A 60,948-nucleotide genomic window follows, 5' to 3' on the forward strand; every position below is an offset into this window, starting at 1 on the left:
TTTTTGGGTGCTATATAGAACCATTTTCAAATAGGTTCTATATAGAACCATCTACAGCACATTCTGTATCAGTCTGATGGACCCTTTCATGATGCACCGAACCCTTTAGTCATGCAAAGGGTTCTTTGAGTGTTCATGGTTCTATATAGAACCATTTTCCTTACTAAAGAACCATTGAAGAACCATCTTTTTAAAGATTGTACAGAGACGTCCATTTTTTCAGTGAAGAATTTTGCAACCTTATTAAATTTCATCAGCGAACACAGAACTGTGCCTTTCAAATCTCACTATAAAACACGATTAAAAGACTAAATCCTTCATTAAACTTTCTTTCCTTACCTTACAGTGGCAGGCAGGTTCTGCTCTGTAGGTGACCACACAGATGTCCAGCGTTTGGTGGACGTTGTAGACGTTCGGCCTTTTAGGTTGTGTTCATCAGCCGGTGGTTCTGCCGGTGCTTATTTCCCTTCCTATCACAGAGTTGTTCTCTCTCTCTCTCTCTCTCTCTCTCTCTCTCTCTCTCTCCCCCCCCCCCCCTCTCTCTCTCTCAATCTCTCTCTCTCTCTCTCTCTCTCTCACTCTCTCTCTCTCTCAATCTCTCTCTCTCTCAATCTCTCTCTCTCTCTCTTTCTCTGTCTCTCTCTCTCGCTCTCTCTCTCTCAATCTCTCTCCCTCTCTCTCTCTCTCTCAATCTCTCCCTCTCTCTCTCTCTCTTCTCTCTCTCTCTCTCTCTCTCTCTCTCTCCCTCTCTCTCTCTCTCTCTCTCTCTCTCTCTCTCAATCTCTCTCCTTCTCTCCCTCTCTCTCTCTCAATCTCTCTCTCTCAATCTCTCTCTCTCTCTCTCTCTCTCTCTTTCTCTCTCTTTCTCTAATCCTGCAGTGCATTAGTTATGCTATAATCCTTTAATGGTTTTCCACCTCATCTCCTCTGCCTGACCCCTTCACCCCTTCTAAAATGATGAGGACACATACAGACCACAAGGGGGCGCCATTTCACAGATAATTTGTCTTATGTAATGCGCAGGCAGACTTCACATGCTACTGAGTCACAACCACATCCAGCTCTTTTACTGTCCTGTTGTGGCTCCACGGCTGAATTAGATCAGTAGGTAATAATAAAATAATCCCCCCTTACAGTAATAAAGCTCTGCTGATCCTTCAACACAGTTTAACAGTAAATGGTCTTAAACTCTGGAGTTAATGTAGAACTGTTGATTCACTCTTAAACCCTGAAGATCAGCGCAGACTGCTGGTCACCATAGCAACACAGATAACCTTGCCCAGCTAGTAGCTAATGAAACAGCGAAGAGAGAGATTTAAGACATCAATAAACATCAATAATTTGGAGACAAATGGACTTATTTGTGTTTATAGTCACTCCAGCTGGTTTCCTGACATGTTCAATATGCAACGAGAAACTGACAAACTGTAAAAAGTCGCAAAGCTGAAGTCGGTTCTCATTCGCTTCTTGTTTGAATTTTCCGGTTCCACCTTAAATAGTGCATCAGTTACATTCTGGCTTCTCAGTCACCATTTAAGATTGACGATTTCTGTGCATTATTTTTAAGTACTCTTAAAACGGTGGGTCTTCATAGGCTCTTTAGTAAAGGAAATGGTTTTATTTCAAACCATGAGCTCTATATAGAACCATTTGCATGCTTAAATGGTTCTTTGTGTGGTTGAAATGATTCTTCAGATTGATGGAGAACATGTTACGGCTCTATATACAGCACAATCTTCCTGAAAATGGTTCTATAAAGCACCAGAAGGGTTCTGCTATTATCAGGATTTCAAGCTTGTAAAAGTCGAAGAGTCTTTGTGGTGCTAAATAGAACCATATAACACACTCTCCATCGATCACCATGCAAAGAACCATTTAAGCATGTAAATGGTTCTAAATATAACCATTCCCTTTACTAAAGAACCACTAAAGAATTTTTTTAAGATTGTATGTTATACATGTATGTTTTGCTGTACATAGTGTTTGTACTGTGTTGCTGGACCTGGTGAGATTAGGGAGCTGCCTTGCTGGACAGTTGTGTTCAGTAGTCAGGTCAGTACTGAACGTACCTTTGCTCAGTCCAGTTCCTGCTGTTTCATTCTGATGGGAGGACTAGATTATGGAGACAGAACCACATCCTTCCATACGCTGTCAGAATTAGCTCAGTGGTGGTGGTGGTGGTCTGGTGTGGGATGTGTTTTTCATGGCCTGCATCCACGGCCCCTCGATTAAAGAGGAACACCGTGAACATCAGTAGCAGTCAGTTGTATAGCACCGCTGTCGGAACGAAACCTTGTAGATCAGAAATGGTGTTTTTTAAGGAGAAGAGAAACATTCTAACATTTTTAGTGCAAATGAATGGAAGAAGACTTTATCCTAAGCACTATAAATACAAAAAATAATTTTATCATTAAAATGTAGGTCATTTTGAGAAGTTCCGGTCCATCTGAGCCTTGAAACAGTGCAGAATGTTGAATGTTGTCATTTTTCTTTGTATTATTTCAAAATTCTAAAACTTTCTGTTGTTTATTTCCAGGTATAAATGACAACCTTTGAGCACCCATTTACATTTTTATATATACACACCAATCAGGCGTAACATCATGACCACCTCCTTGTTTCTACACTCACTGTCCATTTTATCAGCTCCACTTACTGTATAGCTGCACTTTGTAGTTCTACAGTTACAGACTGTAGTCCATCTGTTTCTCTGATACTTTGTTACCCTGCAGTAATGCTGACGTGGTGGTGGTTTGTTAGTGTGTGTTGTGCTGGTCTGAGTGGATCAGACACAGCAGTGCTGCTGGAGTTTTTAAACACCTCAGTGTCGTTGCTGGACTGAGAATAGTCCACCAACCAAAAACATCCAGCCAGCAGCGTCCTGTGACCACTGATGAAGGACTAGAGGATGACCAACACAAACAAGACATCTACAACATCTACAAGGTGGACCGACAAGGTAGGAGTGTCTAATAGAGTGGACAGTGAGTGGACACAGTGTTTAAAAACTCTGGCAGCACTGCTGTGTCTGATCCACTCGTACCAGCACAACACACACTAACACACCACCACCACTTCAGTATTACTGCAGTGCTGAGAATGATCCAGCACCCAAATAGTACCTGCTCTGTGAGGGTCCATGGGGTTCCTGACCACTGAAGAACAGGGTAACAAAGTATCAGAGAAACAGATGGACTACAGTCTGTAACTGTAGAACTATAGAGTGAAACTCTACGGTCAGTGGAGCTGAAAATGACAGTGAGTGTAGTTGGTTTTAATGAAGCGGCTGGTTGGTGTAAATGTTTTTTTCTGTTTTATTGTCTTAGATTTGAGATTGTGTGAGTGACTGTCTGTGTCTGTGTGTCTGCCCTGCGATGGACTGGCGACCTGTCCAGGGTGTATCCTGCCTTCCGCCCGAAGACTGCTGGGATAGGCTCCAGCTCCCCCCCGCGACCCTGACGGAGAAGCGGCTTAGAAAATGGATGGATGGATGAATGGATTTGAGATTTCGTGCGGCAAAAAACAACTGAACTGAAAACTGTGTGAGATCCAGGTTACTGTTAGTTTAGATAAGCTAAAGAGAAATAAAGGAAGTGTGTGTGTGTGTGAGTGTGTTAAGGTGTGTGTGTGTGTCTGTGTGGATGTGTTAATGTGTGTGTGTGTGTTTGTTTGTGTGTGTTGTTGCGTGTGTGTGTTTATGTGCGTGTGTGTGTTGTTGCATGTGTGTGTGTGTGTGTGTGTGTTAATGTGTGTGTGTTTATGTGCGTGTGTGTTGTTGTGTGTGTGTTGCATGAGACTGTAGCAGTAGCAGTGAGGGGAGTCTGAGTGTGTGTTAATATGTGTATGTGTGTGTTTGTGTGTCTGTGTTAATGTGTGTGTGTGTGTGTGTGTTTATGTGCGTGTGTGTGTTGTTGCATGTGTGTGTGTGTGTGTGTGTGATAATGTGTGTGTGTGTTTATGTGCGTGTGTGTTGTTGTGTGTGTGTCGTTGCATGAGACTGTAGCAGTAGCAGTGAGGGGAGTCTGAGTGTGTGTTAATATGTGTGTGTGTTTGTGTGTGTGTGTGTTGTGTGTGACTAGCAGTAGCAGTGAGGGGAGTCTGAGTGTGTGTTAATATGTGTGTGTGTTTGTGTGTGTGTGTTGTGTGTGACTGTAGCAGTAGCAGTGAGGGGAGTCTGAGTGTGTGTTAATACGTGTGTGTGTGTGTTGTTTTTGTGTGTGAATGTAGCAGTAGCAGTGAGGGGAGACTGAGTGTGTGTTAATATGTGTGTGTGTTTGTGTGTGTGTGTGTTGTGTGTGACTAGCAGTAGCAGTGAGGGGAGTCTGAGTGTGTGTTAATATGTGTGTGTGTTTGTGTGTGTGTGTTGTGTGTGACTGTAGCAGTAGCAGTGAGGGGAGTCTGAGTGTGTGTTAATATGTGTGTGTGTTTGTGTGTGTGTGTGTTGTGTGTGACTAGCAGTAGCAGTGAGGGGAGTCTGAGTGTGTGTTAATATGTGTGTGTGTTTGTGTGTGTGTGTTGTGTGTGACTGTAGCAGTAGCAGTGAGGGGAGTCTGAGTGTGTGTTAATACGTGTGTGTGTGTGTTGTTTTTGTGTGTGACTGTAGCAGTGGCAGTGAGGGGAGACTGACTGCGTGTTAATACGTGTGTGTGTGTTTGTGTGTGTGTGTGTGTGTGTGTTGTTGTGTGTGTTTGTGTGTGAGTGTAGCAGTAGCAGTGAGGGGAGTCTGACTGTGTGAATGTGTGTGTGTGTGTGTGTGTGTGTGTGTGTGTGTGTGTTTGAGTGTAGCAGTAGCAGTGAGGGGAGTCTGACTGTGTGTTAATGTGTGTGTGTGTGTGTGTGTGTGTGTGTGTGTGTTGTTGTGTGTGACTGTAGCAGTAGCAGTGAGGGGAGTCTGACTGTGTGTTAATATGTGTGTGTGTGTGTTGTTGTTGTGTGTGACTGTAGCAGTAGCAGTGAGGGGAGTCTGACTGTGTGTTAATGTGTGTGTGTGTGTGTGTGTGTGTGTGTGTGTGTGTATTTGTGTGTGAGTGTGTCACACACCGTCACACAGCTGAGCCAGTTTGTTTCCTGACAGGATATATAACCGTACCCACTGGGCAAAACAAAAACACCCACATTCACACACTCGCAGGCCCGCTGGCACTGACTCGCCTTCCACAACAGGATGTGTGTGATAAAGATAGGGAAATTTTGAGGCGGCATTCATTGCACCACACGCGACAGCCGAGCCCCTCCAGCCCCGCTCACCCCTCACACACAGATGCACTCTCACACATAAATTACAGTGCATAAACAACAACACCTCTTTTAGAACAGCGCTACACCTGAGAGGTCATATAAACAAACAAGCGCGGCTCTCCTGCACAGCTGCATCACCGCATCCTGTTGACCAGTTTATCATTTCTATGAAATGTTTGCGCCTCAGACCACCTGTCATTCAAACAAGGGTACAGTAGAGTGACCTGGACATCCCTTTGAAGCCATTTGATTATTAATACCTCCATTAAGGACGGGAAGTAATTGGAATACAAGTATTGGGAATACATCTTTGGGAATCTCAGTGTTACTGAGCTCTGCTAAAGCCTGAGTAGACTGATAAATCAATGTGCTCAGTTATTAAATCAATGTGGATCAGACACAACAGTGCTGGTGAGAACCAAAAAACATCCAGCCAACAACGTCCTGTGTGCAGCATCCTGTGACCACTGATGAAGGACTAGAGGATGACCAATACAAAGTGTGCTGCAACAGATGAGCTATCATCTCTGACTTTACATCCACAAGGTGGACCGACAAGGTAGGAGTGTCTAATAGAGTGGACAGTGAGTGGACATAATGTTTAAAGACTCCAGTAACACTGCTGTGTCTGATGCACTCGCACCAGCACAGCACACTCTAACACACCTCCACCACGTCAGGGTTACTGCAGTGCTGAGAATGACCCACCACCCAAATAGTACCTGCTCTGTGAGGGTCCATGGGGGTCCTGAACACTGAAGAACAGGGTCAATAAAGTATCAGAGAAACAGATGGACTACAGTCTGTAACTATAGAACTACAAAGTGCTCCTATGTGGTCAGTGGAGCTGATAAGATGGACAATGAGTGTAGAAACATTAGGTTTCAAACTCTGTAACTTGTTTGTACTTTACAATATACTTTAGACACAGTATCGTTATTTTATATATATTTTGTAGAAGTTTGTTAGGAGCCCAGAACAGTTGGAAAACATTCCTATAGAATTGAATTGAGATGCGCAGCATGTTTTATGTTTATGTTTGTTTTCTAATTTTATGTCTTTTTAAAAATGTGTCTCAGCCACTAAGATATTAGGACCAGCTCTATATACTTTAAAGTTCCCATAATGACTGCATCCCTTCATTTAATCATATTTTATGCCTGTGATGTGATAGAGCGCGCATGTTTATGTAGTATTTAGTAATAAAAATATGATGATGGTTACAGTGGAATGTTGCATAGTGCGTGAGGCAAAAATCTGTTTGCAGTTTAGGAAACCACTTGCATGTTTGGGGCGAGGCATTCTGTGACTAACAGCAATCCGCAGCAAACAGAATCAACTGAGATGTCAATTTATCCAACATGGTTTAGAAACACTGAAAACATAGCCACAAATAATGACATCTTTCTGTGTGCAGTTAAGCAGATTTACTGATCAGGTCTACAACCCCAATTCCAATGAAGTTGGGACGTTGTGTAAAACATGAATAAAAACTGAATACGATGATTTGCAAATCCATTTCAACCTATATTCAATTGAATACACTACAAAGACAAGATATGTAATGTTCAAACAGATAAACTTTATTGTTTTTTGCAAATATTCACTCATTTTGAATTTGATGCCTGCAACACGAAGTTGGGACAGGGGCATGTTTACCACTGTGTTACATCACCTTTCCTTTTAACAACAATCAATAAGCGTTTGGGAACTGAGGACACTAATTGTTGAAGCTTTGTAGATGGAATTCTTTCCCATTCTTGCTTGATGTACAATTTCAGTTACTCAACAGTCCGGGGTCTCCGTTGTCATATTTTGTGCTTCATAATGTGCCACACATTTTCAATGGGAGACAGGTCTGGACTGCAGGCAGGCCAGTTTAGTACCTGCACTCTTTTACTGAAGCCATGCTGTTGTAACATGGGCAGAATGTGGCTTGTATTGTCTTGCTGAAATAAGCGGGACGACCCTGAAAAAGACGTTGATTGGATGGCAGCATATGTTGCTCCAAAACCTGTATGTACCTTTCAGCATTAATGGTGCCTTCACAGATGTGCAATTTACGCATTCCATGGGCACTAACACACCCCCTTACCATCAGAGATGCTGGCTTTTGAACTTTGAGCTGAAAACAATCCGCACAGTCCTTTTCCTCTTTGGCCCGGAGGACACGACGTCCATGATTTCCAAAAACAATTTGAAATGTGGACGCGTCAGACCACAGGACACTTTTCCAATTTGCGTCAGTCCATCTCAGATGAGCTCGGGCCCAGAGAAGCCGGCGGCGTTTCTGGGTGTTGTTGATATATGGCTTTCACTTTGCATGGCAGAGTTTTAACTTGCACTTGTAGATGGAGCGACGAACTGTGTTCACTGACAGTGGTTCTCTGAAGTGTTCCTGAGCCCATGTGGTAATATCAGTTACAGAATGATGTCAGTTCAGACCTGTCTCCCATTGAAAATGTGTGGCACATTATGAAGCGTAAAATACGACAACGGAGACTGTTGACCAACTGAAGTTGTGCATCAAGCAAGAATGGGACAGAATTCTACCTACAAAGCTTCAACAATTAGTGTCCTCAGTTCCCAAACGCTTATTGAGTGTTAAAAGGCAAGGTCATGTAATACAGTGGTAAACATGCTCCTGTTCCAACTTCTTTGGAACGTGTTGCAATCATCAAATTCAAAATGAGTGAATATTTGCAAAAAACAAAGTTTATCCATTTGAACATTAAATATCTTGTCTTTGTAGTGTATTCAATTGAAAATACACTGTGTGCACAATTATTAGGCAAGTCTTATTTTTGAGGATTATTTTTATTAATGACCAACTACAGCGCTCTCAGTTAATCCAAAATGTTAATAAACCTCAAACATGAATGTTCAAGACAGTAAAAGTGAGGTTTTGGCTTTCTAAGGAGAACATCTATATGTGCACATTTACTGGGCAACTATAATGGTGCAGAATTATTACGCAGCTAAATGAAAAACATTTTCCCATCTCACTTTTTTATTTTCATCTGGTCAAGTGAGAATTATAAACAAACTCAAAGCTTTCCAATAAACATTTCTGAGAAATAAAAAAAAAAATTAGTGACTAATACAGCCACCCTCCTTTTCAATAACAGTGACAAGCCTTCCGTTCATGGAGTCTGTCAGTTTCTTGATCTGTTGACGATCAACTTTTTGTGCAGCAGCAACCACAGCCTCCCAGACTCTGTTCAGAGAGGTGTCCTGTTTTCCTTCACTGTGAATCTCCCATTTAAGAATTGCCCACAAGTTCTCAGTTGGGTTCAGGTCAGATGAGGAAGGGGGGCCACGTCATATGTTTTTCATCTTTAAAGCCTTTACTGGCGAGCCATGCAGAGGAGTACTTGGATGCATGTGATGGAGCATTGTCCTGCATAAAAATCATTGTCTTTTTGAAAGATGCAGGTTCTTCCTGTACCACTGCTTAAAGAAAGTGTCTTCTAAAAACTGGCAGTAGGCTTGGGAGTTGATTTTGAGCCCATCTTCAACCCGAAAAGGTCCAACCAGCTCATCTTTAGTAATACCAGGCCATACCAGTACCCCACCTCCACCTTGCTGGCGTCTGACTCGAAGTGGAGCTCTGTCCCGTTACTGATCCAGCCACGGGCCCATCCATCTGGTCCATCAAGAGTGACTCTCATTTAAGTCCATAAAACCTTTGAAAAATCTGTCTTCAGATTCTTCTTGGACCAGTCTAGACACTTCAGCTTATGTGTCTTGTTCAGTGGTGGTTGGGTTTCAGCCTTCCTTACCTTGGCCATGTCTCTGAGCACTGAACATCTTGTACTTCTTGGTACTCCAGCTAGGTTGCAGTTCTGGAATATGACAGGACTGGAAGATAATGGGTTCCTGGTAGCTTCACGCTTGATTCTTCTCAAATCCATGGCAGTTATTTTGCGTCTTTTTTTCTCAACACGTTTCTTGCAACCCTTTAAGCCATTTTGCCTAAAGAAATAAGCTGCCTAATAATTATGTACACCTTGATATAGGGTGTTGACCTCCTTAGGCCACACCCTCCCTCATTACACAGATACACATCACCTGCTATGCTTAAATCCATAAAGCAATCAAGTTTATCCAGCTTGGAGTTAGAAAATATGCCTAAAAATGATAATATGGTCAAAATACTCACTTGCGTAATAATTGTGCACACCGTGTAGGTTGAAGAGGATTTATACAAATCATTGTATTCTGTTTTTATTTATGTTTTACACAACATCCCAATTTCATTGGAATTGGGGTTGTATGTGCTGTGTGTGTATATGTATATATGTATATATATATATATATATATATATATATATATATATGTATATGACACACACACTGCTCAAAAAAAATAAAGGGAACACTCAAATAACACATCCTAGATCTGAATGAATGAAATATTCTCATTGAATACTTTGTTCTGTACAAAGTTGAATGTGCTGACAACAAAATCACACAAAAATCAATGGAAATCAAATGTATTAACCAATGGAGGCCTGGATTTGTGGTCACACACAGAATTAAAGTGGAAAAACACACTACAGGCTGATCCAACTTTGATGTAATGTCCTTAAAACAAGTCAAAATGAGGCTCAGTATTGTGTGTGGCCTCCACGTGCATGTATGACCTCCCTACAATGCCTGGGCATGCTCCGGATGAGGTGGCGGATGGTCTCCTGAGGGATCTCCTCCCAGACCTGGACTAAAGCATCCGCCATCTCCTGGACAGTCTGTGGTGCAACGTGGCGTTGATGGATGGAGTGAGACATGATGTCCCAGATGTGCTCAATCAGATTCAGGTCTGGGGAACGGGCGGGCCAGTCCATAGCTTCAATGCATTCATCTTGCAGGAACTGCTGACACACTCCAGCCACATGACGTCTAGCACTGTCCTGCATTAGGAGGAACCCAGGGCCAACCGCACCAGCATATGGTCTCACAAGGGGTCTGAGGATCTCATCTCAGTACCTAATGGCAGTCAGGCTACCTCTGGCGAGCACATGGAGGGCTGTGCGGCCCTCCAAAGAAATGCCACCCCACATCATTACTGACCCACTGTCAAACCGGTCATGCTAAAGGATGTTGCAGGCAGCAGATCGCTCTCCACAGCATCTCCAGACTCTGTCACGTCTGTCACATGTGCTCAGTGTGAACCTGCTTTCATCTGTGAAGAGCACAGGGCGCCAGTGGCGAATTTGCCAATCCTGTTGTTCTCTGGCAAATGCCAAGCGTCCTGCATGGTGTTGGGCTATGAGGACAACCCCCATCTGTGGACGTCGGGCCCTCATACCATCCTCATGGAGTTGGTTTCTAACCGTTTGTGCAGACAAATGCACATTTGTGGCCTGCTGGAGGTCATTTTGCAGGGCTCTGGCAGTGCTCCTCCTGTTCCTCCTTGCACAAAGGCAGAGGTAGCGGTCCTGCTGCTGGGTTGTTGCCCTCCTACGGCCTCCTCCACGTCTCCTGGTGTACTGGCCTGTCTACTGGTAGCGCCTCCAGCCTCTGGACACTATGCTGACAGACACAGCAAACCTTCTTGCCACAGCTCTCATTGATGTCCCATCCTGGATGAGCTGCACTACCTGAGCCACTTGTGTGGGTTGTAGAGTCCGTCTCATGCTACCACGAGTGTGAAAGCACCACCAACATTCAAAAGTGACCAAAACATCAGCCAGAAAGCAGAAAGGTACTGAGAAGTGGTCTGTGGTCCCCACCTGCAGAACCACTCCTTTATTGAGTGTGTCTTGCTAATTGCCAATAATTTCCACCTGTTGTCTGTTCCATTTGCACAACAGCTTGGAAATTGATTGTCAGTGTTGCTTCCTAAGTGGACAGTTTGATTGTGTTGTTTAAGTGTTCCCTTTATTTTTTTGAGCAGTGTATATGAGAGTATGTATGTTCAACCCTGCCTCCAAAAAAGACACCAAGGCACCCAAAGCAGCATAGTAAATGTTGAAACTGAGCAATTTTATTGTTTATGAATAATATAAGCCCATTTTTAATTTGATGCCAGCAGCACATTTCAAAAACTTTGGGACAGGAGCAACAAAAGACTGGTAAACTTGTGCAATGCTATCAGGTATGATTAAATATAAAAAAGAGCATCCCAGAAAGGTGGAGTCTTTCAGAAGTAAAGATGGGGTGGGATTCACCACTCTGTGAAACAATGGGTGGGCAAATAGTGCAACAATTCAAGAATAAAGTTTTTCAACCTAAAATAGCAAAGAACTTTTGCTTTTCATCGTCTATGGTGCATCACATCATTAAAAGATTCAGAGAATCTGGAGAAATCTTTGTATTTAAGGGACAAGGCCGAAAATCAACAATGACTGGTCGTGATCTTTGGGGCCTCAGATGGTACTGCATTTAAAACAGACATGATTTTGTAGAGGAAATCACTGCATGGGCTTAGAAACTCTTCCAAAAACGACTGTCTGTGAACAGTTCACCACTGCATCCACATATGCAAGTTAAAACTCTACAGTGCAAAGAAGAAGCCATATAGAGACAGGATTCAGAAACACTCCCACCTTCTCTGGGCCTGAGCTCATTTAAGATGGACTGAGGCGAAGTGGAAAAGTGTCCAGTTGTGACGTGGAGCGAGGAGGTGGACGGATATGTGGAGATAAGCGACTTTTATTCAGGGCAAATCCAAAGTCGTGGTCATAACAGTCCAGGGTCAAAGAGCCAATACGGATAGATCGGGGGGGGGGACATGGAAGACCAAAACAAAAAAGCACATGGAGTAGGAGGAGCCAATCGTGACACCTGTGATCTGACACATCAAAAGCTAAAATTCTTTTTGGAAATCATGGATGCTGTGTCCTCCAGGCTAAAGTGGAGAGGGAGCATCTGGCTTGTTATCAGTGCACAGGTCAAAAGCCAGCATTCGTGATGGTATGGGGATGCATTCGTGCATTTAGTGAAGGCACTTTCTGTGAAGGCACCATTAATGGTGAATGACATTTACGGGTTTTGGAGCAACATATGTTGCCGTCCAGACTACGACTTTTTCAGGGAAGGCCTTATGTCAGCAAGACAATTTCAAAGCACATTCTGCACATATTATACCAGCACTGTTACTACCATAACAATCATAACACTATCGACCTCACCAAAAGTTTTAGTAGTGACAGTTTTAGTTAGCATAGCAAGCAGAACTCAAACATGCAGCCAGTACACAACTAGCAAACATGGCTCTGAACGGCTGTGCATAAAATCTATTTTTTCATTAAAACAAAGAAAATGACTTAATTGCAAAAAATTGTGACAATTCTTAAAGACTTTGGGACACATTTACTTCAAAACAATGGGACTAACTAACTGCTCACCATGGGGACATGAGGGACTGGGATGCAGTCTCACTTCCTCCTCTGAAATGCAGGGGTGTGGCAAAATTAAGGCTCTTACATACATTATATATAATTTTATATACATATAAAAATTCTGTTTTGATAGTGACATAAAAAAGTTTTTTTTTTATTGAATATTAAACAAACAATTTAAAAATTATAATTTTACTTTAAAAGAAAAAAAGATCTTTAAAAAATTGGAAAGAAATACAAAAAAATGTAAAAAATGTAAAAATGTAGAGAGTACAGTACTGATGATTGTGTATATTTAGCTTAATGCCTTGGGTTTAAATAGATCATAACGTAATCCTCATAAACATCAAAGGTCTGAATATGTTTTTTATTTTTAATTGTTTTTTACTGTGGAACCGCAGTTCGAACCAATTTGGTAGAATGGTCCATATATGTTTCAGAAACTAGTTTGGGTCTGTGTTGTTAAAAACATTGACACCAAACTTTTGAACGAGGTTTGGATCAGCATCAAGCCGACCAGTGAAAGTATGTGAAATACACTTCACCTCAAATATTTCTGTAACTGAGTCTCGTGAATGATAACACAGCTAACCCCTAATCCACTGCCTTGCGATGCGAAAACTGGCAGATGCTCGTGTTTTTCCAGCCGTCCGCGATCAGAGGTGTTGTGTTCGGCCTACTACAAGTTTGTGAGGGTCAGTTTATGTAAACTCTGCGTGTGCATGTCTGTAGTTATGACATGATATGTTATTTTGAACAGGAAAACAATTCCAGATGTCCCAAGCAGGAAAAGTGCACAATGGAACAAGGGAGGGAAACGAGTGAGTGAGCGAGCAATGAAGGGAAAGAGGGAGTAGAAGCGAAAGATGAGAATAGAGAACTGGAAGGGGTTGAAGTGGCACTCGTCCAGGTCTCTGAATCATCCCTAACGTGGCCGATGTCAGATGACAGACCAGCGTCTATCAAAATTCCTGGAAATCTGACCCCGGGGCCAGCGCCGACACATTACATCAGCAGAAAAATGGTCATTCGTAATGCTTACTGCTATTGAAAAAGGAGCCACAACACATCAGTCAACCTCACGGAGGGGCTGCTGGGAATGCATGAAACATGAAGAACAGATAAGCCACGATTGGGAGTGACTCAGGGGAAAAAGAGCAGGAACAAATGGGCCTATGGAGGAAAGCTGGTCTGAGGAGAGGGTTTATTTTAAGGAGGCTGCTTTCCGGCAGGTGAGGGAAGCAAACCGGTCTCACAGAAACAATCCCCTCTGCGTAAAAGCATACAGTGGTGGAGGAGGGAGGGGTTACACTACAGGCCAAAAGTTTAAAAAGCATACTTAAGAATATTAAAGGGGAAAAGCATTTTTTTAACATTTTAACCTAATTAAAATGTTAGGTTTTTACCTAAAGTCATTCAAAGTAGTTTGATGTGAAATTCTCCATTCTAGAGAAAATACAAAGTCCTTATAGGAAAGTCTGATGAGATTAAACGTATCAGGAAACCAGCTGGAGTGACTATAAACTCTAATAAGTCCATTTGTCTCTAAATTATTGACATTCATCTTAAATCTCTCTCTACTGTTTCGTGAGCTACTAGCAGACTGTTGTCTGTGTTGCTATAGTGACCAGCAGTCTGCACTGATCTTCAGGGTTAAAGGGTGAATCAGCAGTTCTACATTAACTCCAGTGTTTAAGAACATTTACTGTTAAACTGTGTTGAACGATCCATATTAGACTCAGAAGAAGCTGCAGGTTCACTGGTGGTTCTGGATCGTAAATAAAATGGCTATATTTGCACTATGGCAGCACAGTGAGAAGGACCTGGGTTCGATTCCCCAGCCGGGGAACCGGAGTCCTTTCTGAGTGCATGTTCTCCATGTGTCTGCGTGGATTTCCTCCCACAATCCCAAGACATGCAGTCGGGTGAATTGGAGATGCTAAATTAGCCCTACCCTGTCCAGGGGGTACCTGTCTTCTGCCCAGTTACCGCTGGAATAGGCTCAGGAGGTTAAGCAGCTTACAGAGTGTGTGAGTGTGTTTGTGTGTGTGTGTATTTGGTCTATAGACATCGTGACCCCTGGTTCCATTCACCGCCACTGTATTGAAAGCTCTGTCAGTAAATGAACCACTTCATACCAAACCATCCTTGTTTAGATTCACATTTAATCAATAAATAAGTTATGAAGACATTTTCTCTTTTTCAATGTAGAAACAAGTGTAAAATTCTAACACAACACCAGCTTCACGTTATAATAATCAGCTTATGGAATGTTAGATGGATTGTAAACAGAACTGCAGATGATTCTAAAAACCATCTAAAAAAATGGAATGTGAAGAATAAAGTTTAAAAAAATGTATTTCATAAGTGATGATGACATTTTGATAATTTGGCAGATCACTTGGCAATTATACAGTATTATTGCAATTACAGTATTATTGCAATTACAGATCTAAATACAGAAAAAAAACACATTTTACTCTACAATATTACATAGCACAACAAATTATTCATATGGGGAGTGAATCCAAACCTTTGTCTGTTGGTTTAAGCCTCATGATACTGAATTGCATGACTTAAGTTAAAGAGGGCGAAAGGTCAGAGGAGTGCACTGAGGGCGTTCCCCAAATCCTCATCCCTCCCCTCACCATTAGGGTATAAATACAGACTGAGATGGGGAGCTGTTAGATCTTTATCCCAACAGAGCTCAGGATCTACAGCAAAGCTGACTGATGGTTTCCTCTCAGAGCTCTAGCAGGAGTTCTCCTTCCTCCCCTGCTAACTTAGGCAGCAGAAGACGAGGTGAGCAGAGCGAGATCTTAGCTGTACTGCGTACTGATAAAGTACTGATATGCCAGTGCTTCTCTGCAGGACCTGATGGGCTCCATCTGGTTACGGTGATTGTGTAATATATTGTATTTTATAACTCTCTGCCCTCCAGGTCACTGCATGATGACAGTGGCCGTGCTGCTGTTCCTGTACATGCCTGTGACCACAGCCGTGGCGGTCAGACACTCTCTCAGGTGAGGACATACGTCAGGGATGGACAATGTTGATAATATGTTACTGTTATTGTGATAAAGTTTTAGAAAAATGTACAACATTTTGATATTCGATACGCATCTGTTGAAGTATCATGCTTTTTTTCAGTATTGCCCACCCTTACTGAATGTTTTCGTTCTCCACAGGCCACAGACAGACCCCCTCTCCCTAATAAACAGCTTACAGACGGCAGAAGAGTTTGTTACATCAGTGGACAGACACAAGGGGACGCCATCCACAGCCACAAACTCAAGAACCACAGAAGTTCCTACGCCGCTGAGAAACATCCTTATCAAATCCATTCGGTAAGTGAACGATTTGGGCTGATCACACAGAACAGCGCGTGCTTTAAAGAGCCCATATCAGGGAAAAATTCTTTTTCTTTGCCTTCTTACATACAACACTTTGATGTATTATGTGAGCCCTATCAAAGTCTTACTCCTCAGTCCTTACAGTCCTTACAGCTCATATATGGAAATTCAGCTACAAGAAACAGCTCCTTTAAAATTGCTCATGGTTGTGATGTCATAGCCATACACATATTTACACACGGCCAGCTCCTGCAGACATTCTGTAGCAGAATGTGTGGAGGGAAATGATTAAATGTTGTGCTAGTTATGGCTGTCAGGCAACGAATAGATCATTACAGCTTTGAAAGGATTCACAAGGTTCTATGGGTTTCAGTCTGTACATAACAGCTTGTTCCATTTGCTTCCTGACAGCCATGAACAGCACAACATTTAATCATTTTCCACCAGATATAGACTGTCTTGAATGGGCAGCTAAACTGCTGCTCATTGGGCAGGGCTCAATATATTTTATATCTTATATATTTTAACAAAAACTGTGATATATAATGTAGAAAGGGAGGTTCAAAAATGGTCATGCTTAAATGAATTTGGTACAAAAAACAACACACCTATATGTGAATTTCAAGTTAAAATAATAATAATAATAATAATAATACATGAAGACAAAACTCTTAACGTGACTCACTTTGTCCCCAGTGCGAGGAGCAGGCGGGCGGTGCAGAGGGGCTGCCAGTTCGGGACATGTCAGGTGCACAACCTGGCCAACACGCTGTACATGATGGGACAGAAAACTGGGAAAGAGCAGTCCAAAAAGGCCACAGACCCGAACGGATATGGCCGCTAGAGCGGTCACCACTCATCTGCTGCCATCCACCTGCAGTGCGCAGTTTCGTATCTTACTCACAAGCTAGATCAGTCCTAGATCAGTCAGGTGTTTTGTAACGTGGAACCACAGTGCAGATGGACCACAGGCCTCAGTGTTGTTGTCCCACACTGGACTGAATGACTTTGGTACTTTTCCTCAGGCTGCTTTAAAAAGGCCTGTTCTAAAGAAATGGGTTACAGTTATGACGACATGATTGTTCACTGAGCTGTTCTGCTCAGTACGCTTGCGTGAATTTGGCTGCTGTAATCGTACATAATTGTCCATAGATGTTTAATATAAATGTTGTTATAACAAATTACGCTATAGTATATTAATAAAATGATAAATTAAGAATATTTTTCCATTCACTATACAACAGCTTGTCTAGTTCCATTTACTCACTATGTAATGTCTATTTTTTTAGCACAGTGCTACTCCAACATGTTAAATTTGGCAAATAAACAGTACTTGTGTACTAAATTGTGTAGACATGTGTCTCTGTAGAGGATGTGTTCATTTATTTGCACTTAGAAAATCAATACATTAATAATTATTTAATAATAACTCAGTTTAAGCACAGGTGTTTGCGAATGACTGCGCATCACACGCCAAATTCGAAATTCTTTGATATTTGAAGTGAAACAAAGTTGAAACACCTGCATTAAACTACTAAAAATATTTACATTTACATTACAAAAATATTACATTTTCTATGAATGTCACATTTGTAAGCACCTATAAACCCATTCATGTTATAATGCATTCATATGGCATCATAAATATGGCTATAAACATTTATAAAAATGCATTACATGTTATAGCCATGCTTTTTGTGTTTTATAAGTTGTTAACATAATGCATTATAAGTACTGTTCATAACAAATTATAAGAGCTCATAAGCTGTATTTGTCCACTCTTAGTAAAGTGAAGCGTACTGTACTAAAGCCTCCTTCAGTCTTAAGAGTGAGGCTTCAAGTTGAAGTATTTACTGAAGAATTTACTGAAACACTAAAACATGAACAATAAAGCTCATTACAGGCTTCAAATGTCAGAGTTTAAACTAGTGCTGCCCTTTTTACCCAATGTTGGAAAGTCAATGTACACCACTGTTAATGTGCACCACCGTTAGCCTGGCACTGATTTAACACTGCATATCCAATAGAATTAGCATTACTGTACTGTAGTGTAGTGATGTTACAGAGTAAAGGGCATAAAACTATTTTGCATGTGTCTTTACTTTTTGGTAAAGCACTGGCACTGACAGTATAACATGTTATTAACACTACATATAATCCACTATAGAACCAGTTAGGAGCATGAAAGTGTCCAAAATCTCTTGGTGCTGAAGCATTAAGAGTTCCTTTCACTGGAACTAAGGGGCCCAGCCCAATTCATGAAAAAACCCCACACCATAATCCCCCCTCCACCAAACTTTACGCTTGGCACAATGCAATCAGACAAGTATTGTTTTATACACCTGTGGCCATGGAAGTGATTGGAACACCTGAATACTTTTTCCTAAGCCTATTATGCTTTTCCGTTTTTCCCTTTCTTCTTGCTGCAGTTATCTGATTATTAAATTAATGTAAACCTGTTTTGAGAAGAATATCTGGACACCCTACCCCTGAATGCACAAAACAGAGGGGTAAGTGCTCAGTGGTAGGGGTGAGGGGTGAAATGAGATTGAGCCTTTTGTATCTCAGAATAATGAGTGTCTCATAATAACAGCATGGAGAAACAGGCCAGCATGACTGGTCACCTGTAACACCAACGCATGTTGTGTTTTGGATGCTGACATGCTGGTCAACCAGCATAGACCTGTTTAGACCCTTATAAAACTCATGCTGGTCAGTGCTGTTGTTTATTTTCAGCAGGGAATACACTATGAAAAAATAATAATTAGGTGCTGGATTTTTTATTTTAAGTGTAAAGGGCTCTAACCTTTTAAACTCCTCAAGACCACCGGTGGTTCCAAAACACACTTGGTCATGTTCTTCATAACGTTGATATTTCATAAGCTCCATTCAGAAGCTGGGCGTCGTATGAGGCTGTAACTCTTCTCTCCAGTCTATGGTGTCATTTTAAACCCTTATAATAAAAGAAGCTGAACTCTGTTTGTTTTTCTGCTGAAAATCTGGGCTATAAACTATAAACAGACGGCGTCTCTTCAGTGACCTGCTCTGTAAACATTACTTTTATAAAAATAAGAAAGAGCATCTTAGATTTTTTGGCTTTCAGCAGTAAATTGTAAGCATATAGTGACATGTGTAGATCATAAAACACATGTTCTGTTCATTTGAGGGGCTTTTCCAAAATAAATAAATTAATAAATAAGATAAAAAATGTACATTTATTTCATGCAGTTACTGAATAATTTGCCTTATGACTGGGTCATGTACATTCAGATGGACAAACCAAAATATACGCACGAGCATAACAGGCTAATGGTGTAACAGGTGACCAATGACTGATTCTAGTAATTTCCTAATGAGATGTAAAGGCCTTTCAATGTAAAGGAATCTAGTGGCCTCATTTGGGAGCCATCAAGCCAATAGTCACTACAAAGGATTCCTAATTGTTTTGAAAGGTCCTTTTTCAGCAGGAATGGTCTGACAGCTGCTTTCAGTGTTACGTATTTACATTCCCAGGTCACTTTAATAAAAAGGGAGTTTCTCCCGCGCTGCTCGCCATTGTTAAGAGCCACGTACCGACACGGACAAGCCTGTGAGGCAGAAGCTGTTCTGGTATCTCCTCTTTGTTTCTCGGCTCGTTTGCCTGCGCTGACCACACCCAGCCGAGTGGCTCGACCTGCCGAGCTGCAGGTAAAGCAAGCAGGAATGAAGGCAACTTCCTAGTTCGGGATAAAGTGGGTCTTTGGCTCGTCTGGACTCTCGAGCCAAACACTTCAGACATGAGCGAGAAGGAGGTGGACGGAGGAGGAGGAGGAGGAAGGGGAGGATTAATAAGAACAGACCTGGTGGGTTTGTAGAGCTACTGAGGAGGTGGTCGGGAGCAGAAAGTCGCTAGAGATTCGCCTTTTAGTAACGCCTTTGTTTTGTTTTTGCTGAGGAAGGAAACCCGTGAGGAGTCACTGAGGCTCTGTGAGGAGTTTACTGAGGCTCTGTGAGGAGTTTACTGGCCTCAAGGGGTTACATACCACCACAGAGTGGCTGGCTGAGCTTTATTTTCGCTTTAATACGGTAGAACCAGGTTACAGTGTGAACATAAAGCTCTGTTCTCATTACATTCACAAGTGCCTCCAGCTGCTTTAACCTGGCTGGGACTGAGACACTCCACGAGCAGTGGCTGTGTAGCATATGCTAGTCATTAAAGGGGAATTCCACCACATTTCCAAATTGTCAGTATACGTCAGTCGTTGGGTGGTAAACATTACATTTACATTTACGGCATTTGGCTGACGCTCTTATCCAGAGCGACTTACAATTTGATAATTTTACACAGGTAGGCGAAGGTGGTGTTGGGAGTCTTGCCCAAGGACTCTTATTGGTGTAGTGTAGGGGGCTTAAACAGAGTGTGTTTGCATACAGATTGTTCAAATGGTCGTGTAAACAGGACACTCCCATTCTTCAGAATCAGAGAAAGGTCTAGAAATCCGATAAAGAGGCTGGATTTTAGCTCAGTAATCAGATTTCTCAGTGCTGTGAACTCTTACTCTGATTTCTTTCCGATTTCTCAGTCTGCGCATGCGCAAAAACAGACGCGGCACTGGAAATAAGCGAGCAGCGTCGCAGCAAAACACTTCTGGAGTGACGCTGAAACCAAATACATGCTTAACGAAATGAAAGATTGTAATATTCTTTATCTTCTAGGTGATGCGTGTTCATATTTTCAGGTGAAGTGGCGCGGTGCTTTAAAAAAAGCAGCATGAAGCTTGAGTTTCACATGTTAACATCATGTCTTACGCTGTGAGTTTATTGGCTGAGCAGAAATCTGATTACTGTCTGACTCATGTAACTGTTTCCCCGTAATCTAATTACTCATGTTAAGGTGTTGATCGGTTTACTGACCAAATCTGATTTTCTGCAGTTATCGGCTTATTAAGTGCATGTAAATGCATTCAGTGTTGTTCAGAGCGGTTTGGTGTGAAATGTTTTAGATGTCTTTACAGTGATATTTTTTTACGAATGAAATTAAGAAAAAAAGGCACATTTAAAGAGATTTTCTTTCTTAGGACACCTTCTTGAATCCGGCACCCAATTAGTCAACAAGACGTAGATGCTGTCATGTCCAGTCTTCAGTGTTCAGTCTGCTGCTGGAGTCCTCCAGCTTGGCACATTTAATGGTTGCTTAGCTCCCCAAACAGCTTTGCTGTTCTGTAGAGAAACTTACAGGCTCAGATGTCTTTACAGTGGTGGTGATGGGAACCAGGGGTCGCCATGACTGCAACACAGATATACACATTTTATTTACCATCTAGAACCACCAGAGAACCTACACGAGTGTTCTGGGTTTGTATGTAACATTGATGGTGGTGAAATAGTGGAAAATCTTTAGGGACCATTTTTATCTCCACCTACCACTGACTCTCTGGTGGACGTCTGGTTCCTATCACCACCACTGTGAACAATTCTGACTCAGTAAGTTGTGTGTTTTCATTGGTAGATGCTGATGTGGTCCTTTAAGTGATACAGTCCCTCTATTTGATGTCAACGTTTGATTTCAGAGCTGGATTCCAAGTGTCATCAAGAAAAGAGTGTGCACGACGTTTGTGGAGGATTCGTTCAGGTGAGCCAAACCTGTTTATTTTGCACTTCCCTTGAATGCCAGATCTGCTAATGTTTGGTTTGCACCATCATGTCCTGATGTTTCTTGCAAACACCCTATTTGCACATGTTTCATGGTGCAGCATAGTAACATAATATGCATAAGTCAATTACAAAAATCACAGTGTGAGGGAATATCATCATTCCTGCCTGGTCTTGTCTGCTGGAAACAAACTTATTCTTGCCTGTTTCTGCAGAACTCTGATCCTGTAGTGTCCTGACCTGCTAGATATACATTCTTTTTCATCTAGATAGTAAATCTCGCACATATTAGCCTGGTGAAATGAAACAAGGAGGATAAAATAAGCCACTAAACTGTACAAAGAAACCCCATATATATGTGTGTGTGTGTGTATATATATATATATATATATATATATATATATATATATTACACAGTTATTGGTTAGAGGTTACCAAATTTGCATCTAGGTGGTAGACTTTTCCAGGTTTTTTAATTAGTCCAACTCTGAGTAGTGGAGCCCCCGCGACCCTGATGGAGAAGCGGCTTAGAAAATGGATGGATGGATGGAAGAATAGTGGAGCAGGGAATTTCCTTTTGCTGTGTACAGGACCAGGTTTAATCTGTACATGGAAATAAAAAAATAAAATAAATACATAAAACTGGTTGAGAAAACTGGTGGTGATGGCGTGTTGACAGTGTGTGATGGGGCTATAGGTAGAAGATGGCAGTTGAAAGTAGATGGATGATGAAAGTAATGGTGAGCGTCTGTCCTCCTGCAGCAATGGTCACCTGTGTCAGTGTGGTGGAGTGAGGGAGAGCCATGCCTCCGTCACGCTGAACGACTACTTCAGCAGCGCTATCGTCAGCCACTGGGAAAGCGCCAAGCACTCCACTGAGGCTCCTACTGATGCGTTCGGAGAGGTGGAGTTCGCCGGAGTCAGCAAAAGGCACAGCTACGTGAGTCCCTCTGTTCCATAGGACTTTGGAATTGCATTATTTTGGCATTCAGAATAGAAATGCAATTTCCATCTGCTTTAGTCTCTCAGTTGAATATATTTGAGGGAAATGTATGTGAAACAACTTTGCATTTATGTGTTTATTTATGTTTTGTTATGATTAAATACAATTTGTTTACTGTGTCAGTTCTACTGAACTGTTTGATACAAAGAAAGCTCCACTTGTGTGTTTTCTCGGGATAGCCATCTTTGTGTAGAGTTGTGAATTGTTTTTCACAGCAGGGGGTTCTCACCACTCCCCTTTCTCCCCTTATTGCTCGCTAGCAGCTCAACAACATTTCACACACATAGAGACAACTGATAACAGATTTACAAGAGACGTTTTTTATTTGTTTTCAGTAATATATCAGTATTAAAATTCCAAAGCCTTGTAAAAAGGGGCTGCTACTGGGTTACACAGCCATGATGTAGCTAAATTAGATGGGATAATTTTTTTGCGGTGGTGAATGTAATCCCTAAACTGGCAATGAAACCCCCGAAAAATTCTAAAAATACACTCTGCACAGGACCAAATTGCTTTTTAATCCCACTCCTGCCCGCTCCCATAAAATTTCACTCCGCTCCCTCAGAAAATCTGCACCATTTGTCCCTCACCCACCTGCAACCTAATTGTTTTGTCCCGCTCCCACCCACAGTCCTGTATAACTGTTTAGACTGCAGACTTAGCTTTCGCTGGTATCATGAGCTCTTTCTATAGCTGTGTCTCACTGTCTGAAGGCAGTTTGCATGTTGTACACGTGACTGGTTGCTTCTATTTGGAACTAGTTTAGAACTTCTATTTACACTGACTTTATTACTTTTTGTTATTTTGCTGCTGGATATTATTTACGTATGCCAATTATTACGTGATGGTAATATTTTAATTTGTGTACACATATGTGTTGTCCTGCTCCCACCCACCCTGGGCTGGTTAACCGCCTTTTCCCATGCGTGACACTAAAAGTTAGCGCCGCAAAATATTGTGGTGGAACATGGGGGGGAATGCCTGCCTCTAGGTGGGCATGAAGTTAGAGTTGTTTATGTAGTTCAGGCTGATAATAATACAAACAAATTAACCTTTTAGTGCCAAAGTCATACATCTATTGTGCAACCCTAGTACTTAGTAGGGCTGAAAGATTTGGGGAAAATAGCCAATTGAAATTTTTGTGCAATGAGTGTGATTCAGATTTGTGAATTTTATGTAAATTGAGTCCAATCTATAAATATGTTATCCACCAAAAGACATACTGTATACATATTGAGAAATGTATTGTGTCAGACTGCGTTATAAGGTTTAATGGTTACATTTTCCCACTTAAGACAGTGTTAAATAATTCTAACTACATAATACAATTAAAATTGCATTGAAATTGAATTTTTGATCTGTCTGCTCCAGTTCCTGCGTCTCTCCTGGGACACCACCCCTGCTACTGCCTACACCATAATGACCACCCAATGGGGCATGCCCAAGCCGAACCTGGTGCTGTCGGTTGCAGGTGGTGTCGGTAGGTCAAAGGTCAAAACCTGGGTGCGAGAGGTTCTGAGGCAGGGATTGGTCAGAGCCGCCCAGAGCACAGGTACACACTTTCTCCTTCTTAACCTGGACCTAATAACTTTCACAATGCCTTACTCTCTTTATCTGAACGTTAAAGAAGTGTTATTGTTTGTGCAAGTTACCACATGTTCTGCTCTGCAGATAACACAGTCTGTAATATCTGACTCAGCACTTATGCAAGAACAACACGTGCAGAGATACTTTGGCTGACTTTGTGGTGGTGCTTAGTGTTACAGTTGATCTGTGTAAGTGTTTTAAGTCAAATCTGGGCACTAATCATTTTAAGCCTTCACTGACGCAGCTGCTTTCCATCGGCTGGTTGATGTTCAGATAGTAAAACAGTTTTAGTAAAAGACGGGCCTGGGTTAGGTTAATTTGACTGGACTGCTCTACACATCTGGTTTCTCTTCTTTCTGGTTTCGCTTTTTTATTTAGATGGATGTTTTCTTGAAGGGCTTCACATACATCCTCGACTGTACTGATGTGTTTTCATCACTCAGAACCCTGTAAACACACGCTTGTGAGAAAATGCCTGCATGAGTGGGTCTTTAATTGTGATCTGATTTTTTTTTGGTTTATAGGACTAAAAAAAAGCAAAAAAGAAACACAGCCAGAACAAATAGCTTAAACCTTCAGGATCATTGATGGAAAAAGACGTGAACTTTGTGGAAGGAGGATGAATTATTAATATTTGGATGGTAATTTAGTAGCCGTTCTTGCAGAAATCTAGATAAGTCCTAAGTGTTTGAATTTTTTATTCTGTACCTTTTTTTTTTTAACCTGATTTTCTCCTCAATTCAGTCGTGTTCAATTCCACCCGCTACTTAGGACTCCCCCAGTCACATGATACTACCAATGCTAGGAGGGTGAAGGCACTGCTTCTTTTCGAACTGCCACTCACGCAACATCATGGGACAGCCGAACGCGCTGGAAAGCACCAACCGCCAGATCTGTAATGCCAGCTAACAGACGCGTGCGCTGACTAGTGTCGCATTGAGTGATGGGTGGGAGAAGTGGGTCCATCCTACCCACCCATAGAGAGCGTTGCCTGTTGTGCTCTCTTGGACTCCCGGCTACTGGCGGCTGTAGCATCACCAGGGATCGAACTTGCGATCTCCTGATGACACGGCCAACGCTTAGACGGTTGTGCCACTCGGGAGTCCCTATTCTGTACCTTGAGTCATATCAGTTGGTGAGAGCAGTAGATAAATACATTGAACATTTAAATACATACATTTAAATACACTTAACCTTTTACCTTTACTTTCAGCCTTCCTCATTAGTTGATATTATTTTTAACAATGGTGAACCATGACTATTAGAGCTAGCCCTTCAGTTTGGACCATAAATATCAAGAAAAACAGCTATTTTCCGCTAGCACGCCTAAGGAATGTCTAGTAGTATGTTAGCACTAAGCTAACACTACTGCATGTGAACATATTTTGGCCTTTCTAGATTAAACTGTAACATTTGAAGCATTCGATATGTTTTATATGAACCTTACATTAACACATAATTGATTTTGTATCAGTTTTACAGTAAATATCCCTGACCCGGAGCTGCCCCTGCTGTTTTCCATTCTTGAGAAACTATTTACAGTCAGTGATGTATCTAGAATGTCTAAATAGGACTAGTGTCCTATTTTTTTTTTGCACAGAATTGGTCCCTTGTTTTAAATCAAAACATGAGTGGTTGATTCCTCTGTCACTAATTATGTTGGTAGTTAATCTAATGTCTAAGGCCTTCAGTTCAGCTCCTGAAGTCCTAGCCAATGGGAAAGCAGCTTGGCTGTATCTGCCTATGTACCACAGAGAAAACAATCCTGATTGGATAGTTTTCCATTGGGCGTTTCAAGATTGTAATGCTTTTGTTATTAATGAAAACAGTGAAATAAGAGTAGTATTTTTTTAAATAGTGGGATTCTTTTAAATAAAAATGAACTAAAAATAACAGACATAATTTTTTATTTCTGGGATTGTTCCTGGATTTATTTTATCTTAAATTCTTTGCATGCATTGACTTCACTTGCTTTGTAAGGGACTGTCAAGGTGTAAGATTTCAAGCACAGTCAGATGCTCGCAGATGAAGGTTACCGAAAGGGCTTTACTGAGTTCCAAGTCATAGTCAGAAGCCAGGCAGAGTTCAATTCCAGAAAGCACACATATAAATAGATTAGAAAAAGTATGAAACCAAAAAGGAATAAGCAATATCATGGTCGAAGAGACAGGCCGAAGGTCAGAATCCAAAATCAGAGAAATAGCAAACAAATCCAACGGGCAGGGCAAAAGGAGCATAAACCGGAAAATGAGCAGCAAGAGGTCTTACATGAAATACACCACGATATAAAAAACGCTTAGTAGATCAACAAAGTGTCAAATCAGTACCTCGCAATATTTCTAAGCTATAGCCTGGGCTATATACTATTTTAGGTACATCACATGACACATAACATAGGTGACCTTGATCAAAATTCCGGAGACCTGGAGCACTGATAGGAGCGCGGAGTCACATGAGATCACATGAGTGATCTAGAGGATTCTGGGAGATTGAGTCCATATCCAGAAGGGGTTCAGGAGGCTGACACAAGGCAGTTAAATAGCAAAGTGCTAGTGTGGGGCTTTTTACTGCCTGACCTACGATAGCACGCTTAACTGAGATTGGCTGGACAGTGAAAACGGTCTATTGAGTTTGACTTGCTGTAACATACAGTGGCCTTTTTGCAACTTTTATGAGCTCACGTTTAAATTTAGCTTGCTCCTCGCAGTGGGGCCTTAATGGATGATCATGGTTCAGAGGTTAAAGATAAGCAGCTGTTTGGCGCCGAGAGTCATATGCGACTTATCAGAGATGACTTTTGTGTAGCTTTATCAGTAATATGGCTGTAAATTGTTCTGGTTTTATTGTATATTTGTGACACCGGAGACAGACATGACCCGTGTCCATTGAGTTTTGGGACTCTTTTCTGCAACTTTGGTGTAGTTCAATGGATTCTGCCGCTCAGTGGGTGACCTCATGTCCTTTCTGTGTGTGTCCCAGTAGAATAGGCTAAAAGAGTGGCATGAATAAGTAGTAAGTGATGAGTTTTAACTCTCCCAGATGTCCTATGGCAAATACGTCCCTTCCTACATTCTGCTGAATTATTCACTTTTAGTTTACTTCAACAAGCAGAGCGCAAAGTGTTTATTATTTAAATATGTTTTATTATTTTATTATTAATACTTTTCATTTGTATTGTCATCAAAATATACATGAAATCCACAAACCTGGCAATTCTGCTTGTGAAGCACCTCACTGTCATGGCTAATAGCTCACTTACATTAAGCAGGCAGTAGATTGTCCCCAAGGGGGCACTGTTGGCACTTAAGCAGAGTTGCCAGGTTTGTGGATTTCACATCAAAATGCTGTAGTTTAAAATGCAAAAGTAAAAGTGCAGGCTGAACATTCTACTCCAAAAATGTTATATTTGAAATAAATACAATTAACTGTTGCGTTTCGAATTGGGAACTTCAAATTTGGGGACTTTGTAGGGTGGGAAAGATAGTTTTATAATAAGTCTGACAGTAGACATTTGTATAATATTGTATATTTTAATATAAATACTTGTAAATATTGTATATTTTAATGACAATACACATTAAATTAATAATTAAATAAGAAAATATTAATACTTGGGACTCCTTGTACCATTTTTAAGATCATGTAAGCACAAAACACTGTGATATCTTATTGTATTAATTATTCCTCTCCACATGTACAGGTGCTTGGATCCTGTCTGGAGGTTTGCGGGAGGGTGTTGGCCGGTTTTTAGGAGAGGCCGTGAGGGATCACGCGACTGCAGCGTCTTCGGACTCTCTTACTAAAGTGGTGACTGTAGGCATCGCTCCGTGGGGTCTGGTGGACCACCGGGAGCAGCTGGTAAACACAGAGGTAATAACACTCTGTTTGGTGATTATAATACTCTGTGGATATCAGACTCCTTGACTCCCAGTTACATATCGCTATCTCCATTTTTCACTTTTTGACATGACTTGAAAAAGCTTTTCTCTCTTTGCTTTGTGTGTTAATTTTATGATGAATGGACTGAAATAAACGGCCCAAAATTACTTGGTTCCATTGACTTACATTAAAAGTAAAGTATGTTTTTTTCCTTCTTCAGTAAAGTTACCATTTTGGAGATATGACAGAAGTGATATATTTTTCCAATCAGTATTTTACTGCGAATTTGATTACTTATGCCATCAGCATATTTCAATTAATCATTTTCTTTAATATACTGAATGTGTGGACTAGAAGTGCCCAAATGTTGTTCCTCAGTGAAACATGGTGGGGAGATTATGAAGTGGACACATACGCTGAGAGAAGCGAGATTTATTAGGGGCAAATCCATAATCAGGGTCTAAGAGGGTCAAAGAGCCAACACGGAGAGATGGAGGGACAGACATAACGGAAAGGAACACAGACTAGACACACAACGGAGGCCAGAAGAAACAACACCATACAAAGACCAGCAACTAACAAGGGAAAACACAGGGCTTATATACAAGAACAACGAGGGTTAACAAGACACCGGTGAAAACAATCAAGGGCGGAGTCTAGAAACAAGGGGGCAGAACAGGGAAGAATCAAAACAAGGAAGCACATGGACATGACCAGAGGTAAACAAAATCACATGGAGGACTGGGAGGCGCCATTCGTTACACGCAGCAATGCTTGTTGTGGTGCGAGGGCCAAAAAGACAAAACGGTATATAAATAATGAAGGAAGACTTAATTAAAAATTTAATTAAAAGTTTTTCATAATATACTGTTTCCACAAGAACATATGTAAAAGCAAAATAAGAATTTAAGAAGTTACACAATATTAAATATGTTTGTTCTCTCACTGGCTGAGGGGGTGGGGGCAGAAGGGGTTAGGCTAATTTCCTGGCAGGCCAAATTAAATGTCCTCAGCACATTCACAATAACAGTAGTTTTCAGAAAACTCAAATAACGCCTCTTATACATTAAATGTAAGATTAAAATGGACGATATGTCTGTTTTTACATGAAACGCGTGACCATTGATTGTGATAACATCTTTGTGCTTCATCCAAAGAAAACAAATGCATGCATGCACAATTCACCCAACCCTCCCTCTGTGTCTTTCTCTGTCTTCTTTGTTTCAGGGCAGTTTTCCTGCTGAATATTATGTTCCAAACAGATCCCAGGACTCCTGCTATCTGGATAACAACTATCAGGCTTTCCTTCTGGTGGATGATGGGAGCGTAGGCCGCCGAGGTGGCGAGGCTGGCTTCAGAGCTCGTCTGGAAAACTACATCTCCCACCAGCGCACGGGCAAATGGGGTGAGACTGTGGTTTATTTGAAACAGTCTAGTAAATTGACAGTGTTTTGTTTGATATTTAATAAAAATCATTCCCATGTTAGGCATAAGTCTTAAACTGGGTGCTGAATGTTTTATTCATTTGGCAGTATTTGTGTGAGAATGTTACGCCGCCATTTGAATTGCTAATTTCTGTGTATCCAAAACCAAAATATATTTGTGTTGTCAGACAGCGGAACGATGGACATCCCTGTTCTGTGCACACTGGTGTCAGGAGAGCCCTACATGCTTGAGGTGAGCTAAAGTGACGACTTTTAAAAAAACACATGCATCTGTTATAAAGGCTACTTTAGTTACCTTTGATCAAAATTGGCAAATGTAACCCGGGTGATGTCTATTCCCTCTTTGTAGGGCTATGTCTGTTGTCATGACCAGGTTATGTATTTGTCATGAATAGTACCTTATTACAGAAAAATGTTACTAAATAATCAGATGTATAGATTTTGCCTCTTGCCCCAAAACGTACTCAATCACCCAAGATGGGTTTGTTTTGAAGTTTGCTTCTTTCTTTCTTTCTTTCTTTCTTTCTTTCTTTCTTTCTTTCTTTCTTTCTTTCTTTCTTTCTTTCTTTCTTTCAATCAATCAATCAATCAACCAATCATTCAGTCAGTCAACCTTTATTTCGACTTGGAAGCACATTGAGGATGTTACTCGCAAGCAGAATTCAGACGCGTGCAGATACTGAAAAACGGTGGCGTGGCGCGGTGGGTAGCGCTGTCACCTCACACCGAGGAGGGCCTGGGTTTGATTCCCCAGCTGGGTGACCCGGGGTCCTCTCTGTGTGGAGTTTGCATGTTCTCCCCGTGTCTGCGTGTCTGTCTGTCTACCCTGCGATGGACTGGCGACCTGTCCAGGGTGTATCCTGCCTTCTGCCCGATGACTGCTGGGATAGGCTCCAGCACCCCTTAGAAAATATGATAGATGACAGATACTGAAAAAGAGAGATTTAATCTCAAGTGGAGGAAAATCCAGAATCGAAGTCGTAATACAGTCCAAGGAGTCAAAACACAAATCCAACCAGAAAGGCAACGTAGCAAAAGGACAAAGACAGAGAATCGAGAATCGTACGAGAAAAGCAAGGTCAAAAATACACGAGAAGACAATCATAAACAATCGCTCAGTAGTTTACCAGGAAACAATACTTTGCAACAATCCTATTCAAAGCCCGGGCTTATATACTATCTAAATAGGACATGGTACCCAGGTGTTGCGTGTTAGTATTCCGGGGAATACTATTGTGAGCGCTGATAGGAGCGTTTAGCAGAGTCATAGGTCACGTGAATCCCTTGTGTATCCTGGGAAATGGAGTCCTCAAATAAGTCAGAGGGACACGTGACAGAGGATGATAATTTATGATGTAGCTGAGCAAAATACACAGGGATTGAAAAGGTTGAAATTAAATTGATCAACTAAAACAAACGAAAATCAGAAAGACAAAATGATTTATAATAAATAAATAAATAATTAAAAAACAACTCTAGGAAACCGGCATAAAATATCAATATAATATAATAAAAACACATTAAAATAAAGTACAAGGACACTGTCACGATTGCCCCCTCCCAGTCCTGTCCATGTGTTTGTGTTGTGTTTTGGTCTAGTCCATGTGCTTTTTGTTTTGATCCCAGTCCGGCCCCTTGTTTGGTTACTCCACCCCTGATTGTTCCCACCTGTGTTTGCACCTGTCCCTCATCATCTCTGTTGTATTTAAGCCCTGTGTTTGCTCCTTGTCTTCGCTGGTCTTTGTTGTTTGACGTGTTTGGATGTTTGATTGTGTTGGGTGTATTGTATTGCCGTGGTGTTTGGTTCTTGTTTGAGGTTCTGTGTTCATTTTGTCATGTTGGTCCCTCCTGCTCTCCGTATCAGCTATTTGAACCTGGACCGTTTTGATCATGACCCTGGATTTGCCCTTAATAAAAGTTGCTTATCTCCGCATATGCGTCCACCTCCTCGCTTCCCGGCGTTACAAACCAAGTTGTATAAGCAATAAAAACATTTTTTTTTTACTAAAATAGAACAATAAAAGAATGAACATTAAATAAACCATTTGCAATAAAATAGTGAGATACTACTACTACTACTACTACTACTAATAATAATAATAATAATAACATTGTTATAATTAAAAGGATTTATAATATAATAAGATTTATAATATAAAATAGAAAAATAAAAAAACAGCTCAGATAGGCAATAAAATAAACCATAAAATATGAATAAAATGTATAATATAAACACATTAAAAATTATTAAAAGAAACAACGTAGATAAAAAGCAAATAAATATTTGCTAGAAAAATCTAATCACTTATTAGAATATTACAGTGAAAGAATTAACACATAAAACAGTTGTACTAAAATAATGACATAGTGAGGGCAGCTTTAAAAAGGATGAAGAATGGAAAGGCAGTTGGTCCAGATGACATACCTGTGGAGGTATGGAGATGTTTAGGAGAGAAGGCAGTGGACATTTTAACCAGGTTGTTTAACAAAATCCTGGAGAGTGAGAGGATGCCTGATGAGTGGAGAAGCAGTGTACTGGTCCCCATTTTTAAGAACAAGGGTGATGTGCAGAGGTGCAGTAACTACAGAGGTATAAAGTTGATGAGCCACACCATGAAGGTATGGGAAAGAGTTGTTGAAGCAAGGCTAAGGTGAGAGGTTCAGATCAGTGAGCAGCAGGTTGGTTTCATGCCCAGAAAGAGCACCACAGATGCAATTTTTGCATTGAGAGTGTTGGTAGAGAAGTACAGAGAAGGTCAGAAGGAGCTACATTGTGTCTTTGTGGATCTAGAGAAGGCATATGATAGGGTGCCAAGAGAGGAACTGTGGTACTCTATAAGGAAGTCAGGTGTAGCTGAAAAGTATGTTAGGGTGGTGCAGGACATGTATGAGGATAGTGAGACAGTGGTGAGGTGTGCAGTTGGAGTGACAAATGGTTTCAAGGTGAAGGTAGGGTTACATCAGCTTTGAGCCCTTTCTTGTTTGCAATGGTGATGGAAAGGTTGACAGATGAGGTCAGTTCAAGAGGTTCCATGGACCATGATGTTTGCAGATGACATTGTAATCTGTGGTGAGAGTAGAGAGCAGGTGGAAGAGAATCTGGAGAGGTGGAGGTTTGCACTGGAGAGGAGAGGAATGAAGGTCAGTAGAGACAAGACGGAATACATGTGTGTGAATGAGAGGGAGGCAGGTGGAAAGGTGAAGATGCAAGGAGTAGAGGTCGTAAACGTGGATGACTTCAAATATCTTGGGTCAACCATCCAGAGCAATGGACAGTGTAAAAAAGGTGAAGAAGAGGGTGCAGGCAGGATGGAGTGGGTGGAGACGGGTGTCAGGGCTGATGTGTGACAGAAGGATAGCAGCAAGAGTGAAAGGGAAGGTTTACAAGACAGTAGTGCGTCCTGCTATGATGTATGGTTTGGAGACTGTGGCTCTGTCTAAAAGACAGGAGGCTGAGCTGGAGGTGGCGGAGATGAAGATGCTGAGATTTTCGTTGGGAGTGACACGGATGGACAAGATTAGAAATGAGCAGATCAGAGGGACAGTGAAGGTGGAGCAGTTTAGTTTAGAGATAAAGCCAGAGAGGCCAGGTTGAGATGGTTTGGACATGTGTTGAGGAGGAATAGTGGATATATTGGTCAAAGAATGTTGGAGATGGAGCTGCCGGGTAGAAGGAGAAGAGGTAGACCTCAGAGAAGGTTTATGGATGTAGTGAAGGTGGACATGGAGATGGTTGGTGTAAAAGTAGAGGAGGCAGTGGATAGGGCAAGATGGAGGCAGATGATCCGCTGTGGCGACCCCTAAAGGAAGCAGCCGAAAGAAGAAGAAGAAATAAAGAGAAGAAAGGAAAGGTTGTTGACAGTGACAGGCTGTCTGAGTGATGCCAGTGAGCAAATTTGAGAGACTCCTGTAGTGCTGCAGGTAATCTAAGCTTATACTCACTAATTCTCTCCGTCCCTTCGACTCAGAGGCTGGACCTCTCCTTGAAGAAGTGCATCCCCTGGTTGGTACTGGCAGGATCGGGAGGACTGGCTGACCTGCTGAGTGACGTCCTCGAGAATGTCTCCGCTGCCTCCATTCTGCCTGCAGCAGGGGCGGAGGGCGAGGGCGAGGTGGCGACCAAAACAGACCTCAGAGAGAGAGTGGCCGAAAGAGTGATGAAGCACTTCCCCTCCGAGCCTGACATGGACAAGCTCGTAGACAAGGTAGCAGATGTGGGAGGCCGAGGAGCACACATCAACTGACACATTCAAATCTGTTTGGTTCCCTCAGCTAATGGAACTTATTTCACCTCATACCTTTTAATTTAGGACCGAACGTGATAAATTCACTATCAGAGACTGTGAAATGAAAACAGGAGCTTAAGCTTTATGAATGCTTTGTGTGTTCTCCCTACTTATGTTGTGCATTTTTACATGGCTCGTTGTCATGGTAACATCTACATGTTACTTGTAGTGAGCATAAACAGAGGTTTTAACACCTCAGTCTTCATCTGTAATTGCAATGTATTAATCAGGTTGGCAGAAATCTTTGCGTGTAAACATAGATAATGACCACTTAGTGTAGATGTTACCATGACAGCCTCACGTGACTCCAGTCAGAGTGAGATGAGCAGCAGTGAGCAGTGCTTGTGTTTGTAACTGCTTTAAAATGACCAGGTGTCAGACTCAGGAAAACGTCCTTCACATGTCCTTATTAAAGAAGGTTGAGAGGAAGACGTCGTGTTCTGAGACACATAAGATGGACGTCCGTCCTGCCGCCGTCTTTTAAAGATCAGAGCATAAACTTCGTCTCCTCTGCAGACCAGTTTCTGCTCCGCCGTGTTGAACAGTATAAACTCTCACTATGATGCGGCGCACATGCAGAATGGACTTAAACTTTCCGATAGGGAATGTAATCGGATACAGGCGTTTACACAAATATTATTCTTCTATTTTGCAGATTATTTACAGGATTACCCACCTCGATTAATCGGATAGAAATTGTATTCTGAATGGCCTCAGTTGGTCTAGTTCTGACTGAGGTGTTCACATGGACGTATTCTATTCCGATTGAGCTATTAGTCTGATTATTAATGGATTGTTAGTCTGCATGTAAACATGGCTATTGATTATTAATGCCTGTAATAATTATTGGTAATTACTGATATCACATGACCATGATGTGATTTTTGGTCATATCGCCCACACTTAGAACAAACATGAGGCAAATGAGGATTTAAGGATGAATAATGTCTGGGATTAAATCAGTCATCATTAAACAGAGAGGCTGTTGGCTGAGTGAGATCAGAAACGCCTTAAAGGTACATTTTGTAAAGCGCTGAACAGTCTGTCTGTCCAGACTCGTCTCTCCTTGCATGTCTCAACTCATATTAGTTCCATCAAACCTTCAATCTCCATTTCCAGTGTTTCTAAGTCACTTCAGTCTTGTTTTCTCTCTGATTCCTTCAGGTTCTGAGTATTTACCAGAGCAAAGAGCTAATCTCCATCTACCACGGAGAGCAGGAGGGTCCAGATGATTTTGACACTGTGCTGCTGAAGGCTCTGGTGAGGGGTGAGTGATTCCCTGAATGGTAGGTCACATTTTTAATGCTTAATGCCTGCACAGTGGTGTAAAATGTGTTTGTATGTGCGATAGCGAGTAAGCTCAGGTCAGTCGATTCCAGCCCCAGCACAGAGGAACTGAAGTTGGCTCTGACCTGGAACAGAGTGGACATTGCCAGGACTGAGCTCTTTACCGGAGACATCCAGTGGAAGGTAAGAACTGTGGGAAATGATGTGGTTCTCAGTACGCTGGACAAGATCAATGGCACATAAATGATTGCGACTGACATTTTATTTTTATTTTTGCTCACTGTATACAACTAGTAAAGTAGTCTAAAGTCACCCGTTCAGCTATTCCACTTCCTGGCTGTTGTAAATAAAGATTAAATAAACAAACATCACTGCTGCTGCCCTTTGAAAGTGTTTAATAGAGACGCACCGATACTGACACCAATACAGAGTAGCGATACTGATACTCTTTCTATCTAACTTCGCTCACCTATAAGTCCTGATATTTATAGTTACATTTTTAAATATTTTATTTTGGTAAAATCTATGTTCTGCCTCACAAATAAAACACTCAGCTTTGCTAGATGACATTTACTTGTTGTTATATTTATTAGATGCTTAAGAAAAGTTATTTTTGTTTATTTGCTGTATATATTTAGTATTGTATAATTCGTTCATTAGTACTATTTTGCGTAAATATCTTTAATGTGAACAGTTAAAAACTGAACTGAACAGTATACAGATAAACCTCTAGTGCACACAGCAGCTTCTCTGGCTCAAAAACTGAGCTGAATGTTGTTTTACATTGAGATTTCTTGAGTCAAATAAATATCTCCGTCGTTTATACTGTCAGTATGAGCAGCTTTCAGTGTTGCATCTGGCTTGGTTGAAGCGACAAGCTGCTGAGTGATACAGCTGACCGACGGAGGCCACCGCAGGCGGGGCTAATGGATGCTTAGGCCTGGCTAGCAGACTGCTATGCTAAAAGCTAAATTGAGGCTAAGGCTCTCATTACACAGAGAGTCCGGCGGTTCCTTCCACTCTCTCAGTAACATTAACTTAGACTGTGAGTGACCATCAAACAAACAAATATTACTCACTGCCGCCCTCGAAAGGTGTTAAGTGTCACATCTGAGTCGAGACACAAGTCAGGTTAACATGCAAGTCAAGTGCAACTTGAGTCTGAGTCTCACTGTCAAACCCTGCGTTTCCACCAGCAGTGACATGACGCTATGACACGGCTGGAATCCATTCATTTTCAATGAGAGCTGGTGATTTTTGGCAACTGGAGGTAGCGCGAGCATTAGCAGCACAAATGGTGGCAGCGACGTGACAAAGTGACGTGAAGTTTAACTTTTATGCAATTACAAGTGATAAATGAGCAGTGTGGTGCATGCTTTATCTCCGTTTTTTGTTCCTAGATATCTGTTCCTACTACAGATGGAAAAATAACGGTGGTCTTACCACAAATAGACGGCAGCTGTCGCAAAAAGAAGTGATGCACTACACAGTGATTTTATTTATAGACAGGCCATGTTTTTTATTTTTAGCGTGAATGCATCTAATTTGTCCTTGGCATCAGTGAAACTATGGCAACCAACTGTCCACTTAAGTTAACTGGCAATTTGGGCAACAAGAGGTGAAAAGTCGCTGCGAGTGTGAATGGACAGATAGCCTACTAATTTATACTAATTTACTACCACTGCCGTTCTCACTGAGGAGTTTTGTCAGTTGTCCCTTCACTTGATGAAGGATGAAGCTTTCAGGGACATTACTATTTTGCAGATGGTCAGTTAGCAGTTATTGGCTTATTAAAGAGATCACAAGAACATAAGACACATAACGTGTGTTACCATTTGTGTTTATGTATCAATGATGGAATCTCCTGATCACAGAGTGAGGACCTGGAGGGCTATATGACTGACGCTCTGGTGAACGACAAACCGCAGTTTGTGCGCCTCTTCACTGAAAACGGCCTGAACATCCTGGACTACCTGACGCTCGGTCGGCTGGAGGAGCTTTACCGCTCGATCTCGGACAGCTGCCTGACCTACACTCTGCTACAGCGGCGCCTCTCAGAGCGTCAGAGTGCAGCCACTATCAGCACTGATGTTCTAAACGATGCTGCCAGTCAAGCCAAAGCACTTACCCTTTATGAGGTGAGGATGGATGAGTATGATCTAAGACAGCAGATGCAACCTATCCTGATCTAATCTGAACACTATAAAAAAGAGGAATAGACTGTCCGTCCTCTGAACTGAGTGAATGTTCTTGTTTGAACATCTGTCCAGGTGTCTCAGCTCCTGGAGGACTTGCTGGGTGACATCTGTGAGCCATTCTATCGCGATTCTTTGGGTCTGGGGGGCATCACCTCTAAAAGGAAAAGCATCAAGGTCTTGTTTTGCTTAAAGGCCACATATACTGAAAAAATTTCCCTCACTGTTTTAAAAATAGCGTGCGTAAATATGTGTGTGTATATATATATACGTATATATACTAGCAAGGTGTACCTAATAAAATGGCCAGTGAGTGTACATTGCAACAAATGATATTGTCAAGTGAAATAATTTTAAATCTATTTCCTATTTTGAGATGGTTGTGCACTTATGATTATCTTATCCAAATGTTTTTATTTCTTCTTATTATTGTCAATAATAGTAGTAATATAATAATAATGATAATAATAGCCATATAGTCATAACAGTAATGCTTATTATAATCATGTTTGTTGTTGTTACTATTGTTATTAGCCATTTTTGTGTGTAACATATAATTATTGTACGCACAGTGTAAAATATTGAGTGTTATACTGAACAACTTTTCTACTTCAGAAACTGACGAAGATCTTGCATGAAGATCGTGGCTATAGGAGGAAAAGGTGTCCTTACCCATGGGCTTCTCTTTTAATCTGGGCTGTGCTGCAGAACCACGGCGAGATGGCGGTGTACTTCTGGGAAATGGTAACACATTACAAATGGATGAGCGATTTGCTTTGTTTCTTGCTGTTGTCAATCTCAAACATGATTAGGACTGCCCAATTTACAGAGAGGAGAGAAATAAGGTGAAATATATAGGTCATTTAATGGTCACCAGAACATTAGTCAAAAGGTTGTTTGGTGCATCTTTACTGTTTGCAAGAACAAGAACCTAATTAAAAAGGAAACACACTTAGGTTCTTAGGACTTAGGACTTAGGTTCCCTGGGTTTTTAGGAAGTAACAGAACCTGACTAAACGTATCCTTTTGTTACTGTTTGTGGTAAATGTGATATTCAAGGTTAAATCTCTCTCTCTCTCTCTCTCTTTCTCTCTCATTCTGTATCTCTCTGTATCTCTCTCTCTCTCTCTCTCTCTCTCCTGTCAGATGACAGAGTCAGTGCTGAGTGCTCTGAGTGCCTGTAAGCTGCTGAGAGAGCTCTGCAAGCTTGAGAGTGAAACTGAGACCAAGCTCTCCATGAAGGAACTGGCCCACAGGTTTGAGAACCTGGCCCATGGTATGATGTATGTGTTTGTGTGTCTTCACGCTGGGAAGTGTCAGCGTGTCTCTGTGGACTCTTTAACACTGACGATTCTGTCTCCCGTAGATATGTTCAGTAAGTGCTACCAGAGCAGCGAGAGTCGATCCTTTGTGCTCCTGAAGAAGAAGTCGGCCATGTGGGGAGGGACCACATGTCTGAAGATGGCCATGGAGGCCGACGCTCGCCACTTCTTCAGCCACGACGGCGTGCAGGTCTGCCTGAACTGTATTATCTATAAGGCCTTGGATTCAACACAGCTATTACGAACAGATTATGGAGAGACTAGACATATTACTTTCCGAGTTACAGGTTTTAATGCACTACCCAACATTGGTATTAGAAGTAGGAAATTAACTAACTGAGCTTGGCCTCCACTCAAAGGCTTCATTATGTCTGGTCTGTTTACCATCAGTTACTTGCTGTATTGACTTTTTCATTGGCTTTTGACAAGATCTATTCAGATTTGAGTTGCTGACCAGCACACAGTGCTTGATTCATTCATTCATCACTTTGCTTATCCTCCTGGGTCACACGGATGTGACACATAGACATACTAGGGGCAATTTAGTATGTCCAGTTAGCCTGAATGCGTATCTTTGGGAGGAAACATGCAACATGCAAACTCCACACAGAAATGACTCTGGTCACCCGGCCAGGTAATCCAATCCAGGCCCTTCTTACTACCTGTACCACCATGCCGCCCTACATTGAGAGTCAAGAGTCCAGTTAAAAAAGTCTGACACAGGGCTTGAAATTGGCACAGCTGTCTAAAGTTCGGCTCCATTGGCTTCCCCAATAACCTCATATCTCCGAAATAGAAACTTTACAGGAGAAAGAAAAAAATTACTTTACTTTTAATGTAAGTCAATGGAACCAGACATCTTTTCATGTCATTTTGGGACGTTACTTTTGGTCCATTTATCATGAATTTTACACACAATATAAAAGGCTGTAGGCACTTTCACATAATGTCAAAAATGGAGATACGAAGTTTTGTTCCAAGTGCAGCGATATACAGTCATAATCAGTCTTGTATTGAAGCTAAATGTAAATGTTACCAAATGAAACATTTATTCATAAATGTTAAGTTACAAAATGTTTAATCACAAATGTTGAAATACCAAACAATAACATTGTAGGCTTTATTGTGTATATTGTAATATAAAAAAAAAATGTAGATAATATAGTTCATTTTTGTTTATACCCATTAGACGATGAAACATGAAGACATAAATGTATAAATGTATGTATGTGCTGTGTTTTGGCTACAGTTAGTTTTGACTAAGCTACTTCATATTCAGATCATAGTGTAGATTATAGAAAATTAGGTCTTGTGTTCCTCACACGCCTCTCCCATTTTGTGCTACTCCAGCTTCCATAAAAACCTGCTAAACTACTATAGACTCTGATTGTGAAACTTGACTTTTGTTCGAGTTAAGATTTCTGTAAAGTGTTCTTTATTTTGAATATGATAAACTTAATCTAAACTTTAATAATAATATAAACTTTAATGTCACTCCTCTCACTCCAGGAAAGTGCTGAGCTGTTTCACTCAGAGTTCAGAACTCATCACAGCCTGTCTGGTGTTTGTGGTTATGATGTTTGTGGTTTTTCTTGCTGAGGGAATAGTTTGTCTGTTTGTGTCAGACTCTGTTATCTCAGATCTGGTGGGGTGAGATGGACAGAAGCACGGAGGTGTGGAAACTCATCGTCACCCTGTTCCTCCCTCCTCTCTGCTACACCAACCTCATCTCTTTCAGGTTCTCAAAGCCTCGTCCTTCCACCTTTATAATATAGATCTGCATTCCTTAAGCATCTCTGCCAGAGTGAACTCATACTCTTAAAGGGGAATCCCATTCCTTCTGAATAATTGAGTCCTAGAGATGTAATCAGAGAGATTCAGAGTGGTTTGGTGTGAAATGGTTCAGATGTCTTTACAGTGGTGGTGATGGGAACCAGGTGTTGCCATAACTACAGCACAGATATAGACATTTTATTTACCATCCAGAACCTCCAGAGAACCTACACGAGTCTTCTGAGTTTATATGGAATTTTGGTGATGGGGGGAAAAAGTGATAAATCTGAAATATTGAGTTTTCTTTAGGGACAAGTTTGCCTCACAACATGCTTTGTGTATCCTTCCATCATGAATTCAGTAAAATAAATGGACTAAAATACATTTTAAGACAAAACTTTATTGCAAAACTATAAAACAGCGTCTCAGTCATCAGGCAGTGAATTCATAACCATTTCATGTAGGAACTTTCTGTGAGGAGCTTTTAGAGGGGGACATCTGGTTCCTATCACTACCACTGTGAACAGTTCTGACTTGGTAAGTTTCTCTAGAACAGAACGTTTCACACCAAACCGCTCTGAACGACTCTGTTTGCCTCTCTAGCATTTAATTATGTAGAGTTCTTGAAAAATGGGTGGAGTTCCTCTTTATTTAATCCGCGCTGAAATTCATTCATTCAATGGAAGAAGGAGAAATTATGTCAATCGTTTTTGTCTCGAAATATCCCTTTAAAGACAGCATTTTGGGTGATTCCTTTAAAAGAACAGTTTAAATTCTACAGGAAGTTTGATTTTAAGTATTAGTCATCAGCTTTTTCTGAGCCACCTGATCACTCTGTTCTGTCTGTTCTGCAGAGAGGTGGAGGAGGCGGATGAGGGGAATCCTGAGGAGGCCCCACAGGGGAAGGACATGGACTGGCTCTACGCTGAAACGGTCTTCTCTTTCTCTGACATGAAGCGCATGTAAGTGCCCTCAGTTCTGTCCTGTATGTGGAAATATGTTAATGCATCAGGAATGTGTGGTTTATTTTGCATTGCCCACACAGTGCCGGTTTTCTCACTGGTTAAACAGGTTTGGCGTGCATTGATGTAGATTGTAGTATTATAGATGTGGTGTGGGTTCACATATAACCACAAAAAAATTATACGTTAAATTTGCTTTATAAAAATGGCTTAAGGTTTTCATAACTGCAGGTGACCAGGTGTAAATGATCTGTCCAGTGCAGCTCTATATAGGATTAAACCAAGTTCTGTCTCTGTTTTCCCTCTTTATTTTTCAGTCAAGCTAAATCAGAGGAGTCAGGTGCCATCAGACCCACTGCAAGAGGTTTGTCTATATTTAAGAAAATGTAAATATTATTAAATGTCTCATAATACATGATGGGACCATACAAATGGTTTCTGACATGGTTACCTGCAGTTGGTGTGATGGTGTAGCTATGCTTACTGCTGAACAACACTATTATATGAAACAGAGCCATTTCTAAGTGGAAAATGAATAGGGAATTTGTTTCCCAACTGCATTTACTGCCCTGGGTGCATGTAGATTTGATCATCCTTGATTGATCAAGCCACATACAGTACTGCAAATCATTAATTCCCATTCAAAACAGCCATTAAGCACAATTGTTTAAGACCTCAAGAGTCAAGACCTGGTAGATCCCCATCAGATAAACAGCACTTAAAGCTTTGATCTCTGAGAGAGAGGAGGAAATCAAGCTGCTTCAGATCTGAAAACATCCACAGGTGTTTCTGTCAATCCTTCCACTGTGAGAAGACCACTCAGTGCTGTGGGTCTGAAAGGATGTGTAGCTGATCGAGAAGAACCTCACTGAGAAAAGGAGACAGAGACATGATTGGCTGGCTCACCAAGTCACTCACATTAAGCAGACTAAAGATTGTCCATTAGCAGTTCTTTTGCAGTCATCTGAAGTTTTTTCTTATAAATATGATGTACATGTCTGACATAACATTCTGACCACCTCCTTGTTTCTACGCTCATTGTCCATTTTATCAGCTCCACTTACTGTATAGATGCACTTTGTAGCTCTACAGTTACAGACTGTAGTCCATCTGTTTCTCTGATACTTTGTTACCCTGTTCTTCAGTGGTCAGGACCCCCATGGACCCTCACAGAGCAGGTACTATTTGGGTGGTGGATCATTCTCAGCACTACAGTTTAAACACCTCAGCATCACTGCTGGACTGAAAATAGTCCACCAACCAAAAACACCCAGCCAACAGCGTCCTGTGGGCAGTGTCCTGTGACCACTGATGAAGGACTAGAGGATGACCAACACAAGCTGTGCAGCAGCAGATGAGCTATCGTCTCTGACTTTACATCTACAAGATGGACCGACAAGGTATAAGTGTCTAATAGAGTGGACAGTGACAATGGAGTGACACTCGTACCAGCACAACACACACTAACACACCACCACCACGTCAGCGTTACTGCAGTGCTGAGAATGATCCACCACCCAAATAGTACCTGCTCCGTGAGGGTCCATGGGGGTCTTGACCACTGAAGAACAGGGTGACAAAGTATCAGAGAAACAGATGGACTACAGTCTGTAACTGTAGAACTACAAAGTGCATCTATACAGTAAGTGGAGCTGATAAAATGGACAATGAGCGTAGAAACAAGGAGGTGGTCAGAATGTTATGGCTGATCCGTTTCTCGTAATTGTGAGATGTTTTCTCATAACTATGGCATAACGCCCTGCAACAACATACTGTAGGGTGCAAAAATGTATAAATTGATGAATCTGTTATTGTTTCTCATCCTGTTTCATTTACGGGTGGAATCCTCACTGATTTACGAGCTCATGTTTAGTTCCTGCTGGTTTGTTATTGCTGTGATTTTGGTTTATTTGTGTTTATTATATGTTTCCTTCTCTCTCACCTCAGGCCATCCTGTCAGGCCGCCCCCTTCAAAGCGGCCCTTCGTGCTGTCACGCTGGAGGCAGTTCTGGTATGCTCCGGTCACTGCGTTTCTGGGCAACGTGCTGATGTACTTCCTTTTCCTGCTCCTGTTTGCCTACGTGCTATTGGTGGACTTCAAGCCGCCGCCCCCCAAAGGCCCGGCTCCACTGGAACTGCTACTGTATTTCTGGGTGTTTACCATCGTGTGTGAGGAGATTCGAGGGGTGAGCTCCCACATGTGAGCGTGATAACGTTTCACAGACACACGAGTTGCTGAGTCAGAGTATTTTCCTTTACCTCGTGTGGAGCAGGACATGAGGAAACCAAAGGAACCGTTTCCTGTTTGAAAAAGTAAACAGTTACACACAGCCTCATTCAGGAAAGGCCAGGAAGTGCTAGTATCAGTCTGCTATGACCACACAACTGATGTGACCTTCAGCTTAAAGGAATAGTTTGCTGGAAACATAAGCCAGTCAGTTATAAGGTTACTGAGTTGTCAGATAATCTCAAATCTGCACGGCTGTGTATTTGCATGATATATGGGCTCTTCTGTGGTTACAAGCTTGACAGAGTAAACAGCAGAACCCTTTTTGGTGCTATATAGAACCATTTTTAAACTACAATCCATTTTCCATCAACCAGAAGAACCATTTCACTATGCAAAGAACCCTTTAAAACAGTTAAATGGTTGTATATAAAGCACATGGTTCTAAAAAATTAAGAACCCTCTTTTTAAAGTGTGATATTTTTTACTGAATTATTCCTTTAATGAGTATTTAAAGCTCAGAAATATGTCATTGAACGTATGTACATATGTCTGAAAGCATGTATGAGAGAAGGAGGGAAAACTGACCATCTTCTCTCATTCAGACGTTCTTTGTGGGCAGCATGACGGTACGTCAGAGGATAAGGCAGTACGCTCAGGACGTCTGGCACAAGTGTGACCTCATCGCCATTAGCCTCTTCCTCATCGGCTTGTGCTGCAGGTAATGCTGCTGTCTTTGGTCACCTCCTAGACAGGATTTTCATACACGTTGGCCAGGTGCGTGTTTAAGGCAAGACATTTCAGGCAGAAATGATCGTTTTGATCCATCAACAGTTTCTCAGGTTTTTTTGATTAACTGCATCTTTAACATCTCGTCACTCAAACTGTAACCATAAAAATGTCAAGACTCAACAGAGATGCATTTACGTTAGTGTCTGTATTCAGTTGGCGCTCATTCATCATGTTTTTTGTGAAGACTTTGCTCCACCACGTTCATGTCCTGTCATATATCACTGATAAGCTTGTTTTCTGTATGAATGCCAAAGGCTGCATTTACATTATCAGATGAAACCTTAATGTCACAGATCTGAATTTTTTTTGAGCTGTGTGGCCAAACAAACATATGGATGGATAGATAGACTTATAGATAGATTGATTTATAGATGGATGGATGGATGGATGGATATCCACTCACCAGCCACTTTATTATTAGGTACTGTTCAGTTGCTTGTGAACACAAATAGCCAATCAGCCAATAACATGGCAACTCAATGCATTTAGGCATGTAGAGGTGGTTAAGACAACTTGCTGAAGTGCAAACCGAGCATCAGAATGGGGAAGAAAGGTGATTTAAGAGACTTTGAACGTGGCATGGTTGTTGGTGCCAGACGGGCTGGTCTGAGTATTTCAGAGGTTTTACAGAGTTTACAGAGAATGGTCCAAAAGAGGAAATATCCAGCGAGCGGCAGTTGTGTGGACGAAAATGCCTTGTTGATGTGAGAGGTCAGAGGAGAATGGGCAGACTGGTTCCAGATGATAGATACGCAACAGTAACTCAAATAACCAACCAAAATCTCTGAGGAACGTTTCCAACACCTTGTTGAAAGTACACCATGAAGAATTAAGGCAGTTCTGAAGGCAAAAGGGGGTCCAACCTTTTACTAGCAAGGTGTACCTAATAAAGTGGCCAGTGAGTGTATATACATATATAAATAGATGGATATGTGGATTTAGGGATGGATATATACATAGATCGACAGATAGATGGATACATACATAGATGGATGGATGGATAAATAGATGGATATATACATGAATGGATAGATAGATTTATACATAGATGGATTTTTATACATACATATATAAATAGATTGATATGGATTTATGGATGGATATATACATAGATTGATAGATGGACAGAGGGATGGATGCATAGATAGATGGATATATACATGGATGGATTGATGGATGGATGGAAAAATAGATAACTTTTCACGACTCAGTTTGACAGAATAAATCCTGATTTTTACACAGACATCCTCAGATATTGCATAAAGCGCTTAAACTGTTATGACACAGACACTATTAGATTTTGTACATTGATACATTTTTTTATTTTCAAATCCAAGACAAAACATCTAGTGTTCTGCACATGAAAGTGAAATAATCTCATTTTTAGGTCTTTCTTTTTTTAGGTTTTTTCTCTTGTACCCTGGAGCCTCAGAGTCTGTGTGCAGTGCTTGGTTGCCTGTATATTACAGAATCTTACATTTATTACTGTGGTGAACCCAATGCCGGCACTGTTTCTGCTGTTTTCTGTCTCAGAATGTTCAGAGACACTTTCTGGTTTGGCCGTGCTGCCCTGTGTCTCGACTACATGGTCTTCACCCTCAGACTCATCCACATCTTCGCCATCCATAAGCAGCTGGGACCCAAAATCATCATTGTGGGCAAAATGGTGAGTGTGAATAGAATAGAATAGAATAGAATTCAACTTTATTGTCATTGCGTATGTCGCAGGTACAAAGCAACGAAATGCAGTTTGCATCCATCCAGAAGTGCTTAGCAGAAATATAAATATGTATGTTACAATGTACAGTAAGAATAGTACTTACAGGTTAAAAATATGAAGGGGTATAGACATGAAGGGGGTTATACAGGTTATAAACAAGAATGTACAGGTTATAAATATGAAGGGGTATAAAGGCCAGTCATAAAGAAAATTACAGAAAGCTGGAAGAGTTTTTGATGCATCTCCTGAAACACTATGAGGAGATGAGCTAGATTAATGGCCAGGATCTATATAGGCTGCATTTCTCTAGAGTTCAGAACATTGCTGTTAGGGTCCAGCCTGCACCGCCTGCTGCCAGCAGAGGGCGTCGGCAGCAAGGCACCATGGACTAATCAGGCTAACCTGACACCTGCGGACTCCCTACTTAAGGTTGTGGCAAACAGTAGCTCTTTGTCACACCTTTGTAAAGGGGTGACCGGTACGGTACCTAGTCTTTGAAAAGGAAAAGAAGAGAAAAGAAACAAAACTGCCCCAAAACCAAAAAGGAAAATAAAAGTGGGCTGAGAAAAGAAATTGCCTCAGAAAGTAAAAAGAGAGTAATCACCTCCAAATTACTCACAAAAAAAAAAAAAAATTCCAAGCCATGTAAAAGTGTTAGCTCCGCGAAGAGCAAACCGGCTAAACCTAAAGCTGACCTTCCTCTCACACTCGAAGAGGAAGTGCAATGTTTTCTGTTTATCTTTTCTTTTCACCTTTCTCTAACTCAGCCTTTGTTTGAGCACACTGCGTTTGGCGATTCCTTGGTTTGCTGTTCTTCTCCGCCTTCCTTGAGGTGCTTTGCCCGTGATTGCCTGTGCACTCCAGTGGCGCAGTGGTAACGCCGCAGACTGCCGACCATTACAGTGGCAGGTCAAATCTGGGTCACCTCACTAGCAACGTTAGACACACACTCCGTTGCCCCCCTATATCTCCTTACCCTTCTTTTTGCTGGGTTTCAGTTCTGCGCTTTGGTCTGCCTCCCTGCCGTCCCATGACAATTCCATTGTGTGATATTTTATAAGAAATAATAAAAGTTGCACCAAAATGCTTTACTGTTTCAGAGCCAAAGCTCTTAAATAATAGACTCAAGTCAGCTTGTCATTTTAATTTTTCATTCAACCCAAAATGGTGCGGCAGTTACGCTTCATAGAACGGATTTCAAATGTTAATGAATACAAAGCTTATCTTAATAAATGCAGTTAATATACATCAATAAATACATTAATTTACAAAAACAAATAAATAAACTTACCTCACACCTTATGCCACACTTCTGTACTTCACCTACTACACTAATCAGTGCACTTCTAATGGTGTATGTGCTTTTTTGTGCGTACTATTTAGTGTGCTAGCATGTGGCTTGGGACCCAAAAATAATAAAGCAGCAGGAAATCTCTGTTTAGATTTTAGCATTTATTTGTCATCACTACAGCAACAAATCAAATGAAATCAAGTCAATGCACTCAAATAGACTGGTTAATGTACTTTAAACCTTTAGAAGTGTGTAAAAATGTGTTTCACTGCCTTTGCTAGATCAGTTATGACTCTGTCTAAAACACAGGTGGCTGAGCTGGAGGTGGCGGAGATGAAGATGCTGAGATTTTCGTTGGGAGTGACAAGGATGGACAAGATTAGAAATGAGCAGATCAGAGGGACAGTGAAGGTTGAGCAGTTTGGAGATAAAGCCAGAGAGGCCAGGTTGAAATGGTTTGGACATGTGTTGAGGAGGAATAGTGGATATATATAGAATGTTGGAGATGAAGCTGTCGGGTAGAAGGAGAAGAGGTAGACCTCAGAGAAGGTTTATGGATGTAGTGAAGGTGGACATGGAGATGGAGTTGGTGTAAAAGTAGAAGAGGCAATGGATAGGGCAAGATTGAGGCAGATGATCCGCTGTGGCGACCCCTAAAGGGAGCAGCCGAAATAAGAAGAAGAAGCTAGATCAGTTATGGCATTGTTGTCTCATTATAAACAGCCACAGCACTGCTGATTGAACTTGGTAGCAGTGAGATCATCAGAATACTATCAATAATGGCAGCAAACTGTGGCTAAAGATATGAATTAATGAGCTTTTTTGAGTGTTCGGTCTCAGCATTTGGTTAATATCATCAGCTGAACAGTATATAGTTAGATTTTACTTACTGAATGAAAGGCGGCGTCCTGTTTGGGGTAACGATGGACTAAGCATACAGAGCACAAGATGGAAAATTCCGTTTGTTTTCACTGGATTATAATTCTAAGATTATGATATGAAATGTCAGGACACGTTTGCCTCATTGGATCTCTTGTTTTCCAGATGAAGGACGTGTTCTTCTTCCTGTTCTTCCTGGCCGTGTGGATGATGGCATATGGAGTAGCCAATCAGGGCCTGATCTACTCCTTCGACCCGAGTGCTGACAGGATCCTGCGTCGGGTGTTCTACAGGCCGTACCTGCATATATTTGGACAGATCCCTGTGGAGGAAATGGACTGTATGTTCTCACTCATCACTTTTGTTTTGGTGATTCTGAACACTCAGTTACAGTTATATTGATCATTATAGTGTAATTATTTACATCGATAATTATTTACATCAATCAAGAATACAGGCCAGGCTTTTAACAGTCACAGTGTTAGTATTTTATCCATATATATTGTGTGTGTGTGTGTGTGTGTATGTGTGTGTGTGTGTCTGTGTTTAGCGGGCTTTGAGTGGAGTGTAACCTGCACAACAAATGCAACGGAAATTGATGAAGGTATGGAACCCTGCAGGGACACCCATCATAACTGGCTTGTGGTCATCTTACTAGTTGTCTACCTTCTGGTCACCAATATCCTACTCATCAACCTTCTCATCGCCATGTTCAGGTAGACACCTACCCATCAGTCAGTTGTACATCATCATGGGCCAAATGCTTTTGGCAGCACAATAACACCTCAGTGCTTTCCATCCTTTCTGCCTGATTTTTTTCTTTCTTCCTCTCTTCCTGGCCCTCTAATCTTCTTTGACTTTCATCCCTCTGTCCAGCTACACCTTCACTAAGGTTCAAGAGCGGAGTGACAAGTACTGGAAGTTTCAGCGCTTTAACGTGATTGCGGAGTACCACTCTCGCCCGTGCCTCGCGCCGCCCTTCATCATCTTCTCCCACTTTCACCTCTTCATCAAAAGAAAAATTCGCAAGGTCCCTTCAGAAAAGATCCACCAGTTTGGTAAGGTTTTTTTGTATTTGGTGTCATTGGTCATCTACCTTAATCAGTAAGCACTAAAGCCTCAGGGAACCTGACCATAATTTGCATCTGAGCAGGTTAATCTCAGGTTAAGAATTCAAAACTCACAGATCTTCTCAGATCACATGACATAAACAGAGCTGAACTTACTGGAACTGTTTGTGAATTTATGGGTTGATAAGTGCTGATACTGTGAGAGAACAGGCTAAACAAGTCCACCATTAATATCACAGGCTGGAATTAAAGTACTTACGGTATGTTTCACTGTAAAACAGCAGTATAAAAGTCTAAAAATGTCACTTGAAAGTCTTAAACGCTTCCAGGCTGAACCCCAAACGGCTCCGTACTCCCTAAATAGTGTGCCAGCTGTGAAAGTTTAGAAATTCTAACCTTTACAGCCAAACAGTCCCTCATTTTTAGCTGTGTTTTGCTCTGTTGGGCTGCAGGGAGCCGTTTGAGATTCAGTCCCAGTATGAAAAGAGGGGGCCGCTGGATTGGTGCTAAATGAGACTCGCGGTCATAATCCACCAAAAATGGCTTGTTGTACAACAAAAAGTTAAAAAACTCATGAAATGACCGCAGAGTACAGCGGTGGGCGACCCAACATTCTCCTCCTTCTGTGGTCCATGGTTGCTTGGCAACAATAACATACTCTAAAGGAAAATTTCTTGGCGGAATACTTGTAAATTATTATTAATAATAAATTATTTTCTGAAATATTGTGTATTTATCATATTTTATGTTGGCTGCTGTTTCATAAAATCAATAAGCCACAGGAGGCTGTGCGTTACACATATTTTATTATGAGAAGGAAGTTTTAGGTACTTTGTGTCGTGCCCAAGAACACCTTTCCCCTGATAAAATCACTAACGCAAGGCCTCGTGTGGCTTAGTGCTTTAATAGCCTTGGTTTTGTGGTTTCTGATGCTGTATGAGATACTGTTATCTATAAACAAAGACATTTTTTTTATATTTGCGGCCTGTATTTTGATTGTTCTTCAATCAGTAATATGACAAACAAGAAATGTTAAACACTATGAACCAGCACAGTCTCCTCTGCCTGCTGACTTCAGTGTTCACCACAGCATGGGACGCACATGGATGTAACTTGACTTGTACTTTTTCTTCCAGCTGTAGAGCTACAGGAAAAAGCCACCAGCAGGCTGATGACCTGGGAGAGCATTCAGAAAGAGAACTTCCTGTCTGCTGAGGGCAAAAAGCAAAGAGGGAGTGAAGCTGAGAGGCTGAAGCGCATGTCCGCCAAGTGAGTGCTCCACCCATTCTACACTGCACTGCATACCTCTTCACACAGAGGGGCTCTGCTACATGCGGCTCTTTTACCGCCCTGTTGTGGCTCTACAGCTGAATTAGATTAGTAGGTAATAATAAAATAATCCTCCTGTAAGGGGGAGCGAGGAGGCGGACGCACACGCTGAGATAAGCGAGATTTATTAGGGGCAAATCCAGGGTCGTGGTCAGAACAGTCCAGGTTCATATAGCCGATGCGGACGGAACGGGAAGTAGACATGACAAAAACCAGAGCGACCAGCAAACAACTTCAAACAAAGACCAATACAGGGATACAATGACTGGCAAACACAAGGGGCAAACACAGGGCTTAAATACACATAACAATGAGGGACAGGTGAAAACAATCAGGGGCGGAGTTACAAACCAAAACAAGAACACATGGACAGGACTGGGAGGAGCCAACCGTGACAGTACCCCTCCCCAAAGGCATGCACACCGAGGCGTGCCAACCAAAAACAGAACCAAAACAAAAAGACAGAGGAGACCAAAAACCGAAACAAACTACACAGAGACAGGCAAAGACACAGGAGCAGAGGCAGAAACGGGCACCGAGGCAGAAACGGGCACCGAGGCAGAACCACAAGAGGAAGAACCACAAGAGGCAGGAACAGACACAGACGGAGACACACCAGACACAGGAACAGACGAAACAGAACGAGGACAAAAAACGGAGGGAGGACGAGGAGGCACAACACAAAACGACGCCGGCCGAGAGACGACCGGAGACACAGGACGAGGAAAACAAGAACGAACAACAGACCACGCAAAAGACAGGGGAACAGGCACCAGGACAGACACAGGAACGGAAACGGGCACGGAAACAGAAACAGGAACAGAAACAAAAGGAGACACAGGAACGGGAACCACAACGGGAAAGGGAACTGAGACAGTCACAAAAGTAGGGAAAAGGACAAAACCAGGGACAGAACAAGGCAGAAACAAAGGAACGGAAACAGACACAGAAGGACCACAGGGAACAGAGACAGAAACGGAAGGCCCAGGGGGAACAGACACAGGCGAGGGCGGGATGGGTGGGAACAAAGGGGATGTAACGTCCACGCAGGCAGGCGGGCCTGCTGCGACGTCCACGGAGGCAGGCGCGGGGCCTGCTGCGACGTCCGCGGCGACTGGCGGCGGGTCCGGAGGCGCGGCGACTGGCGGCGGGTCCGGAGGCGCGGCGACTGGCGGCGGGTCCGGAGGCGCGGCGACTGGCGGCGGGTCCGGAGGCACAGGCTTGCCGCGGGGTGCGGCCACGGGATCAGAAGTGCCGCGGGGTGCGGCCACGGGATCAGAAGTGCCGCGGGGTGCGGCCACGGGATCAGAAGTGCCGCGGGGTGCGGCCACGGGATCAGGCTTACGGGCTGGGGACCTCTGCTCCAACCTGGAGGAACACACAGACACTGGACCCACTCGGCCGTTCCCAAAGCTCACTCGAGCGATAGGCAGCTCGCAGTGACGCTTGCGAACGAGCCGAGTACCAAAAAATGGGTCATCTGAATGCTCCTTCTGTCTGACACCGTCTTGCACTGCAGGTCGCTCCTCCCTGCAGTGGCGCTCAAGACGGGCAGACCCAGGGCGCTTACCTGAGCTCTCGCCTCCCGGACACAAGGCGGGAAGGTCCTCCGCTTTCTTGCGGGACCGACGAGACGCTCGTGTTCCCTCAGCGCCAGGGGATTTGCTGTCTCCGGCTTGGTGGCGTTGGGACATGGCGAACTCGGGCTGCTTTGAAACAGCCGGAGTTTCGTCCCAACGGAACAACCACATGCCGGAGTCTCGCTTACCTGCTGCGTCCTGTGGTGGCCAGTCATTCTGTAAGGGGGAGCGAGGAGGCGGACGCACACGCTGAGATAAGCGAGATTTATTAGGGGCAAATCCAGGGTCGTGGTCAGAACAGTCCAGGTTCATATAGCCGATGCGGACGGAACGGGAAGTAGACATGACAAAAACCAGAGCGACCAGCAAACAACTTCAAACAAAGACCGATACAGGGATACAATGACTGGCAAACACAAGGGGCAAACACAGGGCTTAAATACACATAACAATGAGGGACAGGTGAAAACAATCAGGGGCGGAGTTACAAACCAAAACAAGAACACATGGACAGGACTGGGAGGAGCCAACCGTGACACCTCCTTTACAGTAACATAAAGCTCTGCTGATCATTCAACACAGTTTAACAGTAAATGGTCTTAAACGCTGGAGTTAATGTAGTCTGCTGATTCACCCTTTAACCCTGAAGATCAGCGCAGACTGCTGGTCGCCATAGCAACACAGACAACAGTCTCGTCTGGCTAGTAGCTAACGAAATGGCAAAGAGAGAGATTTAAGACGAACAGCAATAATTTGGAGACGAATGGGCTTATTAGTGTTTATAGTCACTCCAGCTGGTTTCGTAATACGTTTAATCTGCAACTAGAAACTGACACACACTAAAAAGTCACAAGGCTTAATCACCAGCTGCTCGTGCTAATTTTCCTGTTCCACCTTAAATGATGCAGCAGTTGCATTCTGGCGCCAACAAGAAGCTGGTGAATGAGAAGCGACTTCAGCCTCGTAAAAATAAAGGGCACATAAAGAATCATTTCACAATAAACTATTGCAGTTTTGGACAAGTTTCCTGCCAGAGATGTGAGAAAAGCAGCGATAGCTGAGCTAAAGCTTAAAGCAGAGCAAAGTAAGTCTGTGTTATCATTTATATTATATATTTAGACTGTACATCAGCACATACTGATACAGAGTTACTGCCAAGATGGTAAAATGGACATAAAATGTGGCTCCTAAGGTGGTTTGATTTTTACTGAAAGGACAAAATGGAAATAGAAATAACAGAAACGATTCCGGAGTTCAGGATGAACATTTTCAGGGTCAGGCATGGTGAGGGCTCCAGGCTAAGCAGTTAGTTATATACAGTTTTGTGGTTATATTCTCTAAAATATTACTATAGCAAGGAAAATACTGAATATTTTAGTGTACAGATTTGTATAGCTTCCCTTCATGTGTGCGTGTGTTTTAACAGAGTGGATGGTGTCCTCAAACAGACCGCTGAGATAAAGGATGTTGATCGTAGATTACGAGCACTTGAGACAGAGGTATGTATTAGAGAAAACTACCACATGATTTGCACAATGGAGAACTGTTAGATGCAGGCAAATGGACTTGTGGCACAATCTTGAAGATGTTTCTTCACTTATTTAACCCTGATTACATTTAAACTGTTGAAGCTTTTGGATGAGAGGCAGAAAATCTTCAAGATGATAACAGAGACCTTGACTTACTATGACTATACAATTCCCTCACACTCTCTCTCTCCCTCTCTCAGATGGAGTTCTGTTCTGCGACTCTCCTGTGGATGGCTGAAGCTCTCTCTCAGAGTGGTGTGCTGAAGGCCTCTAAGTCTCCTCCCACACGCAAAGGCAATTTCACATTCTCCGTTGCAGTTATTCTTATGCTCGCATGCAGTTATGCAGTTATGCTCGGTCACACTAGTGCATGTCAGCGGAATTTCAAAAGCCAAATTTTATATGTGAAACTCTGCGTTAATTTGAATGCGAGACTATTATTATTATTGTTATAACTTGCGTGTTTTTACTGTTTAACATAGTCAAGATAGCCAGCTTGCTAACTGCTAGGCTAACTCATTGGATAACTGCAGCTACACAAGTGACAACATAAAGGGGGAGACGCTCCTTTAGTCTGGTAACACTTACCATGGCATCCAGCCAAACAAAACGTTTTTGTTTTTTGGTCTCTCGTCATTCGGCGAGAGAGAGGGGTGTCTTGTAAGGCTGGAAGTAACTGCCCACTGGTGTTGCAAAGACAGCCACAGAGCAACCAGACTATCCTATAAGGACTCTGACCTGTATGAATGACTTTGTCACCAATGTTCCAGTCAAGCCTCGGTCATGCAGATTTTGCAAGGGGCAAGATGGAAAGTATGACATTAGAGCTCTTAGATACTTGAACTCCACACTTTTTATAGAGTTACTAATCTTAAGGTTTACTATGATTACCAAACTGATACGGTATATACATTTTTACATATATATATATATATACACACACACACACACACACACACACACACACACACACACTATGTTGCCAAAAGTATTCAGTCACCCATCCAAATCTTTGAATTCAGGTGTTCCAATCACTTCCATGGCCACAGGTGTATAAAATCAAGCCCCTAGTGAAACATTAGTGAAAAAATGGGTCGCTCTCAGGAGCTCAGTGAATCGGACGCCACCTGTGCAACCAGGTGTCCAGACGTGAAATTTCCTCACTACTAAATATTCCACAATCACCTCATTCAGTAAGAGGATAAAAGCCCAAGAATTGTTAGATTTACAGGATAAAAGAAACGTGGGGAAGAAGAGCAGAAACGACAAATTTCTAACGAGGGGTTTCGAAAATTGACTAAATTAAAATATCAATATAATGCTATTCTGCCCCAAAAGGTGGAGTTTAACTTATTTAGGGCAAGACATACTTATTTTGAGTCAGGAGATAAGGCAGGGAAGTTACTTGCTAGATATATAAAACAGAAAGAAACAGCTGCTGCTATCCCAGCAGTCAGATCCTCTTCCGAGGATATTGTATTAGCAAATGTGGAGATTAATAAGACCTTTAAAGAATTTTATATAGATCTTTATAGCTCTGTATCTACCGCCACAGAAGAGGAAATGTGTTACTTCCTAGAAAACCTCTAGGGCTTCCTAAATTGTCAAAAGACCAGAAAGAATATCTTGACTCTGATATAACTGTAGAGGAAATTATAGACGTGATTAAAGGATCTTCCAGCGGGTAAGGCCCCAGTGCCTGATGGTTTTAATGCTGAGTTTTTCAAGACTTATGCATCAGAATTGGCTCCATATTTGTTAGAATTGTACAAAGAGGCCATAGAAAGGGGCCAGTTACCAAAAGCAATGAGGCAGGCATTGATAACTTTGGTTCCAAAAAAGGGTAAAGACCCCGGTGAATGTAAAAATTATCGCCCGATTTCATTCATTCAGACTGATGTTGAAATCATTTCTAAAATCTTAGCTAATCGATTAAATCAGGTAATCACATCTTTAATTCATACTGATCAGGTAGGGTTTATTAGAGCTCGTAACTTGGCAGATAATATAACGCGTTTTATTAATATTATGTGGTCAATGACAGAAGTTCAACCCCCGGTGGCTGCCATTTCCCTAGATGCCGAAAAGGCTTTTGATATGGTAGAATGGGGCTATTTATTTAAAATTCTGGAGCTTTTCGGGTTTGGGGATAAATTTATAAAGCGGGTACAGGTTTTATATAGTCACCCAGAGGCAGCGGTGCAAAGTAGTGGCCTAATTTCTGAATATTTTGAGCTAGGTAGAGGAACGAGACAGGGGTCACCCCTCTCTCCACTGTTGTTCTGTTTGGCTATAGAACCTCTGGCAGCGGCTGTAAGAGGAGTGGTGGAATTTCCAGGGGATATAGTAGGTGGGACAGTTCACAAAATGATGCTTTATGCGGACGATATACTGTTATTTGTCAGTGACCCAGGTCGATCAATGTCTTGCCTCTTTAAAATTATTGACTTCTTTTCAAGATTTTCAGGATATAGAGTAAACTGGTCCAAGTCTGAAGCACTTCCATTGACTGCTTACTGTCCTGCCAAGGCCTTTTACCCAGGAGCATTTAATTGGCCCAAACAAGGGATTAAATACCTAGGTATTTTATTCCCTCCTCAGTTGGAAGATTTAGTTATGGTTAATTTTGATCCATTATTACAGACTATATCTTGTGATGTTAATAGATGGGCAGCTCTTAAATTGTCTTTGGCAGGGAAAATTAACGTTATAAAAATGAACTGTATACCCAAATTGAATTATCTTATCCATTCTCTCCTGCTGGAAATCCCAATGTCATATTTCAAATGGTTTGACAGAATAACGAAGACATTTATGTGGAATGGTAAACGACCGCGATTACATCATAGTAAGCTACAAAGACCAATGGATAAAGGTGGGCTGGGACACCCCAATATATTGTTTTACTATTATGATTTTAATCTTAGACATTTGCTCCATTGGTCACTTCCTCCTGAGAGGGCCCCTCCATGGTTTTGTATTGAGCAGTCTGTCATGGCCCCAGTTTTACCCATGCAGAGTATTTCTACCAATTTAACTAGAGAAGGGAAAGCACACCCAGTAATTGCCCATCTAAAGTCAATTTGGATTAAAGTTTCACGGATGATTGGAATGGCCCCATATTTAAATGTTTCTTCGAGTATTTGGTTGAATCCTAAGCTATGTATTGGTAAATCCTCATTTTGCTGGAAAGAATGGATAGAAAAGGGAATTTATATACTGGATGATCTCTATCATAACGGTGTTCTGAAATCCTTTGAAGACCTGGTGCAACAATTTGGAATTTCAAGATCTCAGTTCTTTAGATATCCACAACTACGTCATCTATTATTTAGGATTTTTAAATCTGATCCAGTAGCCCCCCAATCTGCAGACTTTCTAGACACTATAGTAAAGAGCTATGGAAAAGGTCATGAAACTTCAGTGTATTAGTCGATGATGATTCAAAACCTGGGTAGAAACTCTTTATTAGCTCTCAAGAAGATATGGGAAAGGGATTTGAATCAAATATTGGGAGATGAAGAGTGGGATAGGATATGTGGAAATATTAAAGTAATGTCCAGAGATGCAAAGGTACGGCTTATTCAATTTAAAATGATACACCGTTTTTATTGGACTCCCTCCAGATTGTTTAGGTTAGGGTTAAAAGACACATCGACTTGTTGGAGATGTAATTCTCTGGTCTTGTGATAAAGTACAAGATTTTTGGACCAGGATACATGACGTACTTTCTGAAGTGTCAGACATCCAAATTGGTTTAGTTCTAGGTTATTTGTTTTGGGTGACGGATCAGTTTTATCAGGGGTAGATAAAAACACTAGAAGTTGGATACAAACAAGTGTCATGGTGGGTAGGCAAATGCTGCTCAGGAGATGGAAGCATGGGGGAATCCCACCAGTCAGGGAGTGGGAAGAGGAGATGGCTAGGGTGGCTGCTTTTGAAAAGATGTCTTATAAACAGTTTGGTGGATTGATTGAGTATGGCAAGAAATGGGGTAAATACTTAACCTTCCTGAATGATTCAGGCAGTTAACCAGTGGAGAGACGCACAGGGTTTTTGGTTATTTGTTATGTTTAAAAGAAGGCATGGACCGAATGAATAGCTACTTTAGGTAAGGGTATAAATATATCTTTGTGGATATATATGTATGTGTATAGATATAGATATGTATGTATATGTATTTATTATATGTATATATTTGTTCCATTCTTTATTAATGTGAGATAAATATGGATATTAATGCTTTTAGATGGCATATATTTGTATATTTTCTGATTATTAGAACACAGGGTCCATTGCAGAAGACAATTTGTGGAATAGGAATGCAAACGTCCATAACCAGACCAGAATTTTTTATTTTTAATTTATTTTTAATTTATTTATTTATTTTTCTCTCCCTATGATGACATTTAGGGGGGTATTATTTGTACATACTTGTGTTTACAAAGAGGGATGTTGTTTTGTTATATTTGTATTGTTTATTCTACACTGTTCAAAAAATAAAGTATTAATCAGGAAAAAAAAAATTCCACAATCAACTATCAGTGGTATTATAACAAAGTGGAAGAGATTGGGAAAGACAGCAACTCAGCCACAAAGTGGTTGGCAACGTAAAATGACAGCGGAGTTTGAGGCGCATAGTGCACAGAGGTCACCAACTTTCTGCAGAGTCAATCACTACAGACCTCCAAACTTCATGTGGCCTTCAGATCAACTTAAGAACAGCATAGAGAGCTTCATGGAATGGGTTTCCATGGCCGAGCAGCTACATCCAAGCCTTACATCACCAAGCGCAATGCAAAGCGTCGAATGCAGTGGTGTAAAGCGCCGCCACTGGACTGGACTATTTTTTGGACAAAGTTCTAACTTTGTGGGAACAGTTTGGGGACGGCCCCTTCCTGTTCCACCATGACTGGTCCATAAAGACATTGATGAGGCAGTTTGGTGTGGAAGAACTTGACTGGCCTGCACAGAGTCCTGACCTCAACCCGATAGAACACCTTTGGGATGAATTAGAGCGGAGACTGTGAGCCAGGCCATCTAGTCCAGCATCAGTGTCTGAATTCACAAATGTGTTTCTGGAAGAATGGTCAAAAATTCCCATAAACACATTCCTAACCCTTGTGGAAAGCCTTCCCAGAAGAGCTGAAGCTGATATAGCTGCAAAGGGTGGGACAACATCATATTAAACCCTATGGATTAAGAATGGGATGTCACTCAAGTTCATATGCGTGTGAAGACGGACGAGCGAATACTTTTGGCAATATAGTGTATATGTGTATGAAATATTGTATTTCTGAGTGAGAAATGTCCTGACGTTATTTTTTCCTATTTGTTCTCTCTTTGCAGTCAGCCCCTCCTCCCTGGAGAGCTAAGAAAGGAGTCCCCTGCCATCTCTCCTTCACGCACAGATGTGAGAGAGAAACTGACTGATGTCTTTCATTGACGTCTGTTGTATGAGTTTGTGGAGAAGCAGGCACGCATTGTTCTCGCCTTCCATTTTTAAGCTGCCATTGTCCTTCATGTTCTTGGGAACTGTGAGTTCCACAGTAGAGACAAGGGAAGGGAGCACAAGGGAACAGGGCACCATGAATGCTGTCATGCACCAAGAATACATCTGTGTGGTCTGAGGAGTGCGAGGCTCCACACACCCAAAGAAACACCCTTAATGATTTTGCGTTATTTAGTTGAGATGTTACAGTATTTTTGTGAAGATTTTTAATTTATTTTTTTACACTGAAGAGTTCTCTAAAGCAAAATTATATTTGTCCACTTTTTAATAGTTTTGCTGCTTCATTTGCATTGAATAATGTGGCAAAACCATGAGAACCGTATTTGTGTGAGTAATGGGAGGCTATAGGCCACATGTATGAATCTGCAAGGAATAAATTGGTGTGAGGAGATTTTAGAGGGAATTATTTACCTTCAAAGCTCCACTGTATAGATTTGCACCATTAGGACAGTATTGGTCTTTATGATTGAGTGCCACACCCACTAAGGCTAAACCCCACCAAAATAAGGACATATTGAAACTCACATGCTGTTGTTAAGGAATAACTGAGAACTTTGGGCAAATTGGCTGACAAACCTCATTTGTTATGATTGTAAATAACTGCTTCAAGAACATCTTCTTAAGGAAGCAATACCTTTGTGAAAAATCACATTTATATCATCTGTATAGCCGTCTCGAAGGCTGTTTTGAGCTCTGACGTACATTCATCCATTATATCATTGGAGAACTACACAGCCTTCAGAAATAGCTTGGCGCTAACACACTGCTAGAATCCCATATGGGCGGTAGCAGAAATTAGCATTGTTATAGAGTTGTTTTTCTCGTTTTTGACCACGTTTTGACCCAAACTGAAAGCCTAGTGACAATTTGCGTCTGATTTTTGGAGATGTGTGTCATACAGTGGCAGAAACCACATAAGCAAGACTATGATTTAGACATTGGGTGTTAGCTTTTATTATGTGTTGACTACATTATCCTTGTAGCTCCAACACAAAACTAAAGAAACAAACTTCAGACACCAAACCTGGTTGTATAAGGATGAATAGCCGGGAAAGGTGGATTTTATAGAGTGTCATGTAAACAGGCACGCTCTGACTTCTTAGACCAGAGTGACGTCTAGAAATCTGATAAAGAGGCTGGATTTTAGCTCCGTAATCAGATTTCTCAGTGCTGTGAACTCTTACTCTGATTTCTTTAGGATTTCTCAGTCTGAGCATGTGAGAAAACAGACGTCGGTACCGGAAATAAGCGAGACGCAGCAAAACACTTTGGAAGTGACGCTGAAACCAAATACATATTTGCCTTAATGAAGGATTTAAATATTCTTCATCTTCTAGATGATGTACACTCACTGGGCACTTTATTAGGTACAACTGTTCAATTGCTTGTTAACACAAATAGCCGCATATCAACGCATTTAGGCATGTAGAGGTGCTCAAGACAAACCGAGCATCAGAATGGGGAAGAAAGGGGATTTAAGTGACTTTGAACGTGGCGTGGTTGTTGGGGTCAGACGGGCTGGTCTGAGTATTTCAGAAACTGCTGATCTACTGGGATTTTCACACACAACCATCTGTAGGGTTTACAGAGAACGGTCAGAAAAAGAGAAAATGTCCAGTGAGCGGCAGTTGTGTGGACGAAAATGCCTTGTTGATGTGAGAGGTCAGAGGAGAATGGGCAGACTGGTTCCAGATGATAGAAAGGCAACAGTAACT

General features: G+C 41.7%; 2 protein-coding genes across 2 annotated transcripts in view; one reads left to right on the forward strand and one right to left on the reverse strand.

The window, feature by feature from the left end:
* The window catches only part of LOC108441169 (synembryn-A), a 14,820-nt gene extending 14,405 nt beyond the window's left edge, over positions 1 to 415 (reverse strand). The window contains exon 1 of the mRNA XM_017720549.1: positions 340 to 415. The gene's annotated coding sequence lies outside the window, so the exon portion shown is untranslated. The remainder of the gene's footprint in view (positions 1 to 339) is intronic.
* A 19,113-nt stretch (positions 416 to 19,528) lies between these two features.
* Positions 19,529 to 60,463, forward strand: LOC108441156 (transient receptor potential cation channel subfamily M member 4-like). Its single transcript, XM_017720513.2, has 28 exons — positions 19,529 to 19,776; positions 21,484 to 21,545; positions 22,328 to 22,505; positions 23,940 to 24,120; positions 27,856 to 28,025; positions 29,262 to 29,439; positions 29,647 to 29,711; positions 33,448 to 33,684; positions 34,930 to 35,032; positions 35,117 to 35,235; positions 36,927 to 37,190; positions 37,323 to 37,424; positions 37,863 to 37,991; positions 38,394 to 38,523; positions 38,614 to 38,759; positions 40,195 to 40,307; positions 41,197 to 41,304; positions 41,622 to 41,668; positions 43,252 to 43,490; positions 44,137 to 44,252; positions 45,857 to 45,989; positions 48,379 to 48,553; positions 48,764 to 48,929; positions 49,090 to 49,271; positions 50,420 to 50,552; positions 53,619 to 53,691; positions 53,922 to 54,015; positions 59,071 to 60,463. The coding sequence occupies exons 1-28, from the start codon at positions 19,711 to 19,713 to the stop codon at positions 59,094 to 59,096; spliced, it is 3,735 nt and encodes a 1,244-aa protein (XP_017576002.1). The 5' UTR covers positions 19,529 to 19,710; the 3' UTR covers positions 59,097 to 60,463.
* The last annotated feature ends 485 nt before the right edge of the window (positions 60,464 to 60,948 follow it).

The sequence above is a fragment of the Pygocentrus nattereri genome, chromosome 13 (genome assembly GCF_015220715.1).
Source record: "Pygocentrus nattereri isolate fPygNat1 chromosome 13, fPygNat1.pri, whole genome shotgun sequence".
Lineage (NCBI taxonomy): Eukaryota > Metazoa > Chordata > Actinopteri > Characiformes > Serrasalmidae > Pygocentrus > Pygocentrus nattereri.

Excerpts from the sequence above, each read along its gene's own strand:
- LOC108441156 (XM_017720513.2), top strand. The coding sequence starts at position 19,711 with ATGAGCGAGAAGGAGGTGGACGGAGGAGGAGGAGGAGGAAGGGGAGGA. Across the intron at positions 40,308-41,196 it reads ACCAACCTCATCTCTTTCAG|AGAGGTGGAGGAGGCGGATG; the intron begins GTTCTCAAAGCC and ends TCTGTTCTGCAG. Across the intron at positions 54,016-59,070 it reads GTCTCCTCCCACACGCAAAG|TCAGCCCCTCCTCCCTGGAG; the intron begins GCAATTTCACAT and ends CTCTCTTTGCAG.